Source organism: Myodes glareolus, chromosome 3, assembly GCF_982192425.1.
Source record: "Myodes glareolus chromosome 3, mMyoGla1.1, whole genome shotgun sequence".
Lineage (NCBI taxonomy): Eukaryota > Metazoa > Chordata > Mammalia > Rodentia > Cricetidae > Myodes > Myodes glareolus.
This window is the reverse complement of record NC_142028.1, coordinates 106322147-106394235: the sequence shown is the minus strand read 5'-3', so window position 1 is coordinate 106394235 and position 72089 is coordinate 106322147.

Genomic DNA, 72089 nt, shown 5'->3' with positions numbered 1-72089 from the left:
AAACGGTGGTGCATATGTTTGGAATAAATACATGTTATAATTATGGTTTTTAATACTGGGAGGTTGCTTATGAGGATTTATGCTCACATACTGATGATAATGGAGTACACTGTGAACATAATAAAGTGGTGATGGGTGGCGTTTGTTCTCGCGTTTCTACAGAATTCCACTTCCAGCTCCAACGGGTATGTTCCTTTGTAAATCCCCATACATTGAGATAAAAATACATTTCTCAGTGTAGCTCCTGGAGCAACTACCCGGAGAGAAAATACCTGCATTTTCACAACCAGTTCATGGATCTTAAAACATAATTACGTCTTATTGCGTTGTTGATCCCAGAGCAGTATTTGAATTAAAAAGGAGCGCCAATAGAATTGGTGGAAAGCAAGAGAGCTCTGTCTTATAGCCGAGTTCGTGGTGGAGTGAAATCTAGTTTTAATAAAAGAGTAGTTTCATAATAAGCAGACGAGTCTAACCGGTAATTAGAGTTTTTATTACATATGTATTACCTAACACTGAAGCCAATCCTACCAAGTGGAAAATAAAGGGGAGACACAGTGATGAATTAAAGAGCTTGGTGAAATCTGAATTAACTCTTTGCCCAGGACTGATACATAAGGTAATTGTGTTTTGGTCAAGAGGGCAAGACCTGAGATGTCTGTCTCTATATCAGTCTTTCATTCAAATATTTAATAAATACTTGTTAAATACCTCTATGCCAACCACTAACCTAGAAGCTAGAAACAGAAATACAAATTAGAGTCCAGTCCTTAGGAACTCCTGTCTTGGAGAAAGCCAAATAATTAGAACCTAGTGTATTATAATGCATAAATAGCAGTGTGAGTAACGACTTTTGTCTTGACATGAATTCCGTGGTAAACACTGCAATAAAGGACACGCTTTGTGGGGTGCTTGTTGCTGGCACTAGCCAGAGTTTACAGCTGTCTAGGTAAAGAGCTGGGTCAGCACATAGAGAGTGATATCCTATAGCTCTTAGTATTGCTTTATTTCCATAAACATTTAAAAAATGCGGAGCTCTGTTTTTTTGTGGATGTCCATTTTCACCGGATTCCTTTGCTATTTTGATCCCTTTGCTAGTTTGTGTATTCGAGGGGAAAATGTGCCTAGACTGTAGAGTTATCTGCCTTCCCTGGGGTTGCAGAGCATCCCCACAGGTTAAAAAGCGGGTACAGGGTGAGTTGCAAGGCTCAAGTTGTTACCCCGTACTGCAACCGCAGCAGAAGAATCTTTGGTAGAATCCTCCTATTGGCATCTGTTTTTCACGCCTGCTCAGCTGTAGGGCTTTTATTCTGAGAATCATTAAGGTTAACATTCAATCCCAGCACTCAGAGGCAGAGGCAGGCAGATCTCATAGTGAGATCTGTCTCAAACAACAAAAAGAACAAAACAAAAACGAAATTTAGCTTCTTTCTTCAGAACAGAATGTTTGTGGAAACGAGAGGAAAATCATCAGACTGTAGGCTCTGGGTATACGCCTCTTCTTCATGATTGACGGGGCTTGTGTGGACAGACCTTCATCCCCCCAAAATGAGTAGACTCAAGACACACTGTGATGCTAATGGCAACACTCTTTGTTTAGGGTAACAGAACAGCTTCCTGCTTATTTTACAAAGGTGTGTGTGTGTGTGTGTGTGTGTGTGTGTGTGTGTGTGTGTGTGTGTATGCATTGCATGTGTCTGTGTGTTGTGTATGATTTAAGTGTGTGTATTTGGTGTGTGTTTGTAAATAGAGGATAGAGGTCAATGTTGGGTGTTTTGTTCAATCACTCTTGAATATGGATTTTTATTGATCATGGTCTCTCACTGTCTCTCACTGATTCGCCTCTGGATCCCCAGCACTGGAGTTTCTGGCTCCTGCCTCCATGCCCAGTTTTTTACATGAGTTCTGGAGTTTGTGCTCAGATCCTCAGCTTATGTGACAAGCACCTTATGAACTGAACCATCTCCCCCGCCCCCTATACAAAGTTCATTAATGGATGATATGTTTAACTTTGAAGATCTTCGTCAGCTCAAATGACTCTCACTGAAGTCTAAGGCTCTTCCTCCACCCCCTTCCTTCATCTCCCTCACAGGAGGCAGACCACCTACCATGACTGAAAGCCTTGCTGTCATCTCTTGCTCTCGTCCCTTTCTTTGACAATTATCCTCCCCCCACTATTTCTGTTTCTGCTTCCCAGAGACCAGGAAGTACCACATGTTGTCCTAGTCACCTGACAAACAGGCAGTGAGATGGAGTGGACACAGTCACCCTCTGACAGAAGCATCACCCTGAATAGTGGCTGGGATGCAGGTAATTCCTAGGCTAGTCGGTAGTTTCTCAGTGGCACACTGAGGCACGTCCTGGTGAAGGAGAGCAATGTTGGGTTTGACAAATGTTAGATGAGAAAGGGAGTCATGTTCAGATGCCTGATGGAGCTGACTGTTTATTGCCCAGCTTTCCGACAAGGGGTTAACAGAGTCCGAGGGCTGTTACTGGGGTTAAAGGCTAAGTCTGAGTGCCAGAGACTTTTTTAGTAGCTAGCAGAGATGTCCTTATCTCCGTCAGAGGAATAGCTGTCATAACTGAGATGGGCAGATACTGATAGATAGGAGATCCAATAGATGGAGCTGCTCAGACACACAGATGTTTGGTGTCTGAGTGGCCAGCCGAGGCAGTGTGTTTGCTAAAGTCAAAGCTCAGATCAGCGTTTCTCAGGCCCCAGATACTGCATGGGAGCAACAGGCAGGGGCATCTGGGTAGATCCCTTCAGAACGGTAACTCTGGACCCTTCCCTGCACTCTCAGGGACCATAGAGGTGCCCGCTTTCTGCTAGTAAAGAGGTGGAGCTTCTCTCCAGCTAGAGCTCTGGGTAAGAGGCGGAGCCTCTTGCGGGGTGGAGGGAGCTGCCACTACACTTCTTCCCAGAAAGGCAAAAAGCATCTGTCTTGGAAGCGGCCTTCATCTCCTTGTCACATTCCCAGAAAATAACTGGAGTTCAATTTTAGCATAATCAGCTAGAGATATGCTAGCCTGATAAAGGAAGAAAAAGCTTCCATACCGAAGCGTCTGTACGCACTAGCTAATGTAGACAGCAGGGGCTGGGGAAATTCTCCTGAGGTTTGATTGTGTAAACATTTAATCAAAGGGGCAGAATACATAACCAAAGAAGCAAGAATCTGTTGATTTCAGGACATAAGATTTAAGATGTTGACAAGAACTCCAGGAAGCAGGTATATTTGCCGCTAGCATGGTTCCTCAGTGCATAGGAAAGGGAGGGCAAATGCTGAGCGTGTTGGGGATGTTCGTTTGTCCCCGCTGCTGATGCAGGAATGAGCAGAGCCCGAGAGGGATAGCCATGCTAGAGTGGGTATCTTATGTACAGTAAAAGTCTTACCAGGAGATTATGTTCATGAGAGGCCCAGAGGACGTACTACTTGCCAAGATCATTAGGAACAAGCTGGGGGGCATGGAGGCATCACTAAATGTTCAGTGTGACAAGGCCCAGTGGAGAACTTGCATTTCAGGCCCCTGGGAATCTGGAACAAGATTATAACAACCACAGCAGAGACTTATACAAGTTTTTGATAAACCACCCCTGAAAGTAATGCCCTGACAGAGAAGAAGAACCTAGCCATGAAAATCAATTGAGTATACATCTAGAGCTGCTAGGTATGAGCAGGTCCACCAACTCACGACAGCAGACTGGCCAGGAGCAGGAGCTGCCTATGTAAGACAGAAAGGGCACGCCAGCATGCGATGCATGGGCAGTGGCCCAGACCCTTGCCACTCACAGGCATTATAATAGCCCCAGTTTCTTGCTTCTCGAATCCATAGCTGCAACAGAGGAGAAAGTCCTACACAATCAGCTCAGGAGAAAGGAAAACACTGATTCAGTCTTTGAGAACAAACCAGGACAGGGGCAGCAGTTCACAGCCACGTTCAGTGACTTGAAAGACAAGGGAGAGGCAAGTGCCATCCAATAGATGGAACTGTAATGAGTGTGCCTGTTCATCTGGATGCAGGAAATGTGTATTTGGTGCGTGAATGAATGTGAATGAATGAATGAATGATAGCAAGGTACTGGAGGAACTGAACCCTATTGGTCATGTACGTAACCATGTGAACTGGCAAGGAGAGGACCATGGGAAAACAGAGGTTGAGTCTCCAGGCTGTCTACTCTCTAGCTGTCAGCTCTCTTGAATAAGTCAGAAGGAACCGTTTTGCCCAAGCTCTCTTCAGTTGATTCCCAAGAGAAAGGACTCCACAAGGACTCTCCGATGCTTCTTCCAACACGTAGCTGTTTCTGTCAGAATGAAATATGCAGAGGGGTCTTCCTGTGCTTCTGTGTATGAAGTAGATCAAGTTGGGGCAAAATAAAGGGTAACACTGAAAACCAGAGGAGGAAACACCTTTCACGAGAATCTACTTCCTACAGCTCAGAGCAGAGCTGGAGACAACGATTGAAAGATGAAGGCGGGTTGTTTGGAATTTTAAAGTCTCCTGCCTCAGACTCTGTCCACAAAGTTAGTACAGGTGGGCAGAGTCAATGGCGCTTCTGGCTCTCTGATGCTCTAAAGGGGATTTCGGGTAAATAAGCACCACTTCAAGCCAGTCCTCACTCAGTTATCAGACTCTCTGGCCTTTCTTTAAGGTAGACACTGCTGTGGGGAGAGTCTAACTGGGATGCTGGTTCCCTCATTTGCAAGGCAATGCACATGACGCAAGGGGGGGCGCAGGGAGGGGGTGAGAGGGGGAGCCCGTCTATTAGGAAAGCATAGGTTCACACTTTCCAGTGCTGTGTCGTGGAGTCCCGAGGGTGTTTCATTGCTTGTGCCCTTCACTGGCCTATTAGAGACAGACCTCTGCTGTCAGTACAACCTGAAGAAAAGTAGCAACTGAATGTGGCAATATAAATTGTTCAGTAACAAAATTAGTGATGTATCTGGTTAGAATATCAGCATAGATCTTTTTTTTTTTTTTAACAAAAAAACCATTCGTTAGGTTAGACTATTCTTGAGCTCTGGATAAAAGTATCCCAGAGGGAACCAAGAAATACAAAGCTAGTTGCAGAGTTATTTGTCAGCTGCTGCAGGAAGGCTCATTTTGAATATTTCAGGACTAGTGAGATGTAAGGAAATATTAACCAGCTGATGATTGAATCAGTTTTATTTTTAACGGCTGAGAGACAAGATTTACAGCCACCAATTCTTGTCTTATTTCACAGTACCTTTGCCACAAATGTAGCCAATAACCTGGCGCCATAAAACTCTAATGACTGCCCAAGATCCTTGGGGCATGCGCATGTGAAATGACTCCCGGGGACAGGGCTCTTCTCTTTGGTTTTCACTTTGCTTCCGATCAAGGAAAGATGAGATGTAAGGATTGTCTTCTGTTTGACGCTGTAAGTCAAGATCTAATCGAAGGGGCAACCTTAAAGTACTTGTAGTTCCAAGATGATCATATTTGCAGAAAAGAGTTCCAAATAGTTCTGTCTGGCAAATGGTCCCATCTGTTCTCAGTCCCAAGCAGCAGAACCTTTGTCCATTTGGTGGTGAGTGACTAGGAAGAGCACCAGTCACTGACGGGAGAGCGTGCTCATTTCTCGGTGTACTGACTGACTACTCTGTCCCAGAGCAGTGTCCTTAGTCCCCACTTAAAGCATGCCTTACAAGAATACAGTAAAATACACAGGATCCAAAGACAGTCAGTTACTAAAATGGAAGTGTCAAAATATCAAAAACAATTTTGTGACATTGTTACAGGCATGCCTCTTTATACATGTGTTAAACTGGGAGATTTAGCAGCAGGACCAGGAACTATCATCATTTCGGAATAGCAAAAAATGTAAGTAGCATTTGAAAGATGTGTGACTGCCACGGTATATTAGGCGTGCTATAAAACACCAGTGATTTCTATTAGTGTCAACATCATAGGTTCTGTACATGCTAGCATTGCTTACACGCACAATTTAAGAAATACAACTTACCAGTTAAGGGTCAGTACCAATAGTGCTCTGATACCCATTCTGTGGAAACCTCAGCCGGGCAGAGAGGAAGCTAAGCAATAAACAAAGCTTGTGTTTACCAATGTTCTAAAGTGAATCTATGCACTTTGGGGAATGTCGTGGGGTCTGCTTGTGTGTTTATTTTGCTTTGAGACTCTCTCACATGTAGCCCAGACTTGTTGCACATAATCCTCCCAAGTACTGGGATTATAAGTGTGCACTTCCATGTCTGGCTCTGGACTATAGATTTATTTTCTTCTTTTTCTACTTCTGGTTCTTATGTTGTCTGACAGAAATGACCTTTGACATCCACCATTCCACCCAATAATGAAAACCCTCACGCTGTACCGACACAAATTGCTTTCATCTCGTTCTCCTCTAATAGCCATCTCTCCCACTTAAAAGTAAATGGGGGGCTCTGCCCCAATAAAGACTACTACCATTCTCAAGTCAAACTTTGGCCTGATCCCCACATAGGCCTAATCTCAGCCTCGCCTGAGTCGGGTCTCCTCCAAGGCAGAGGTCAGTCTGCCCCCCAAGTTCACTGCAGATCTCTTTGATCAGAGGCTACCAGTTTCGAAGAGCACCAAGTTATATGAGAATTTCTTTCTTTCTTTCTTTTTTTCTTTTGTACTGTATACTACTGCCCACCAGGGATAGAGTCGAGACCACCTAAATAACTTAAATAACTCTATGTGGCAACCTTGGTCTAACTCATATTTAAGAGAAATATTTGGATGCTGAATGTATTTTTGCTTTAGGCTGGAACTCTTAGCAATCCCCAGATGAAATAGTTTATGTTACTTAGAGGAATCTTAAACATGATAAATGTGTCAGACACACATCTCGATGCCAAGGATAGAATTTATCTAATATAAGAGCAGACACGTTTAATAAACCACGTAAGTGTTACAAGGCATGCTTCAAATGGCAATGAATTATGTCCCTATTTGTGGCTCAATGTATATGTTTTATCATTTTGAATATTGAATAAAAAATTCTTGTATAAATAATGTAAAAAGGCTGATTTAGAGCAACAGATGCTAATCAAGTCACGCTGAGGGCTGACAGGCCCTGCGGAACACATAGATTCTTTAGAAAGGTGTAACAGAGCCGGCACTGAAGATGGCTCAGGAGCCAGTTTAATCAGCCAGTCTAGCATCGTATGCAGGAGCCTAAATTTTCCAAAGACAAGCCCTCTAAATCTGAGGACTTTACACATCAACAATCTTATTTGGTTTATGGCATTTGTTTTTAATAACTAGGTTTTCCAGAAAATATGCCTGTTTAAGAGGCTCATCCTCTAGTTGGGTTTTCATCTGTCATCTCTGGAGACGTTTCTTACACTACGGTGTTTCATTTCTCCAGGAAGTTTCTGTAAAGTAAGGTTATTTAATTCAAGCTGACCTGACTTCTTTTTCATAGCAGAACAATAATGTGGTTGTGCGTTGCACCGGTGGGCAACGTGAAGCCCGGCTTCTCCCAACCACACTCTCAGGTAAGGCTTCTTTCTTCTGTAACTTCCTGTGAGCTAGCAGTTAAGAAAACATCTTTAACTGGAAAAAAAACAAAAACAAAAACAAAAAAAACCCAAAACCAAAAAATAAGAAAAAAAGCTTTCTTAGACCACAAGCAATGCTGAGACTATTTCAGAAAAACCTTGAATTACTATATAAATTTTGAGAGAATTAATTAGTAATTTTGGTTTTGTTTCTGTCTTGCTCCTATCTTGAAGGACTCTGCCCACAATCACACTGGGGCTCAACTCTCTAGAAATGCCTCCTCAGCACCTACAGCTTCGGGGTCCATCCTAATTCCAGGACTTGTCACTACCGTTCGAATGCAGGAACCACGCTTTATTTGCAGTGAACTTTTCATCTTTTGGTCATTCAACACAGTATCTGTTTCACTGTGGGGAAAAGCTTCAGAGCCCTGGCGCAAATAGCCAGACTCCAAGCTGAATTAGAGCATCATTTCACAGAACCCTAAATCTTTTTCCATCGTAGCCTCAAATCGAGCAAAATCAAGCAACTTTATCCGAATGAATGGTTAGCAAGCATCATTAACCCACTTTCAGTCATTCGGAGGACGGGGTCTGGCGGGTTCTAGCCTGTGCTAATGAGGCCAGTTTCAGGAAACAGGCAGAAAGAACACATTTACTGAAGGGAGGCTTGCTATGTAAGGGGGTCCCTTTGGGAAGTCATATACTTAGTCAAATAGTGATTTTGTTTCCCAAAATATTTTCGGAACTTTTCTATGGCTTTGAAAGAAAGAGAGAGGGGAAGAGAGATTGGGGCCGGGGTGGTGATGGTGGTGGTGAACACAAACTGGTTGCAAAGGTAACCGGGTCTTATTTCTTTGTAGCGGAACACGTTTAGTTTGAGGTGTAAAGCCAGCTGAGGAAAAACATAACTATTTTGTCTACCTGAACTTAATTTCAGTCATTGTCCGTGTGTTAATCTTTGGTCACTCATTAATTTGGTCCATTTCCCTGATTTGCCTCTTAGTTTTGGAGTCTTAAGCCAGATTACAGTGTCTATGGGGAGCTGATCATTGGGACCTCACATGCGGGGGGGGGGGGTGTGCGGGGACGCGGAGTTCTGCCCTGCTGATATCCTTGGCATGGCCTCTTTCGGGACCCTGATTCTAGCACACACAGACCTTGCAAGACGGCAGGATGCACAGTCCATGGGCTTGCTTTCTCTCTCCTCTGCAGAGGGAGGATGGGACACAGGCAGCGCTGCGCTGCATGCCCCTGTGCTGCTGTGGAACTCTGCGCACTCTGCAGACAGTCATTCCCACACGCTTTGATATGTCTGCTAAGCTCTGTGTTGATTTACCCTGCTGTTGTGTCTGGAGCAATGGGAGTCCTGCTGCCTCTTCAATCTCACTGGAGGAACAGGACAGGATTCTTTTAATCCAGCCCTACCCAACTTGAGGAATTTCTCTGTGGCTAAGACAAAAGTTCAGCAGGCAATAATCGCACACAGCATCGCCTGGTTTCTAGGCCCTAGGCCTTGGACTTAGAGCTATACCATTGTCTCTTCTGAGTCTCCAGCTCATGGGCCTTCTTGGCCTCCATAATGGCATGTGGTATTTTCTTAATAAATATCTTTATCTACACATAACCATGCATCATGTAACAATGGAAATGCTTTCTAAGAAATATGAGGACTTTATTTTAGAGGTATAAGTTATACTTCTTTCTATTCTTTTGAGTGATTTGGTCTGTTTCTCTGAATGATCAGTCCTCCAGGGCTGCCATTCCTTTCAGGAAATGGGTGTCTGTGTGATACCACTGTGGTCCAGGGAAGGCCATGGCTGGTCCCCGTTGCTTAGGGGTTGTCTTATCTTTGCATCGTTGACCATTACAGTGCATCTTATTCTTTCCAGGTGTTTGGTGCATCTTCCTTGCCTTGTCCTTGGTCCTCTGTGCTCTGTGGCCCTTTTGTCCTGGACCCTGTACCTCTTCTGGTCTTCTCACAGCCTCTGTTCCTTCTCACTCAAGTGAGAGGGGTTTCCAGATTCCCACTGGCAGTAAGATACTTGTTAATATTTAATATATAGCCATGCTGAGACATTCAACGTGACTTATTGAGAAGAACACAGAAAAATAGTTCCAGAACCTCAGCCCAGCTGTGAGGATGGGAAATCATTGCTTAGCGCTCTGCGCTGCCCTTTTTCCGTCTCTATTGAAAGAACCACACACTCATTTTGAAGGGCTGATTTGTTGACCAAAATGTTATTTATAAAACTTCTTAATCAAAATCAGACTTCTTACCCAGTTTTAAATTAAATTGCATGATTGTCTTGAGTGGGTGTGTGTATTATGTGTATGCATGAATGCCAGTCTATGGGGGCAAGAACTGGTCTTGGAATCAGTTTTCCTTTAGCTATGGGAGCAGAGGATTGAATTTAGGTTGCTTTGCCCAGTAAGTACTGGATAAGCTGGGCCACCTTGCCAGTCCTCTACTGTTCTTTAGTGGTTATTTTTTCATTAGTTATAGTATATACAAAGTTTATGGAAAATAAAATATAATTGTCATTTAAAAAAAGAAATGTGTTGCTGGGCCATTCCCTCATTGTGCAAACTCCATAGAGTGCATTTAGAGACCTGGATGGCATAGGCTTCTGCACACCTGGTTTGTATGGTATCACCTATTGCTCCTAGGCACAAACATGTACAACATGTTATTGTGTTGCATACTGCAGGAAATTGTAATACTATATAAAAAGCATTTGCATATACAAACATATCTAAGCGTATCAAAGGCAAGGTAACACTGCAGTATGAAATAGCTTGTTAGGTGAGTTAGCAAGTAATAACCAAACACGAAGATCTCGGACAATGCTGCATGCCACTCTAGCCTTAAGCTAAAAACAATTTTGTTTTAAATATTCTTTTTCCTATTTTTATTTTTTTATATTTTCACTGTGCACACTCATTGTTCCTGTGCTATGTTGCAACTAAGAACATTTTCATGCAAGGATATACTATACATTGAGAACATGCCCCTCATCCCGACTGTCTTCACTTCCCCTTACTTCCTTTAGTCTTCCCTAGTTATCTTCAACAGTTTTGCTTCTATTTTGTGTGTATCTATAGTTGCTTGTATGTGTTCGTTTGTGTGTATGTGTGTGTAGGCCAGAAGTTGATATTCTGTGTCTTTCTCAATCACTTCTACTGTGGGATAATGCTCTTGTACATTATAAAGATTTGTTACTTGTATTAGTTTAATAAAACACTGATTAGCCAGTAGCCAGGCAAGAAGTATAGGTGGAGTGACCAGAATAAGAGAATTCTGGGAAGAAGAAAGGTAGAGAGATGCAGTCAACAGAAGACACAGAGGAAACAAGATGAGAATGCTTTACTGAGAAAAGGTACCAAGCCACATGGCTGAACATAGACAAGAATTATGGGTGAATTTAAGTTGTAAGTGCTAGTTAATAATAAGCCTGAGCTAATAGGCCAAACAGTTTATAATTAATATAAGCCTCTGTGTGTTTCTTTGAGACTGAACAGCTGCGGATCAGGTGGGACAGAAACGTCTGTCTACAACTTTCTGTCCTTTTCTTGACATGAGGTATCTTGCTGGTCATGGAGCTTACGGACTCATTTAGCCTGGCTGGCCAGCAAGTTCCAGGAATCCTCCAGTCACTGGCCTCTTATCATAAAGATTATTAGTGTATGCTGCTTATTCCAGATTTTTATGTGGGTTCTGGAAATCAAACTGTTGGGTTATCTTGCTTGAATGGAAAGTGCTTTACTGACTGAGCCATCTCCCTTGCCTCATAGATTTTAATTTCATGTCATATATAAATAATTTTACATTTCTATGTGAAATCTAGGAGCAACAAATGAGAGAAAACATGACATTTATCCTTTTTAGAGTAACTTAATTCACTTAATATGATTATCTCTACCTGTGTCTGTGTCTTTTCTTATAAACAACAGAGTTTTGTGCTATAAACAATCTCATTGTGTGTGTATACACACACACACACACACACACACACACACACCATGTTTTCTTTACTCATTTTCCTGTTGTTAGACACATAGGTTGGTTCCATAATTTACCAAATTTAATTTGGTTCTTAATAGAATAGTGATGCACTCTGTGATATGTTGACTTTGTGCTCTTTGGGTAAATACCCAGAGGTGGTATAGCTGGATCAAATGATAGATTCATTTTTAGTGTTTTCAGGGAAACTCCATATTTATTTCCATAGCGGCTGGAACAGAACTTGCATTCGCACCAACCATGTGTCTGTTCCTTTCCACCGCTGTTGCTTCTTCTTAATGCCTGTCGTTCTGACAAAGGTATGGTAGAATCTCAGTGTGCTTTTGATTGGCATGTCTATAACAGCACATGCATTAGCTACTTCTCTTGTTGCTTTAACCAAAGACTGAGCAAGAAGCAACTCAAGGAGAAAGGGCGTGTTCCGATTCACACTTCAAGATGATCACCCCATCATGCCAGATAAGATGGGGACCCAGAATGGAGGCTGGCTGCTCACATCATATCTGCACTCAGAAAGCAGAGAGTGAACAAGAATTGAGGCTGGGCTGTAAAACCAAGACTCACTCCTAGAGACCCACTTTCTTCAGCAAGACTGCCCTTCCTGAAGACTACACGACCTTCCCAAACAGACCCTCTACCTGGGGACTAAGTGAGTATATGGGTAAGTCCACAAAGGCTATTTCACATTAGTAGTGAAGGTGACTATTTTTTCTTTGTTTATTGGCCATTTGCATCTTATCTTTGGAGAACTTTTTGTTCATCAGCGCATTGATTGAAGTTGCTTGCTTGTTTGTGGTTTTGAGTTCTTTGCATCCTCTAGAGCAGTGGTTCTCGAACTTCTAATCTGTGACTCTTTAATACAGTTCCTCATGTTGTGGTGACCCAAACATAAAAATAATTCCGTGCTGCCATGTAACTGTAATTCCACTACTGTTATGAATCATAATGTAAATATATGATATGCAGGATATCTGATATTCAACCTCCAAGTTGAGAACCATTGCTCTAGATATTATCCTGAAAACTGTGGATATCCTCAGTTTAAAACAGAGGGCAAAAGGGCTGTGCCTATTCGGAATCACCTCTGTAAGTCCAGGATAAGAATTGTTTATGTCAGGCACATGATAATTTCTGTTTTTTTTTTTTTTGGTGGGGGGAGGTGTTGGTGATTTATTTTCAGCAGAGACTTGAGATAAAGTATGTGATTTATTTAAGATAGACATTTATTATTGGCAATTTCATGATTGCTCAACATTAGGAGTCTCTGGGTTTTTTTTTTTTGAGATCCTATTTGTCAAATAGCATCTGCTATCTTGTATTTTTATCTTGCTTCTGTGATTTATAATGAGGACTGAAATGAAGAACCTGCTACGTCCTAATCCTTTTTTGGTACTTTGTCTCCTTGTGGTTTTTGGCACGCCACTTCATCTCTCCTTGATTCAGAGTCTCCATCAGTAAAATGAAGCCATTAATACTGTTTGTCTCCTGCAGAACTATCGCAGCGATTAGTCAATTACTGTTTGTAAGAAATCTTTTAACCACAGAAAAAGCTATGTCACCATGGATGAGTAGAGCAGGTGCTGCTCCCATTAGCCGTTTGTACAGTGGGCTATCTTTCAGACACCCTACCAGTGAGCTTTGTAGAGAAACAAATTAAGTGTTTTGTGTGAGGTAAGTGGCTGATTTGGGGCGATTTTAGAATGTATGGAATTCTAGAGCATTGTCACATTCCTTCTTCATTTTCCCCACAATGCTATTTAGATACATTTGGCTCACATGTTCAGGCACGCCTGTGTATTTATTTATCTGTGTATTATTTAGTGGAGGGTTTTCCAATAGCTTTCATAATGGACAATATAGTTATCTGAAGATAATATTTTTAGTTATTCATCTTTCATGTGTGATGTCAGATTTTTTTCAGACTCTAATAAAGAAAGGCTAATTTGTTTTTTTTTTAACTTTATAAAAAAAGCAAAGACACATAGGAGCAAAATAAAATAAAACCTACATTTAGGCCTATGATTTAGCACAGGTGGGTGAGCTGTCAGCAATTGCCCTTCTGTTCTACCCGCAAGTATTTAAAAGGAAAATATAGAAGAAATGGTCTAAGATGCGTTTTGCACTAGGATTATTGAACACCTTAGGAAGAGGCTGCTGGATACCAGTGGGACCCATACCAGCCTGTCAACATCCTCATTTCACCCGGTTATGAGCGTTCGGAGTGAGACCGAGCCAACAAATAGGATGAAACTTTCCCCTAACTCCATTATCGACTGCTTTTCTAGTCCGCTTCAGCAAGGCATCCACTGCACACATTTCCATCCGCTACCGCACTGAATTAGATCAAGAGGCAGGAGGACCCATGCTGTATTTCCCTAGCGACAGATGTTGCAACTGTCCAGTGTTTATTTGGAGGAAAATTTTCAACATGATATCAAATAATACTTGCAACTGCTCACATCATTGGCTTCTAGAAATAATGAGCTCAGGATAGAAAAAGTTACTTAGGACCTAATTTATTGCTTAGAACATTTTTTTTTATTTCAAAGATGCCATTTATAGATGACTAATGAATGAAGATATAAAAGAAATGCCAACTTAATATATACCGGTAACCATAGAATGTCCATGTGTAACAATAGACTATAGTATAGGATTTTTATCAAATGTTTATCTGATATAAAAATAATCTAGTAATTTTCACACTTTATTTTGTTTTGCTTTATTTTGTTGGGTTCTCTTACCCATGAATTTATAAACATATATCATATAGATCAGGACATATTAAACACCATTCACTTGTGACACGTTTAGCAAAGCAAGTTTTCTGACCTTGAGTATATAGGTTTGTAAAAAAGTCATACAAGTGAGAACTTCACTAATAATTATAAATAATCATAAAAGTAATTATTTAAGCAATTCTTGGTTATTTACATATAACTTACCATTAAAGAAGCAACTTTGTAAATAAATGAGGTGGACACATTTCTTATTTTTTAAATAAAAAGGTAAATTTTGTACAACTATTTTGTTTTATGATGTAGGGCACTTTCAATGTTTTGGGGTAGATTGATTTTTTGATTTCATAATTGTCAATGCTGAGAATCATTGACATGCATGGTAGAAATGATTGAAATATGTTTAGGGTGACTTCAGAAATCGGTACAAATTTAATCTTATTCCCAAGACAAAAACTCTTCAAAATTTTTCTTTTGAAACTCAAGTCAACAACTCACGCAGCAATTTTTAAAGTCAAACATTCAATACCATGAAATTCTGATGAGAGCCACAAGTATTATATGGTGAATGTACAACTGACAGATTCACAGGCAAACCCACAAGTGTACAACTTATGGGGAACCCAACTTGCAAAACTTCGGGAATACCTGTCTTTTGAATGGTCGCTGCCAAGTCTGTAGAAATCTTGTGAAATCATGATGTTTCTCCCTTATGTAATGGGATTCATAACCTGGGACGTTTTTAAAGGCAGGTAAGAGGGACTTGGAGTTTAAAAGTAAACTCAAATAAAGCCCAGAAGCTGTCCTGTGCTTTAAGCCCTCCAGGTAGAGGGATGCTTGGGGTTGTAGGTGACAGGCAGGAGAAGAACCAGTAATAAGAGACATTGTTTCCTAGGTGACTAGCAAAGGAGACATTACTCTCAGAGTGTAAGATCCTTCAGGATCATGGCTTCGATATTTTCAGAGATGATCAAAACATAACTATATATAATTCCTCCTTTATCCAACTACTGAAATACAGGAAGAAACATGGAGAGTGTGGAAGACCAGGCTCATCAGCTCCATGCCCCATACCTCTCTCTTCTCGGATTCTTCATGTTTAGCTGAGAGACCTGGTATGGAGAGCCAAGGAAACTTAAAGACCCTTATTCCTGATGGCCTCCCTGTCTACCTCCTTACATCCTTTTCTCTTTCTTTTTGCTAGGTTTTAAAAGATTAGTTTGTGCAGATATGTGCAAATATTCTAGAATCTTCCTAAATTCATCTTGAATGTGACCTAAAAAAACCCCATCTTCTAAAAAAACTTAGCAACCGAAATATTAACTTTATTTATAGTTGTATATGTGTGTATTAGCATATGTGCACATTCGTTCATGTGTGACAGTTTGAGTGCTGTGCTGTCATGGCTGATCTTGCTTGTCTACTTAGCACACCTGGGAAGATGGCAACCCTGAAGGTTGCCCCCATCAGACTGACCCATGGGCATGTCTGTGGGGCATTTTCTTGTTTGCTAATTGATGTAGGAGAGCCCAGTCCTCTGTGGGCAGTACCATTCCTAGGCGGGTGGGCTTGAGTTATATAAAAAAGACAGCAGCTCTCACCTGGGAGCAAGTCAGTAAGCAGAACTCCTCCGTGGCCTCTGTTTCAGTTCCTGCTCCAGGATCCTCCTTTGAGTCCCTGCTGTAGCTTCCCTTGATGATGAACTCTCAACTGTAAATTGAAATGAACACTTTCTTCCCCAAGCCTTTGCTTGGTGTTTATCTCAACCACAGAAGGCAATGCGGGACATGAGCCCACTTGTGGATAACGCCTGGTGCTCAGCCTTTGCTTTCTACTTTGCTCAAGGCAGGGTGTCTTTCCTGCTACAGGAGCCAGGCTGGGGAGCCTCAGGGCATTCTCCCTGTGGTCCTGCTTACCTTACTGCCACTTGAGCTGCTACCTCTAGTTCGTAAATGGCTTCTGGGAGTCTCAAATCAACTGACCAGGGTTGTAAAGCATCTTTTATGTATTGATCCGTACCTCCAGATGTACCAGGCTTTTTCTCTTAGGGTCTCAAACCAGCTCCCAAATCATGACACAGAGAATTTTTATTAGGAGCGCTCAGCCTACCTTCAGCTCACTTCTGGCTAACTCTAACTTAAATGAACCTGTTTCCTTTCAGCTACATTTTGCCTCTGGGGTTCTACATTTCATTATTTCTGTGTATCTTACTTTCACTGCTTCTGGCCCCTGGCGTCTCCCTATTCTCTTCTCTCTTCTTTTGTTCTAAATGTCTTCTCCTACTTATTTTCTCTGCCTGCCAGTCCTGTCTGTCCTTTCTCTGCCTAGCTATTGACTGTTCCACCCCTTATTAGACCAATCAGGTGCCTTAGGCAGGCAAGGTGAAACAAATGCAACACATCTTTACAGAATTAAGCACACATCCTTCCATCATTAAAAAAATGCAGCAGAAACCAAAGTAACACACCTTCATGTAGTTAAAGTAATATTCTGCAGCATAAACAATATAACACATCTTTACATAGTTAAAGTAATTTCTACAATACCCGGCCTTTTTCTGCAGGTTTTTAATCGTGACCTAGGAAATCCTGGTGCAACTTTAAGGACTCTACAAACTTTAAAACCTATCCATAAAATCATGAAACACAAATATCTGTGAGTTTGATCCAATTCACTTTTCCTTCTCCAACTGTGTACTACAGTTTTTGCTGATGGCAAAACTTCTTCTAGGTTGGGAGCTAATCCGGGAGTGTGTGCTTTGTTAGACAGGTACTCAGCTCAGATGTCCACGGGCTTGGTGAAATGAACTGTCAGAAGACCTCAGAGTGACCAGGCAGCGCTTCTTGCCAGCATGGATTCCATCAACTGCGAGTTCCTTCTTGAAAATTAACCCACTCTCTTTACCTGATGTTTTAAAACCATAAAATAAACAGCCAACCACACTCCCAGTAAAGAGGTACCCGACTCTGATTGTTGTTGCTTTCCTGAAACTCAAGTCTGCAGGAAAAAAAGAGAATGTTCTCCGAAAGAAAAATCTGCCTTGGCTAGGAATTTTGTAAGCTCAGCAGCCCCCAGGCCAGATGGAAACACGAAGCTTCAGATGTTTCTAGAGCTGGCTTAGGTCTTCGCAGTCAAATAGGTCTCTGAGACGCAGAATAATTAGGAGCGAGTATTTTGAGGGCGCCTGCACATCTTTATTACATAGGGCAAAGCTAACTCTTCCTCCACCGAGCCCTGCATGATTTTTCTTCTCCCCGATATGGATCTGACATTCATTAGGACAAGAAAGCTTGAAATGTGTCCCTGAATGAATAGTGGTTCAGAATTCAGAAAGGGGGACAGGCTGCCTTCCCGAAGTAGGTTGATTGTTCAGTTGTAAAATAGTGAAAGTCACAGAATAGAAACTCTTTAAGCTCCCTTAAAGAGTTCACATAGTTTGGCCCTGCAGAAGACCAGCCCACAGCAAGGGACCGCAGGGGCAACAAGGGGGATGCTAGGCTGAGAGGCGCTTGCTCCCTCTGCATAGCACCCAGGAGCAGTATCCAGGACTCTGCTTGGTAACCTCTGACTGGGCTGCCTCAGCTGAGTCTCTTGGCACTTCTCAGAACCTGCCTGCTACAGACATCGGTTCCGGACACCCCTCTTTGTGAGAAGGCCCTGCTCTCCCTGGAATTTCCTGGCTTAGCACCTCTGTGCTCCTCCCAGCCGGGCCCCTCCTGGGACAGCGTGTGCTCTGTGTGGAATAACAAGGTTAACTGGACAAGGTTGAACAGTCGTGAGATGGGAGTGACTTGAAGTCTCGTGACAGGAATGAGCTCGCAGTCCCAAGTGCCTGAAGAAAAAGGGAGCCCTTTCTGCACAAAGCGTGGCAGCCCTGGCCTGCTTCCTTTCTTCAGGTCCAAATGCAGAGAGGCATCCTTGTCCTTTCAGTATGGAAAGGAAGGAGGGAGGGGGTCTAGAGTGGAGCTGTCTCCTCTAAGACCCTTTATCTCCCTGGGTAAATGTTTTGAGAAAAGTTGACTCATCTAACCCAAAGAAGGCCCCTAAGGAAGAATGAAGAAGTCTCGGAAATCCCCTGGGGAATAGCACCAAATAGCACTTGGTTTTTCTGTCTTTGCTGCCAAGTTCTCGGCTCTACTACAGCTGTGTTGACCTGAGAGGCTTCAGGCAGAAGGGAGTGGCTGGTGATTAGGAAATGGCAGGTTGGTGGGGAAAACCTGGTATGTAGGAAAGGAGGCAGGCTGGACCCAGGGAGCGCTCAGGTCTGGGAAATCAGGGCAGTGCTGAGATGGGAGTTCTCAGCAGACGCAATGCCAGGAGGTATACCAAACCAAACATGGTGGAATCCACCTGCCGGAGGCCAGTAACAGGCCAGCTTCTAGCGTGTGCACTGTGGAGCTTGGGGGCCTGGAGGCAAAAAAATGGCAGTGCTCCAAACATGCTTCAGGAAGTTAATGCTGTCGGAGGAAAATAGTGTCAAAGTCAAGGGTCCCACAAGCAGTGATAAGCTGGTGGTCCCAAAGCAAAGAAAAGCCAGGCCCAGGAATAAGGAGCAGGTCCCAGGAGTGGTTGGGGAACCAGGCCTCAGGCAAACAAGCTGCACACCTTGGTAGTTCCTTCAGAGGAGTGACCTCGATACCAAAGTGTCTCTCACTGATGCCAGAAAAACTCGCAAATGAATGATCACTGTTTGGTTGTGGTTTTGCTTTTCTTGCCGTGTTCATTTTGGGAGCAGGCCACGTGCATAAAGATTGGGAAATGAGAGATCCTTCAATCAGTTCTCACCTGGAAGGTTGCATCAGCGTCTTATCTTGTCTCCTCGCCTTCCGTCTTCCTTCCTTCCGGCCAACCCATTCCTCATCTAGTTGCCAAAGCAATTCTTTGAAGCCACAAGTCTCATCACATCTGGCCTCTGTCTAAACCCTTCTACTAGCTGCCTATTGTTGAAGCAAGACTCCCTAAAGCGTTTTGGTGAAGAGCGGTCCCATGGCTACTAACTCTGCGAGAGAATTAGTCAGAACAGGTGTGTAGTGAGGTAAGCCGGAAGTTCTGTGAGCAATAGTTCCTTTCTTAAGAGGCTTCTCCACTGAGAGAAATTATAAAGGCTCTGAGAAGCCCTGCGACAGTTTGAGTGTTGATTGTACCAATCATAACTCGAAAAGCACTAAACTCAATACTTCACAACCTCTTAACTCATGGCGCATACACGTACAGTCTGTCCATCCCTCCCACAGAATGTTTTGAGGAATGCTGTTGAGGAATGGGGCAGGAGAATCCATCTTGGTTATCACAGGCGTCGATGGGTCCTTGAGGCCGGACCACTCCTCTCAATCTCTGTTTCTAATTTCCAGCCATCCTCCTCCTGGGTTTGTGCTCTTACTAAACAAAGAATAGCATTGCTCTTACAGAGATCTCTAAGCTATGTTCTAGACATCTATTCTGTTTAACAAAAACATTCTCTTTGCATCTCTTCTAACCTCAATCTGTAAAATGTTACTTATTTTTTTCAAATTCTGCTCAGATATCACCTCTGTAGGAAGCCGTCTCTTTACTTTAGAGCAAAAGTCAACAAACTTGTTCTGTAAATGGCCAGATGGTAACTGTTTTCAGTTTTGAAGCCCCAGCAGTCTCCCTCACATGCCCTAGAGTCGACTGCTGCAGGTAGAAGCAGCCAGGGACAATGGACAAGTGAATAGATGTGGCTGAGTTCTAATAAAACTTTATTTATAACCACAAGGACAGGCTAGACAGATCATAGGGTGAGAATGCCATCCCTGCTTTAGAAAATGCATACAGGTTTTACTGAGGAGGAAATTAAGTCACTAGATGTAAAAAGCCAAGACCTCCAAGGGAAAGCACTGTGCAGACTTAGTTCAGACAGTGGGGAGAAATAAGAGCAGGTGTAACCAATGAAACATAAGACACTACTTCAGGTCACTTCAGAATCTTGTCACCTAGCCCACCACAAGACCTTTCTGTGAGAGAGAATAGACCATTGGCAAGTTCTCTGTGATATTTGTGTAGGAACCAGCCCTTGAAAGACACCACCAAAGGCAAAGGTGCCACTAGGTGTTATTTTTTTTAAAAAACTTTTTTTTAAAAAGATTTATTTATTTATTTATTATGTACACAACATTCCTTCCATGTATGCTTGCATGCCAGAAGAGGGCACCAGATCTCATTATAGATGGCTGTGAGCCACCATGTGGTTGCTGGGAATTGAACTCAGGACCTCTGGAAGAACAGTCAGTGCTCTTAACCTCTGAGCCATCTCTCCAGCCCCACCACTAGGTGTTATTGTGAGATATTGGTGCTAAGTCTCCATCAGCTGCTTAAATACGGCTTATGTTCTTTTGAATGCTGTCTTCACAACAGAACAAACTGTCTATTACCAAGAGGAGCATGGCACACTCCCTGCTCAGGCTTTGGGTGGGCCCCTTTGCGGGCTTGGCTGATGGGAGTGCTTTGAGCCAGGAAGCTGGGAGGAAAGCCATTTTCTCAGACGACAGGAGCTCTGAAACGCCCCTCTCCTGTCTGGAAATGCTTCCACCTCTCCGGACCCAGCCTCACTAAGGGAAGAGTCATGTGTGGCCTGCATCCATTGTGTTTATGGTCTGGAACTGTCACAGGTCTTGATGTCCCAGTCCTTTCGTTTGTAGATAGAAACCTGAGACTGAGCTTAGGTCCACCGAAGAGGGGTAGAAAGAGTGTTTATCACCCTAGGGCCTAATGCATAAACTCTCTCCCCGGCTTCTCTGCCATTCTCTGCCCTACCTACTGGCATCGTTGGATGGTATCAGATGCTGAGTTCTTCCTCACCAGTGCAGGCAGAAAGTGAACACTGCTCTAAGGAGGGGCTTTCCACCTCACAGAAGGTTCTAGAGAAGAATGTGAGGCCCACCGAGGGAGAAAAGCATACGGATGACGTAGAAGTTTACAAAATAACCATTATTTTCAAAGTCTAGTAAATGCTCATTCCACTAGCAAACACACTTTTGGATATTAATTACTTAAATTTACTAGAATGTACTGATTGTACAAAACAATGGGTTTTACTGTGACATTTTCAACCACTCAGATACAACACTTTGAAGATATTGGCCCTCTCTAAGACCCTCTCCTATACCTCCTTGTCCCTCCGCTGGCTTCTTCCTCTATTCCTTTTCATATCTTTTCTTTTATTCTGTTGTTATGGGCTGAACCTAGGGCCTCTCATGACTTCTAGGCAAGTGCTTTCTCCTGAAGTTAAATCCCCAACCTCATGTTGTCATTGTTTAACCTAGATCTTGCATCTAAAAGAAAACCTATTTGTCTTTCTGAGTCTGGCTTATTTCTTTCTTTCAGTTCTATCTATTTTCATATAAACAAGATGATTCCATTCTTTATGGCTAGATAATATCCCATTGCATCTTTATACCTCATATTCTTTATCCATTCTGCTACTGAATACTTAGTGTGGTTCCATAGCAAAGGTGTCCAGGTAGCCATTGTGTGCTAGCTTTGATTCTCTCTGCTATATCCATGAGTGAAAACCCCATTTCCTCTAGAAACCTTGGGAAACAAGCACCCAGATGAGTAAATGTAAAACAAAACAGAAAAAAAAACAAACCAAACATGAGTGATAAACAGTTTTTTTTTTTCTTGAAAATAACCCCAAACAGGGGCTGGAGAAGGCACTAAGCAGTTAAGACATTCTGTTCTTCCCGAGGGCCCAAGTTGGACTCTCAACACACATGTCAGGCGGCTCCCAACTATCTCTACCCTCAGCTCCAGTGCACCCATAGCCTCTGACCTCCAAAGGCAGCTACACTCACACGCACGTACACACACAGCGGCACACATATACACCGCATTACAAATAATAAAAGCTTTGCACAGAGCGGAAAATCAGGAATAAGCCAACTGAACAAGATGGAAAAAGAATGAACCACATCAGTTGTACAACCAAAAGAGACCAGTATCCACAAGTTGACCCACTGGTATCTACACAATTTAGTTAACCTACCACTCCCCAGTCACGATGGAACCTGTTAAAACAAGACTGAAAAGTTGGGGTGCTGTCAGTTTTCATTTATATTTTTATTGATAAAGTTGTCATTGGAATAGTGTGATTTTTTTGTAGAGTAGTTTTCATAGATGAGATTGTGTTTATATATTTATAACAAAAATACTGAAGCACAGCCTAAGCACAGACTAGTTCATAGACATTCCAGGTGGCACAAAAGTCAGTCTGGTGATGAAAGACAACCAAGCTTTTATAAACAGTCAATCGTAGTTTACTGAGCCACAGTGGAGAAGCGTAACTGTGAAATGTTACAGATAAAGGTGCTAAGATTCTTCTTGCTATGGCAGACACTTATAACGACCATCTTATCACAGAGCTAAAGCAGTACGGTTCAGTAAAGCACAGGCACTTCTGTCTATCTGGTACCACTGAAGAAATGAAAGGGCAGGCAGAGGACGAAGAGGACAGAGAGCTATATTCAGGACGTAGAAAGATTTCTGTGAGTCAGAGAGCAAAAGATAAACAGCTCAATACAAACTGAAACATTTGAACCAGATACTGAACCAGTTGTCATTTCTAGTGTCGGAAATGTAGTCGAAAAACCACAGCATGACGGCATTGTCCACACACATCAAGAGAGCCAAAAACAAAAGAGCAAACACCAGCAAGTGTTGGAAGGAAATAGAATAACATTAATTTTCATGTAAGGGAAAGGGTTAACCGCTGCAAACATTTTGAAAATTATTGATGTTTGTATCAAAATACAAAATGTGTGAATATCGGCCTTCACAGTAGAAGTATGGAGCCCTACACTGGGAAGCACTCAAGTCTTTCTCAACAATAGGGTGAATACATAAGTTATAGTGTAATCCTATATTAGAATAATAACTGCAGAGCATGTAAGAGCATAAGTAAAATAATCATACAATGTGGTTGACTTTTAAGACTTAATAGAGACATCATTAGATTGATGAACGCAGATCCCAAAAAGAAAGCACTGTATGGTTTCATTTATCAAAAGATGTATAAAAAGATTTTTAAAAAAGCAAGGCTGGTGCTATGAGTCAGGATAGTAGTAACCTGGGGTGGAGGTGGGAGTGACAAGGGACAGGGGCACAATGATGGGGTTCTGCAGGGTGCTGGTCATGCTCGGTTTCTACGCCAGGGTGGTATTTTGCATGTTGGTTTACTCGCAAAAATCTATAAAGCAACCAAAACACATAACATTTGAACTCTTTTCTTCTTCTTCTTTTTGGTTTTTTGAGACCGTGTTTCCCTATGTAACAGTCCTAGCCGTCCTGGAACTAGTTCTTGTAGACCAGGCTGGCCTCAAACTCACAGGGATTCGCCTGCCTCTGCCTCCCAAGTACTGGGATTAAAAGCGTGCACCACCACCACTGCCCTGCTAAACTCTTTTCTTCTGGTCCCTCTTCAGTAGAGCGGAAGGAAAGAGGAGACACTGATGTCCGACTGCCTGCTTTCAAGAGAGAACTTTATTCTTTGCTGTTTCTATCCTTAGTGACCCCTCAAATGTTTCTGCTTCAGTCCACTCATCCATAGAATGGGATTCTGGGATCTCTTCCTTAGACACTGGTAGGATGACAGCTCTAACAGCACAGAAAGATCCTTGCACAAGGACGGGCCTAGAGTTAGCGTTCAATCAATACCAGCTGTTGTCATTATATCATTAATGCTTGGGAAGACAAGTTGGTAAATATTATCTTACAATGTCACTGGATTCAAGCAAGAATAATTAAAGCAACACAAAAAAACCATCTGATATTTTTATTTTGCCTTATTATTATTTGACTCTTTAACCTTTAAACTAGGGAGTCTCTCTGAAAAATCAACACGGGCAACTCCCAAATCAAAAAGAAACTTTGCTTGAAAACCATGGTGCAGCCCAACTTATACAAATATTATTGCTTCAGAGGACATCTGTAAGTAGGTAAAGTGCCTTGGAAGAAAAATGTGATCAGGTTTCAATTATATAAGGCAGAACTTCTTGCTTAAGGAGGGCCTGCCGTGCAGCGCTCACACCTCACGGTGGAAGGAATCCGTCATTTATCTCTGTGCACAATGGAGCATGGCTTTTTTATACTCCAGATTTTTGTATTTATTAATAGTGTTTAGAGCATTTATCTTCCAGCTATAAAGCTTCTTTTTCCACATATAATCCAATATTGAAAATTGTCCCTGCTGTGCTTGTGTGTAACACTCGATCTCGTGGATATACAAATGCATCCTGTGTTTGCTTTTATATCAAATACTGGGTCAGAAACTCCAAACCCTCACCACCAAAATTAAGTTAGGAAATTTCAACCAGAACTTGGACTTTTTCCAAGATTGGTACTTGATTTAGAGTTCTTCGCAGCAGCTCCAACCGTAGAGCTCCTGACAGGCTGTTTTCCATAGCCCATGCGAGGAAATTCTGTGGCCAGGCTACACTAAGTACAAATCCACGGGAAGAAAAGCTCCTGTGTGTGCAGAGGAAAAGCCTTCAGATCTCACCATGTGCACTGAGGGGCAACTGTGTTCGCTTCAAGAGAAGGCACTCGGATCCCTTACGTTTTCCTTTTACTTCATTCTTGTTTTCTAAGCTGGAAACCTCGGGAGAGACGGGCTGTGTCTGTGTTGTTAATCATGCTATTACCAGTGTTTGTGACAGTGCCCAGAACATAGTAAGGATTGAATGGATGTTTCTCGCATAAGTGAATGAGTGTCAGATTAGAAACTATTGGTTAAAAGTCTCAATCACCACATGACTCAAAAATAATCCATTAAAAATAAGAAATGAAAATAATCAGAGTTTTCAGCTCAGATTTGTGTGTGTAGTCTGGAGGCTTTAATCATGGAGGGGGGAAAAAGCAAGGAAATTATTTGAACAGTTCACAGATGTGGGGTTTTCTTCATATTCTGATCTCTAGAATGGGGCCCAAATGAGGGACTTGATGTGAAATGACCCACCTAAGGCAAATGATCCTGGTTCGCCCAAAACAAAGGTCTGGAAGCCCCTTGTTCTGGTTTGTTTTCTGAGGCTGGAATAAAGCATTCTGCTCAAGTGCAGCTCCAGGAGGAAAGGGTTCATTTCAGCTCACACTTCCAGGCTACAGTCCAGCACTGAGGGGAGACAGGGCAGGAACTCAAGCAGGAACAGGGCAAGAACCATGCAGGAAAGTTCCTTCTGGCATGCTTCCCCTTGGCTCCTGCTCAGCTACTTTCTTCTTTAACCCTGGACCACATAACCAGGGGTGGCACCACCCACATAGGGCTAAGCCTTCCCACATCAATCAACAATCAAGATGATTTACCCATAGATATGGCTACAGGTGACCCCTGGCTGAAACTCCCCCTTCCCAGATGACTTTTGGTTGAATTAAGTTGACAGAAAAAAAAAACTAACCAGGACACACCTTTTGCCTGCTATCCCAAGCATGGTATCAGTGCAGACAGATGTAGGAAGGGGCCATGGTTCTATAGTGAGTTTGGATGACATGGAGCAAGAACTGACCCTAATTGAGACTCCTTCAAAACCATGCATGCACATACCACAGGAAGACCATGTAGTACTGTCCATCAGCGGGAAGTGTTTGCAGAACAAGGCCCATTTTTAAGTGACCTTAAATAAATCAGAAGGTATCAGCCATTTTGGTTGTGGGATCTTTGGTTTAATCAAAGATTTCCGCTATTGGACTTCTAAAAATGACACTATATTAGTGATAATGTGGGGGAAAGGAAACCCTGATATTCTGCTGGGGAGACTAGAAGTTAGTTTAGCCCCTATGAAAAATCAGTATGCAGAATCTTCAAATGTCTAAAAATAGATCTTCCAGAAGATAGAGTTATGTCACTCCTGGAAATACATCTCAAGGAACCTGAATCAGTATACCACAGAGATAATTCCTGTATATCCATGTTTATTGCTGTGTTATCCACAATAGCCAAGATGTGAAATAAGCTTACGTGTGACGTGTTTGTGTGTGCACATATGTGTGTAAACACAATGGGGTCTTATGTCATCAACAAAAAATTATGTTGTTTACAGAAAAATGGGTAGAAGCCATCTCATCATATTAAGAGATATAAGCCAGACTCAGAAATACATTACAATAATTTTGTATGTGGATTATAGATTATACATAAATACACACACACACACACACACACACGAATATTAGAGACTAATAGGTAGCATTGGCTTCCCCACGGAACAACCACCATCTTTACAAGACTCGCTGCTTGTATGAGGTCCATCACAGCTGAGCTTGTTACCGCTAACACTCTCTCATAGAAGAGAGGGTGGGAGAATCTTGAACCTTCACATGTTTATCCAGCCACTCCTCCCAATCAGTTGTGTGTAGTTTTGCGCTAATTACATAGGCCCTCAGGGAAAGTCTATCTACTGTATATAGGCTTGGGGAACTAGGAGGAAGGGGGCTCCATCTTCAGAGTCATCACCCACACTAGGCAATGTCCTTCCGAAGAGGCAACTGAAGAGGCTGCTTTTGGGTCTGCCATGCTGCTAACCCTTCACTCATGCTCTGTAAAATAAGCCTAATAAACCCATTTCTTCCCCAGAGTGATCTTTGGTGGAATCAAACTTTGTTTTGTCTCTGAAACATTATGAGGAAAAGGTAGACCTTGCTTAGTACGCCTGAGGGAAGAAATTCTCACAACAGCAACTGTTTGGCGAAAGGAAGAGAGATCGTACAAGGAAAGAGGTGAATATAGCCTAAGTACATGCCATGTATAAATGAGATGTGCTTATGAAACCTGCTACTGTGTACTGTGGAGATGATAAAAGAGAGGTTTCAAATCAGGTTACAAGGGAGGCACTTGCAACACCTGAAGCATCCAAGCACAATGCACAATGATGACCATAACATGCCAGACGTGGTAGGACACCTGCAGTCCCAGGACTTTGGAAACTCAGATAGGAGGCTCAAGGGTTTGAGGACAGAGGGCAGGGGCCAGGGTAATGGCTCAGTGTTTAAGGCATTTGGCACATAAGCATTGGTACCTGACTTTGGGTTTCCAAGCCTGTGCCTGTGTTGGGGACTGCGGACCATCAGACTCTGAATTTCCTGCAAACAACTTGTTTTCCTGTGTTTGCAGCTGCTCTGAGCATGAGACCCTCAGGAGTTTCTGATGGCAGCAGAGTGGTTTCTGGTGGGTTTGCCTGGGGCATGGCTATCAGTTAAGAATTCCTATATAAGCTGCCCTGGGATACAATAAAGTGGGCATTCTTGTTTCAAGGATGACCCGTGTCACCATGTTTTGGTCTGTGTGTATGTGTTTAAATCTCTGGGTCTTTGCTGGACACTTGCGAACTGTCTCATAGTACAGGCGACAGTACAAGGGGAGGCCCTCAGTGAGATCAGGAGCCAGGGAATGCTGAGAGATTGCCCTTGGGAATGGTGAGGGTGGATTGAAGACGGGTATGTGTCTTTGTCTGTTTGTTCATCCCTAGACTCATACCTGATAGTGGCTCCGGGTGGTAGAGGTACCAGAGAAGGAGACACTATGGAGATCAGGAACTAGAGACTCTCTCTGAGGGACGCCCTCCAGAAAGCTGGCCAGCAGGAAAGTAATAAAGAGAAAAGTAATAAAGAGGAGTTGGGAAGGTAAATTGAAGGTCTCAGAAAGAATGGAAGAAAAAGAGTAAATTTAAAAGAGACAGACAGTCAGATTAAAAGGAGTAGAGAAATAATAAGCCATGGAAAGATGGAATGTGCGCAGAGAATTTGGATTATGTATGTGTTTTTTTCATCCCCAAAGATGCTCTGAGGGACACTCTTCAGAAGACTGGCCAGAAGGAAAGTAATAAAGCGGAGGCAGGAGGTTGAATTGAGGGCCTCGAAAAGTGAGAATGTTTTTAGATGTGTACTGTTATGTTTTCTTCCTTTTTTTTTTTTGACTAGAGAGACATTCATGCACCAAGACCCCCTGAAATGTCTCTGTGAATACCTCCAAAGAAACTTCACCCAAAAAACAGCAGGAAGTAGTACAGCGAAAGACGCCCAAATTCCCCAAATTGTTTACTAGAAGTTGTGGGGCCGAGGGAGATGCCCCAGTGGTACCAGGAGCATTGGCAAACATGGCAACAAGTGCTGAGGCAAGCCAGAGCAACTCAGACACCAGTGGGTTGCTCACCTGCACACGGCGTATGGAGAAGGGGGCAGTGATCTCCGGCTCTGTACACCCAAGAGTTTGCAACATGAGCGTTAAGCTTTCCTGCAGGACCCAAGGGATCCATGCAGTAGCTGTGGAATGGAAGGTCCCCAAGCCTGCCTGCCGCCCAGGCTCCCAGAAGAGGCTGCTATTGTCACCACTGTGGCCTCCTTCATGGCAGCTGGAATTGCCCATCAGCCAGACAGCTGTTGTGACTATCTTGTAGCTGGCATCAGCATTTAATATCATTCATGTGGAACATAAAATGAGCATGTTCGCTAGGGCATTTTCCAACTTTATTGCTATGATATTTGTGCTATGCCAATGCCAGTCTAGAACCTTGGCCTAATTATATAGAAAAGGGGGAGCTTTTGGGGAATGTGGGCTCCCAGACCCTGGATTTCCTATAAACAACTTGTTTTCCTGTGTTTGCATCTTCTCTGAGCATGAGACCCTCAGGAGTTCCTGATGGCAGGGGAGTGGTTTCTGGTGTGTTTGCATGGGGCATGGCTATCAGTTAAGGATCTCTATATAAGCTTCGCTGGAGCACAATAAAAGGGGCATTCTTGTTTCAAGGATGACCCATGTCCCCGTGTCTCTGTCTGTGTGTATGTCTTTAAATCTCCAGGCCCTTGCCCGAAACTCATGAACTGTCTCCTAGAACTGGTACTCAGTACATGCCTGCAGCCCCAGTGCTGAGGTGGTAGAGAAATAGCCAAATCAACAAGCTGCAGGTTCACTGATGAATATTCTCTCTCTCTCTCTCTCTCTCTCTCTCTCTCTCTTTCCCCCTCTATATAATGACTTGTGATATGGAAGTATGACACACACACATACACACACACACACATCTATATAATGACCTGTGATATGGAAGTATGACACACACACACACACACATATCTATATAATGACCTGTGATATGTAAATATGAGCCACACACACACCCCGAGTTGCTTTTGATCAGTTTTTATCACAGCAACAGAGAAGTACAATCAGACAGTACTATAAAGCAAGTCTAAAACCCACTAAGCCATGGGATGGGAGGAATTAACTGCTGATATTTAAATAAACTGGCATCATATCAAACTTCCTTCTTAACATTTATGTTTATGGCCATATACAAATGGCCTTAGTTCTCAACCTTAATCAGAGAGCTTCCCTTTGTAATGAACAACAGTGAATACAGAGATTCACGGTTGCTCAAGGTGCTGAGAATAAGATACCCAGCACTAAGCAGGATATTGGTAACCTTTGTAAGACTCAGAGTATCACAGAATGAGTGGAAAAACATGGAAAGGGGCTGCAAAACGCTCTCTCCTGGTCATGACATAGCTACGGCCATCATGAGCTCACAACTGCTGGAGCTGCTTGGGACCAGTCGGTGATGGGTGGGGAGTGGCTAATGAGACCCTACCCCACCCCACTGAATTATCAGCTACTGATGGATTGGGGAAGGGGAAGCGAATCATTGTCTTCAGGTGTGCTAACAGGGCTCCAAATCTTTGCTCACACAGATGACCCTGGTAAAACTCAACAAGTGAAAAAACAAAATTAAAAAACATAGGTGTGGGAAAGGGACCTGGGGGCAGCTGATGGTGGTGGGAGGGAGATGGAAGAGGAGGTACATAATCAGAATGCATTGTATCTATGTAGCCAATAAATTGTCAGACAACATATTTATGTATTTATTTATGTTTTTCCAGACAGGGTTTCTCTGTGTAACCTTGGCTGTCCTGGAACTTGCTCTGTAGAACAGGCTGGCCTCAAACTCAAAGACTCGCCTGCCTCTGCCTCCCAGTTGCTATAATCAAAGGTATGTGTCACCATACCCCAGCTTGTCAAACAACAAATTTAATAGATGACAATAGTAAAAAGACAGAAATAAAAAGTCATAGTGAGTATTTCAGTCAGTGACTAGTCAAGAGTTCTGTTTGTCCTGGAATGGGTTCACATTGGTACCCCCACTGCTACCTGGGAAGCTTGGCCTCTATGGATCAGGAATCTCAGTTATTGGAGCCAGCTGTCATTTTTTTAACGAATGAGATCCAGTCATCTCCTCCTCCTCCTCCTCCGCCTCCTCCTCCTCCTCTTCTACTTCTTCCTCTTCCTCTTCCTCTTTCTCTCTCTCTCTCTCTCTCTCTCTCTCTCTCTCTCTCTCTCTCTCTCCTTCCTTCCTTTTTTTTTCCTTTTTCAACACAGGGTTCTTTGTATGGCCCTGGCTGTCCTGGAATTCACTCTGTAAATCACACTGACCATGAATTCACAGAGATCCATTGCCTCTGCCATTCGAGTGCCGGGATTAATGATGTGCACCACCACAACTGAGCCCACTTCCTGTTTCTTAACCTTTCACTTAAAGTATAATCAATTAACAATCTTATTCTGTGATGTCACTCGTCCTTCCCTTTCTATAGATTCCCTACCCTTTTTCTTAATTTAGATTTCTAGGAAATAGTATTCTGTTTTACAAGTGCACGTATTGTGTAAAATAATAAACTACATGTTCTGTCACACATAAACAAGTCTTTTCTCTCAGCTTACTATCTTTGTATTCTTGCATATGGTATATTTATTATCAAATGATTTTAATTTCATTACAGACGAATCTAATATTGTTTTTCTTTCATAGATTCTAGGTCACTTGGTTGTCTTGAAAAAGTTTCCCCAAACTCCTGAATCCTGTAAAGATGCTCTTGTGTATATTCTTCTAATAGTTTACAGCTCTGTTTATATTTGCATCTGTAGTTCATGTGAATTTTTCTTGGTGTGTACACACAGTGAAGTGGGAACTTAAATACATTGTCTTCTAACTTGTTAAAGTATCACTACTTCCCATCACTTTGATATGCTTGATATGCTGTCATTATCTTGTCTGAGATGCCTGGAAACCTTCATCTTTTATTTCATAGTCCACTGATTAGCCTCACTAGTGCGTGAAGAGAACAAATCAGTCACACCATTCTGGGAAAACAAGCAACACCAACATGCTGGAGTATTTGTGTGAAACAATGTGAACCTACCAAAGGTTCCTAGGAGATTGTCAAAGACTTAATAGTTCCTGCATGTAAGGGGAGGGGAGGGGCTGCTTCCTGATGGCCTTGTAAGTGATGATTTTTGTGTTAAAAGAATCTGGCTATTACCTTCCAGAAGGAGAGTGGAAAATAGGGCCAAGATGTACGGAATGATACAAGCTCTCAGCTAAAAAGAAAGGTTGATGGATTTGGCACTTAAAAAATGAACCAAGTCTAATAGTCGGGTTGCTTTATGAAAATATAAAAAAACAGTAAAAAAAAAAAAAAGTCCTTAGCAGAGCAAGGACCCGGTACCCAATCCCAATACCATTATCTTCTAGTCACATGACTTTATGGAAACTACTTAACAACTTTTCTGAAACTCAGTTTAAGTAGTCAATTATGATAGATATTAACTGAAAGTCATTGATTATCATCTCTGTCAGGAAATCTGTGACAAGAACAAGTCGAAGACAGAAGGATATATTTTGGCTCACAGTTTAAGAGGCCCCAGTCACCACTGCATGGAAACACAGCAGCCATCATAGCAGCAGGATCTTGCTCCTGGGTGCCTTACCTCTGGGAAGATGAGGATGTGGGGGAAAGGTGCATGCTGGCGTTCATGTTCATCTCTCCCATTCTCCTTTTTATTTAGTCTGAAACCCTGGGCCATGGGATGGTGCTATCCACTTTTGGAAGGTCTGCATCCTCAAGTAAACCTACTGTGAAATGTCCTCACAGGCAACCCTAGAGTGGTGTCTTCCTAAACCTTTCTCCCTGGCCATGAAGGTCAGCCATCATGACCTGTACAAAGTTTCATTGTAGTTTATCATGCTACCCTTTTTGTTGTTGTTGTTGAGTTCTGGGTTGAAGCAGAGTTTCACTTTATAGCCTAGGTCATCCTAGTACCCACTAAGTAGCATGGACTGGCCTAGACTCTCCAGTGATCTGGTATAGGAGAATTATCTGCATTCTGTCAATCATGTATTTTAATAAAACGCTGATTGGCCAGGCAGGAAGTATAGGCGGGTCAACCAGACAGGAAGTAGAGGCAAGGTGATGAGAACAGGAGAAGGCTAGGAAGGAGGAAGCCCATTCCTCCATTCCTGCCCAGACCACAGAGAAGCAACCTGTCCCGCTGGAAAAGGTACTGAGCCACATGGCTAACACAGACAGGAATTATGGGTTACCGTAAGATGTAAGAATTAGTTAATAAGAAGACTGAGCTAATGGGCCAATTAGTTCATAATCTTATGGAGACCTCTGTGTGATTTTTCTTTGGGACTTGCTGGTTGTGGGGTACTGGGCGGGACAGAAACCCCAACAAGCTGGCCCCTTCATGTTACATTGATTCTCCTGCCTCAGCCTCTTGAATGTTTTGAATACAGGCACGTACCACCACACACGACTTCAAGTCTTTCATTATACCCTCACTAGAAGCTATTCTACAATAGTAAGCTAAGTGTGCGTTTTCCTACTTCATTGTTCAGAGGCCACTAAATACTGTACTATAACACAGCAATAGCATGTACCTGCCCAATCCAAGAACAAATTAGTCTCTAAGAATGTTACTACCTATTGTTCAGTTAAATACATCTTGCTGGTGGAATGCTCACTTTTGGAAGTGATGATTGCTTAATTGACCCAATATGGAGGAGCAGCCCTTTCGAAGCAATCCCTAGCGGTGAATTATTTTCTTAACTAATACAAAGTAATACTATCTTGTCAATGCCCAAGAGACATTTGGCAGAACAAACACTTGGAAGTGGTGGCCTGAAGGAGTGTGCAAGTCTTAGCATAATTGAACTAGTCTAGGTATTAGAAGATAAAATGGCTGGAAACTGTTTCATAGGTGAGAGTACAAATGTGTATGTCTCTAACATATATAAAATACAATATGTCCATATATATGCTTAACATATTGAAACTTGTGCCAGTCCAGTGGTGGGTGGGGCTCAAGCTTCCCCCTGAGATGGCACAACTGTGAGTGTTGACATTGTCCAGGACCCTAAATTCTTCTCTCTGAAGAAAACAAACCCCCTCCTCCCGCAACCACTTTTTTCAGAGTGAGAATGGCACTGGGAAAGTAATAATGACCGTGACTGAACATTTCCTTATTCCGGTGCTTTGCTCACGGTTAGTAAGCTTTCGGGAGAGATGGAGTGATGGTAAACAGAGAACAAAACCCAGAAAAGGGCTTTTTGAGGTGATGCTCCTCTGTGGTCTCTCACAAGAAAAGTCCTTTCCACGTTGTCTTACGTCGATGGCACTATCTCACGGGGATCCCTTTTCACAGCTATTCTTTTCATTTTCGATGATACTAACAAAAGTTTTGAGGAAAAGATCATTTGTGGATGGAAACTCGGCTTTGTTTATGTAGCCGCCTGAGTTTTAGGTACAGTAAATGCATATTCCCGCCAATCATAACATTCTGCTCCCATCTCTTAAATGCTTTACAATTTTTCTATAAGCAGCTTCATATGTACCCTTATTTTGTGATTTAGCAAAAATTGCACGCGGCGATTACACTTGGCAGGCCTTGTTTGTGTAATAAGGTGTTACTCAGGGTTTGCAATAATATGAGAGGGTGGAAGAGAGGAGTGTGAAAACTGACCTCTGAGAAAAAGGAGGTCGGCAAAATATTTGAGAATTTTATTGTTAATATGTTTGGCTGCTTCTATATTTGCAGTAGAGGCTCCATTGGCACCCCTGGGTTTCCTAAAGTTTAAGGAAAGCACTGAGAACTCCGGACATTCTTAGGTCTTCTTGTATTTTATTGAGGCAGGTCACTGATTGCAGAATGGGTCAGCGATCCTGTTCTCACGTTCAGAGGATGCGAGATGAGTTCATATGTGTTTTTCCTTTACTTCATGCCTGCTCTCAGTCACCACTTATACTTTTAAAACAGCATCAGAAAGCAGACCAGCTCAGGTATAGATGATCAACTTTCGTTTATGAGTCCCCGGCTCTGAGTAACTGGGCTGGGTCCTGGAAATCCCAGATGGAGAGTGTCAGTTGATGGCATCGGAAACAGAATAATCAGGACATGACTAGCACAAATAATGGAGCCTTCCATGTCTCTCTTTTTTAAGTTTAATTTTTAAGATTTTTATATATAAATAAGCACACTGTTCTTACTTCATTTTCATTCCTTTATCCCCCCATCAAACTTTTCATGTCCACTTCTCTAGAATGCATAGTCTCTCCTATAATTATTACTGTTACACACACATTCAACCTACTGAGTCCAATCTGCGTTGCCCTGCTATACATGTGTTTAAGACAGACTGCGCAGGACTGGAAAACTATGAGGAGTCTTGTCTTAAACCCATGACTGCCCATGGCTCTTGATCTGGAAGTGGGACCTTGTGAAATGTGTTCCCATCTATGCTGGCACAGCAGCTAGTTACGGTCTTTGCAAGGCTTTTGCAGGCAGCCACAGTGCTGGGAGTTCATGGGTGCAGCATTCCTGGCCATGTTTAAACGATACTATCTCATAGCTGTCGTTTTCCATCCTCTGGCTCTTACGGCCTTTGCAGTCCCTCTTCCACAAGGCCTCCTGAGCCTTAGGTGTAAGGATTGCATAGAAGATGAACCAATTGGGGACAGGCACCCTGTGGTTATTTCTTCTCTGTTATTGCTTTTCCCAATTGTAGGTCGTTCCACTAGTCTCTCTATCTCCTATATAAAGAAACTGCTTTGCTAAGGGATGATAGCTGCCTATCTATTGGAGAATACTATTTTAACTATGCAGAGATGAGCTACATTTGCTTTTGCTGCAGACTGTGACTTTAACCATGTAAAACTGTGTTGTTTTTATTCATGTTGCACTTGTTTAATTATTGTAAAGATGTGCTGCCTTTGTTTCACCTTGCCTGTCTAAGGCACCTGGTTGATCTAATAAAGAGCTGGATGGCCAATAGCTTGGCGGAGAAAGGACAGGCAGGGCTGTCAGACAGAGAGGATACATAGGAAAAATGTAGAAAAGAGAAAGAAAAAGAGAGAGAGAGAGAGAGAGAGAGAGAGAGAGAGAGAGAGAGAGAGGAAAATGAGAGAAGGAGGAAGGAAGTAGGTGGAGTTCCTCTGTATCCCACCAACTGCTTCCAAATAACCACACGAAGCCGTATTCATTATGAAAGCTCGGCCAATAGCCTAGGCTTGTTGTTAAGCTGGCTCTTATTACGTAAAGTAATGTATTTCTACTAATGTGTGTGTTGCCCTGAGGCTTGTTTACCTCCTCTAAGTACTTTCCATGCTCTTCTTCTGCATCTGACTGGGGACTCCTTCTTCCTTGAGCTCTCTTTTTGTCTGCAAGTCCCACCTAACTTCTACCTGCCCATCTATTGGCCCGTTATCTTCTTTATTAAACCAAACACAATGACATAAATTCACACAGTGTATGGGAATATTTCACAGGGGAGAGAACAAGGGAAATACCAGAGCCAGAAGGCAGGCAGAAGCCAACCAGGCATAGAGAAGCAGTAAACATAAGATACACAGAAGGAAGAAAGGTAATAAGAACAAGGCAAAAGGTGGATAAATAGAATCAGAATTTAAGTTAAAGGGTAGCTAGAAATGTGTCTACGCTTGGCCTAATATTCAAAACTAATAATATGTCTCTGTGTCATGATTTGGGAATTGATTGGTGGCCCTCCAAAAAGAAAAAAGCCTGCTATACTTATCAATGAATATAAAGAAAAGTATTTAATACCAGGATAGTGGTAGGTTCTCCTCTAGTGTCTATGACCTCTCTGGTCATAGGACCTTGGCTGAGTTTACAATATAAGGTATGAGTCACCTCCTATAGAAGCCTTAGGTTCAATTAGTCAGCTGTTGGTTTCCCTAAGGCGTAAGTGCCACTATTGCTCCATTGGTGATGTCTGCCCCACCTCATCATGGTTGTGCTTCCTGGGCTCTACAGCCACAGAGGAGTTGAGCGCTTTTCTCCCTTGACATTTTGCATTGCACCTTTTGTCCCTAAGAGAGTTAGTCTTTGGAGAGCAGCCTTCCAGAAGAGGTCAAGCTTCCGAATCCCGGGACAGAAGGGTGTCGTATCTTCAGCAATAAAGTCTTTCCTTCATTTTCTGGTCGGCAATCAAGAGCAATTATAATAGGCTGTAATGTTCGGGGGCTCTCTTTAACCCTCCAACGCATATTTCAAAGGAAGGGTTTCCTTGCCAGTTGCGGACCCACAGACCCTAAATTTCCTCCAGCTGCTCTGAGCACGAGACCTTTATGGCAGGAGAGTGGTTTCTGGTGGGCCTGCGACTGAAAGATCCCAAGAGTTGGGGCGGGGCCAGAGCCTTATATAAGCTACCCCTGAGCACAATAAACTTGGCACTCTTGTATCAAGGATGTCTCATGTCCCTGTGTCTCTGTCTGTCTGTGAGCATGCGTTTGTAAGTCTCCAGCTTAGTTCTCAGCTCACATACTGTCCTGTAGAGCAGGCGCTACACCTGCCTGGCACTTGGGTTTTTCTTTTGTAGTCTACGGCTTCTGGGTTAATATTACCTGAATGTGGGGAGTGACCTCCATGTAAACTACATATGTGTATGCTCACACGTAAATAAGCTTGAAAAACTGTAGTGTATCCTAGTTTTATTATTATTAATATTATTGTTATTGTTATTATTATTATTAAAAGGTGAGTTGCCCTTGGTAAAGAATACAATTCTGAGTTGTGCAAGGTCTTGAAAAATAAAGCGTTTCTACTAAATACTTAGTAACATGCTACAAAGGAAATGAATTGTATGTGATAAAACCAAGCAAAGTAAAATTTACCGAAAACTTCACACTGCATTGTTGTCTCTCTAAAGATAACTTGTCTTGGTGGCGGTTTGCTAACCCAACCCTCTTCCCTACCTTTCTTTGCACCCTGGCTGCTACAGTCTGATTAGTCTCTCTTTGTAGACGGTTCCGTCCCGGGGTGGCTTGATGTTCTCATGTATGTTGGTTTGCTAACCTGCTCTGGCTTCTGGAGGTTTTCATTCTGCAGCTCTACCCATTCTACAGTGGCTAAAGCAGAGGTGTAAGCCTGACAATGTGCCCTGCAGTCAGGAATATTTCATTCTCAGTGGGATGTAGTGGGCAGACACCTCTATACACTAATGGATTTCCTGGTCATATGTTGTTCTGGAATATAATGAAACCCACAGTGGATAGCTCTCGAAAGATATTCTCTTTATACACACACATGCACACGCACATGAACACGCACACACACACCCCACAAAGCTCACATCTAAATGTGTACAGAAGAGCTAAGCTGAGACATGGAGTCTGGTGCTCCAGAGGCTGAGGCTGAAGAAGTGTCAAGATCTGCCAGGGATACATAATGAGTTCTAGGACAGCATAAGCTACAGCGTGAGACTCTTGCTCAAAAAACTGAAACAAGAGAAAAAACAAAGCCTCTCAAACGAATAGCAAGTTAACGGAAACCCCTCATGTTATTTGAAAAGGTTTAAATCCATCCCACATTTTCAAACCTGTAATGAAAGTTATACTGTAAAAAGAAAAACTGTAGAGTTAGGTAGAAATGAGGCAATGATTGGAATTTTCACTTGGGTTTCGTTGGCTGCCAGTGGTCTGCCTGGTGCATGATGAGATCCATAAAGCATGCTGCCAAGTCTCTGGTCAGCTGAAACTGCTGCGCTTCATTCTTCTCTGGTCAAACGTCTTCATCTGGGCCGTGGGATATTATTTGTCTCATCTGGTTTCTTGGAGACTGAAGCGCTCTTGTTAACTCTATTAATAAACAGGGGAAGGAGCAAAGGCGGCTCAGGGGAACCGTCCAGTGACAACGCCTACTGAGGTCACCATGGGAGTGATGATCAGGCGCTGGAGGACTGGAAAGACAAATGGATGTGGAACCATAAAATCTAACCTGCAGCTGGCTGGGAAGGAGAGGAGGAGGTGTGAGGCAATAAAAAGACTTTGGAATCCCCTGGCAGAGTGTGTCTGTAGGCATAGCTAATTGTCCTCTATGAGCTGTTCTTCTCTTTAAACATACAGTCGTGAGTTCAGCCTCCCAGCACCTCTCTCTCTCTCTCTTTCTCTCTCTCTCTTTCTCTTTCTCTCTCTCTCTCTCTCTCTCTCTCTCTCTCTCTCTCTCTCTCTCTCTTTCTCTCTCTCATACACACAAATACACCATATCCATGCCTGATGGCACAGATCTGTAATCCCAGCTACACAGGAGGCAGAGGCAAGACGAGGCAAGTGCGGCCTGCCTGGGCTACAGAGTTAGTTCAAGGCCAGCATGAGCCTTGAGTGAGAAACTGTCTCTATGCTGTGAATGCTGTTCATGGTTCATGGAGGACCAGTGCTATATGGAAACAGCTGTCAGCATGAGTTATGAGAGGGAAAACAGCCCTGAAATTCCAGCCCTGAAAAGTGCCGTGGGAACACAGGAAAACACAAAGCAATCTGCTTCACTGGTGTTTCCTCCTCTCAGGTATGCAGAGAAGTGACATGTCATCTCTAGAAAAGGTGTCAAGGACCGAGGGAGCTTTTTCAGAAGCATGGAATGAGCGTTGTATAAGTGCCAAGGAAGCAGCATTTCTATGTTGTTAGAACACTCTTGCTTAATCTCCAAATATCTCCCTGTCTTAATAGAAAGTTGTCTGAAAGTTTCCTAAAACTAAGAGGTGCTGTGTATCAGGGGATGCGTCAGGTTGATTTCTTCGCTTCCAAAAGTAAAGAGTCCACTTGTGGAGTATTGTTCAGAATGAGATTAGTTTCATAAAAATCTTCAAAATGCAAATGTAAAAATTATAAACTTGTCAAAGAATTTTAATATGGCTTCTTGTATAAAGTATATACTCAATTAATAGCAGTCATGGTTATTAATAATAAAAGTTGTAGCTAGAATTCAAATGAGAGATTTCCCTGGTAAAAGGTGAAGACTAAACTCGTCTGTGAGTGTGAGGACAGATATTTAGAGTGTTGTCGGGAATGATGCTGTTCCAGTAAATTGATGCTTGTAAGTCCTCTTCCAAGATCTATGACTTCACTAGCCCTGAGCTAGGTTTCAAGTACCAGGCACGATTTCCCTCTTACTGTGCGGGTTTTAAGTCCCATTGGGTACCACCAAGGCATTTGTGACACCATTCCACCTTTAGGATCATCCTGCCACGCTGGTAGTTATGGTTCATAGGCATTGTGGCTTCACTCCTCTGGAAGCCTGCATGATGCTTTCTGGTACCACGGGAACTGGTGCTCAGGGAGCTGGACTTAGGTCAGTTCCAACTCAGGGACCTCAGGCCCAGTCTGAAGTGCATGTGTCTTCTACCTTTGACCTCTAGAGGGCAACCAAGGGCAATAGAGATGGTCTGTATGTTTTTGGGAGTCCCTTGGACTACCTTGACCAACAACTCAAAAGGGAGATTCTCATGCGTGGTGTTGGGATTTTGGTCATGTGGTCTTTGGCGTTTGGTGGGAGCGAAAGCTCTTGGTCAGTCCAGCGATTTTGTTTAAACTGTATGTGCATACTTACACTAACTGGTTTGTTGTTGTTGTTGTTTTGGTAGATAATAGTATAATTCCTTATGACTTAAAATTTCAGAGCTAGGGGTGAATAAAAAATACAGTAAGGGTTTGTGTTAGTATTTAGGTGTATCTTCCCTCTCAATTAATTCAAACTGGAAACTCCCTCACAGACAAGTCCAGAGATTTGTCAGCCAAATGATTTTAGATTGTGTCAAGTTGGCACCCACTTTTTACTATCATGGTAACCTATGGTTACTATGACAAGATGGAGCGATGAGCAGAAAGAGGGAAACAAGGGGAACATTTTAGGGTGAAAGCAAAAGCACCAGTCAGAAAACTGGCAGCCAGAACAAAGAAAGTGACCAACTTGAAGAGATGGAGGAAGTAGAAACCAGGATAATGTGGAATGTTCTAGAGAAAGAGGAGTTAAACCTAACTTTGCCGATTTTTTAAGCCTGATAGATTGGGGGGAGGGGGATGAAACAGGAAGCATACAATAGGAATTATTTTTACTAGATTAGGGGTAGTTTGGGATGTCCTAATTATGGGGTTAGTTTTGGATAAATTGAGTTGTAAATATAGCAGATGGTCATGGTATCAGTGGAGTAGTTGGGGTGGATCTGTTTAGTAGGAATTAAAATAAATAGGTTTGTGTTTGAGAAGATTTGGGCTTCATATTCTGCTCTAGTAGAGATACAACCTGCCTTTCTAGACTGGGATCTATAAAATCAGAGAGCATTACATCTTAATATCCTAAATTGGATCCAGCCCCATTGGCTCATTGCCCAACCACCCTATCTTGTTCTTTGTTCCTCAGAAGGCAGGCAGAGCTTGAGGCAAAAACTTTGAGAGCTTTGTTTGCTAGGGACTACAGAAAAGCTAGGAAGCCTGGGTGGAGTGGGCAACAAAGGTGAAAGCTGGAATAAAGGTGCTCATGAGATTGCAACACTCTGGTACCAAGCGTGAGAGCGCTCAGTCTTCCAAGAGTTCATATAAATAACAAGTTCTTAGGGGAATCCAACAGAATGAAGGAGAATGGGGTTAATTCTATGGCTCCATCTCGTATAGGACAAAGGTCTGTACTGTGGAATAAAAATTCTCTTACATTTCCAGGTGGCACATGCATAGGTTCTGCAAGGGTTATGTGGCTTCTAAAGCCATAGCATAAATAATGAAGGTCTGAGGCAAGAGAAAATATTGGTGAATATGAGACAGAGTGAGAGACTGTGGAGTTTCATCTGGTTGACTCACCTGCTCACAATAGTAGTGTCTGGTAGCCACACATTGCCAGGTATGGAAATAAGGAAAGTCAAGAGACTGGAGATAAAACACTCCCAACTAAGATTGCTTCAGTAAATCCCAGAAGCCCAGAAAAATGTCTAATGTGGTCAACAAACCAGCCTGCCCACTCCAGGTAGCATCATCTTACAGCTTGGCTTCCATGGGTGCTCTGTGTTACTCACAAAAGCACGCTGGGGAGGGTCTTCAAGAATGAGTGATGTCAGAGTTGAGTCCATGGTCCTCTTATGTTGCCAAAGACACTATTTCTGGGGTATCAGAATTCCTTTAGGTAAATGTGACAGTTGGGAAGAAGGAAGGGGAGAAAAATAAGTTCTCCAACTTTCTACCATCAGCCCTCACCCCGAAAAACTTGGCTCTTACTCTTCCATAAAGCCCTTTAAAAAGGCTCTTCCGATTTTCCCTTCCATCTTTCCTCTTCAAACCTACCTCTCTGACAGATATCAGCACCCGAGATGACCTTCAGGAACAGCAACAGACACCAGAATCTCAAGGCACACAAGCAAGAAAACACATCTCCCTTATCTCATCTGCAGTGCAAGTCAACAAACAAAAGTTATCAGTCCAAAAATGAAAAAATTATCTATCCTAGACAAGAGACTACTCACAAGGATGATTCTGGATGTGTGTGTGTGTGTGTGTGTGTGTGTGTGTGTGTGTGCTGTGCTTGTATAGTAGGTGTGCACATATGTGGTGTACTTGTAGAGGTCAGAGGACAACCTCACGTGTCAATTTCCACCTTCCACCTTGTTTGAGACAAGATCTGTTTTGTTTTCCATGGCATATTCCAGACTAACTGGTCTCCAGACTAACTCCAAGATAAGTCAATTATATCTTTCTTTATTATAAGGGGAAAACTCACAAAACAGGAATGAGTAGTCCAAGCTCAGCTTGGAACCAGAGAGAGAAAGAGAGAAAGAGAGAGAGACAGAGACAGAGACAGAGAGACAGAGAGAGACAGAGAGAGAGAGAGAGAGAGAGAGAACACCAGGTCCCCAAAGGTCATGTCTTAACCTGATCCCACCCCTTAAAAATCATTGGCTGACAAATTCCCTATCATCTCTCCCTTTTGTCTAAATAAGAGCAATCCAAACCCAATACAAAACTATATACAATAGGAACAGATATCAATTATAAAATTGCAACCAACATAAATAATATTAAACAAGGAACACATGCTACATGCTTAATAAATATTATAGTCTAAAGAGTCTAAGTTTTATATTGGAAATGGCTTGGCTAAATCATAAGAGGAAGGTAACTATGACTATCTAATCTTCCACTCCATCCACTTCCACTGAGAAGGGAGAGAATATTACTTGAGTAGGCAGGAAGTGCAATCAAGCAGCTTCCAAAGCAAGCAGTATATGACAGAGACAATTGACTACCTGAGCAATGACCCAAAGTCTCATTTGCAGTGTTGAAGCAACTAACTTTGGCTAAGACCTAGCATAACTGATACACCAACTTTTAGAGGCAGGGAAATTTTCAGAACTGTCTTACCCTGTCTTGGCAAAGTTTGACAGTCTTTTTTCTTGTGTCCTGCTTATCCAGTCTGGATACCATATATTTTGTCAGTGGTTGAGGCATGGGCAGTTTCTTGCCCAAAGGCCAGTTGTGCCAAGGAGAAAACAAACTCCGAGTGGAGTGTCTTCGGTGCTCAACATTCTCTTGGGAATAGATTGGTGCTGCCAGGAGCAATCATGTCTCATCTCAACAGAACCCTAAGTTATTTAATGCCATGTTCTACAAATCCTTGACGTTGTTGAAGATTACTTATCTAGGCAGAAAACAATCTGTATGTATCTAAAGAACCTAATTAATCTGACTCTATGTATAACAAACATGACTACTATTGACCTATAACACTTAATGTATGTATAACTTAAGACTAAGACTTCATATCAGAATATTAAATAATCTGTAAACAAATGTGTGGCAAATGAGGACGATGAACACAAAATGTAAGTATCTTGATCAGAGGTAGGAATTGTTGCAAGGGGAGGGCTGCTTGTTTGTCCTGGCTGCTCGGCTAGCTTACACCTGAAATAATCACACAGAAACTGAATTAATTAAAACATTGTTTGGCCATTAGCTCCAACTTCTTATTGGCTAACTCTTATATTTAAGTTTAACCCATCTCCATTAATCTGTGTATCAGCACGTGGCTGCGGCTTACCAGAGATTTTAACTGGTGTCCATCTCAGGCAGAGGATTCATGGCTTCTCTTAGTCTGCTTTCTTCCTCCTAGAATTCACTTTTGTTTCCTCTGCCTACCTAAGTTCTACCCTATCAATTAGGCCAAGGCAGTTTCTTTATTCATTAACCAATGAAAGCAACACACAAACAGAAGGAACTCCTACACCAAGGAGTAATATATAATGTAATATGAAAATATATCCTAAAGGTTGTATCAGTATACAAAATGTCTTAAACAGAGAAACATGCACATATACAGTCTGATAAAGTAACTTTTCATAGGTGTACAAATACTGTAAACAAATAACAAATATACTTTGAACTTGTATCAATATACAAGAAACAATACTAATGTAAATTGTCTATAAATAATATCCCACAAGTATTTACTCTGTTAACCCACTATTATTATTAGTGTGAATAAGTTCACATTAATTTTTTTTTCCAATAACATTTTTAAAGGAGCTGCAGTCCATTTTTCAGGACCGCTGAGATTAATTGAAGCCAATCTTGTAGGGTTGTCTTATTGCTTGAAGTCCACATTTTGATTTTTTCTCTAACAAAGGATGAATGTATTTCATAAGAAACTATTGCTTGTTTAATTTTCTTTAGATCAGTCGTATGTATGGGTTTTCTGTATATTCTTTGACTACCTTAGTGTACTTGGTGTCAGATGTTCTTTTTGAGGAGCTCACTCAATAGGCAGTTAGAACTCTGGGTAAGCTATCCCAGAGTTTGGTATGTACTGATAAGGCTAATTTTTTTCTTTATAACTTTTGTCCCAGGTCATTAAATTTGATAAATTTTTTAATCTTTTAAAATATGTTCACCACTGCCTTTTGTAAAGTCTTGATCCGCTGTCCAATGTTCTGTTTTAATGTCCTCACGGAGGATTTCAAGGTATGAAGTCTGTCCAGTAAAGATAGCGTCTCATCCTTGGACACAATTATTATAGCATACATATTACCTTTCTGGAGAGACATTCTATCCATCAATCTATCATAACCATTCAACAGATTCCAGCTAATACATTTAACAGCACATTTTTTTAAGGCAATGTCTCTGCACCCTCTGTCATTGATTGGGTTTTGTTTGTTAAATTAGTCATACCCTTCTCCAGAGTGCTGAATTTCCTCTTTAGTTGGTCATTATTAGTCTGTAAAGATTGTATTATTTCTAAAAGTGTCTCATTCTTGGCCCTATTATCAAACCATATTTTTAAGGAGAAAATATAAAGGACAAAGCAAATCCCCAGAATTAAATAGAGGGATGTAGAAGGGAAATCACATAAACCTAATATAATATCATACATGGTATAAGTAAAAAAACGGTTGCATTTTTGTATTGTTAAGTTATCTATCATCTTGCCCTTTTAAATTATAAATTCAGTCTTACAAATTTTACCTGTAATGAGTTGTATTAGGTGCAATAACTATTATCGGCCAGTAGGTGTCGCAGTAGTAGCCGCATAGCTGGCTTGAACAGTTCAAATTAGTTATAGTGATAGATACTGAAAAATATGTTCAAATTAAAAGCAGTTATTCAGTGTAAATCATAGACTGTGTGTTCCACAGAGGTCTCTGACTAGTCAGCAGCCTCGCAGGGGTATCAAAACAGCAACGCCAAAGGAGACACCCTGGGAAGCCCATGCCCCACCTGAGCTTCCGTGGCATGCTGGGAAAGCTGGACCCAGAAGCCACCCTGCCACAGCCAGCCACACAGTCCATCGATGGTACCCCAAGCAGCTCCAAGATCCTACCAAGGCTAGTGGCTACTTAGGGCCCCAATGCAGAGATCCAAATACATCACATGGAGTCTGGCAGCGGCTGCCAGCCAAGGGGGACTGGAGTCTCATGTTGGGCACCAAACTGTTGAATTAACACAGGTCAAATAACACCAGGCTAACTCCAAATAAATTAATTTTATCATTCTTTATTATAAAGGGGGCAAACTCAATGAAATAGGAATGAGTAGTCCAAGCTCAACTGTGTAGCACAGGAACCAGAGAGAGGGGGAGAGAACCTTGGCCTACCCTGCATTTTTCTCTGGGTATCCAAAGGACACACCTAAACCTGATCCCAAACTTTAAAGATCATTAGCTGACAAAGATTCCCCATCATCCAGATATCTGGAGATTCTTGTGTTTCCACCTGCCATCTTACAGTGAGAGTCCTGAGATTACCATGCCCAGCTTAACATGGGCTCTGGGGATTTAAACCCAGATCTCTGTGCTTCTGCAGTAAGCACTTGGCTGATGGAACTCTCTCTCCAGCCCCTAAAAGTCAATACACAATCCAGAGACAGATGAAACTACCAAGTACGTCTAAGCTCACATAAGGACTCTTTCCTCTTGCCTGGTAGCATGCGTGGCCACTTAGATTTATCTAACAGGGATGGGTGCTTATTAAAGTACCAACAAAGAGCATCCTTGAGCCAAGAACTAACAACTGCCTAGTTTAGAGAGGAAACTGCAGAATGGGAACTCTTGAAGTTAAGTATGACTTGACTTAATAGATGTAGGTTAAAGCCTAATTTCTCTCCAAAGCAACTTGAAACAAAGATTTACAGTATGAGAGATGTCTGGAAATTTAATCCCAGGGAGTGGAAATTTAAAAAGAGTAAAACTATAGAAGAGGAGGAGCCAAACAAAGAACACACAGTTGACATGTTTGGCATTTTCCAACTTTCTACTGCAGTTTGCCATCAACACAGCTTGTGTTTTTGCTCTGGGTCCTTGGGCTAGGTGATCTCAATTAGCAGCTTGATGAGATGTAGATCACTTGGCGGTGGGCTGGGCTTCTGTGAGTACTTTCGTAAGAATAGTTAAGGAGGGAAGACCTGCCCACTGTGGGTACCACTCCCTGGGATGTGACCTTAGACTGTAGAAAATGAAGAAAGCAAGTTGAGTGCTAGCATTCACCATTCTTTGCTTTCCCGCTGTGGATTTTATTTGACCATCTTCCTCAGCCTCTTGCTGCCGTGAGTTCCCCTGTGTATCTTTTTGATTTTTGTCAGTGTGTTTTCTCACAGCAACAGAAAAGTTACTAGGACAATTCTTACAAGGGTCTATGTGGCATTAGGGCTGGAACTCAAGAGCAGCAAGAGAGGAGGAAATGTGGATTCATTGCCTCTTGTTCCCATTTGTCAAGGACGACCTCAGGAGGAATTATCTGCCTGTTTATACTGTAGGATTCTTAACAAATGAATAGAATAGTAGAGAACCTGTGATAGGAAGAAAGAAGGAAAGAAAGAAAGAAAGAAAGAAAAAAAGAAAGAAAGAAAGAAAGAAAGAAAGAAGCACCTCTTTAGACCCCACTGTGAGGGCTTTGTACTTTCTTCCTCTTCTTGTTCTTCTTGTTCTGTTCTTGTTTGCAACTGTGTGAAGCTGACTGCTGCAGTCAGGGTTATGATGTGTCTCCCAAAGGCTCATTGAAAACTTCACCCAACCATTATGCTACATTTTCTGAGGGCCACCACCTGGGGTGCACCTTCTGTATCCCAGAGAACTCAAACTCAGTAATACTTAGTCATCTGACCAACTTCTCCTTTTTCAGATCTCTCTCTTCTGTTGGTGGCCCTCAGACTGGATGTTTTCAAAGAAAGGTTAAAAAGCAACATGGGAACCCATAGGTGCTGAGCTCAGGAATAATGAACAGATTTTCTTTCTTATTCCTTGCTATTTCTGACTTTCCACAAAATGGCGGGAAAGGACATGCTGCCTCATCAGCCTTCTCCACACCCTTCCCCGCCTCATTGTCTGAGCCCAATCATTATGTTACATTTACGGAGCCTTTGGAGAGAAACGCGAGTTTTGCAAACCATAACATTGGCAGCAGTTTTCTTCCTACAGTTTGTAAAAAATTAAGTCAAAAATCAAAAGAATATGAACCAAACATGCCCCAGCCATTTGGATTTACATGAAAGGGGAGCCATCAACACCTCCCTGCTTTGACCCATGACTGTATCTGACATTTCAGCCTATGTCTTGGTTCTCTCATGACCACAAGACCAAAACTAATCAGTCCAATTAGACAAACTTCCAGATTAGAGCTCTGAAGTCAACTCAACAAGTAACATATCCAAAGATATAATTTGCCAAGTGTAATTGGGGAGGATGCAGTGGGAATGGAGGGAGGGGTGGAGGGGAAGGGAACGTGGTTTCTGATTTATCAGAAACTCTAAGTCCTATTCCAGTCTGAATACAAACCCCAGAGTGAGAACAAAGTCAAAACTGGGCACCAAAGCTACGGGTCCTTTTTTTCTCAATAAAAAAAAAAAAAAGGAAAAGGAAAAGAAAACAGGCTAAAAATAACATCCAATAAATGCCTTCAAATTAATTATAAATTAAAAGTTGCTCCCTAATTTCTTAAAGCTCTCCAGATTTTCGAGGTTTTCACTTCTGTCTTCATGCACTTACTGACTGAGAAAATTTCATACAATCGTATTATATAAACACTACTCTTTCAAGACTGGAGAAATGTACAGCTTTTCCATGAGGTGTTTGGGAAAGATATATTAATAGCCTAAAGAAATTTATTGTGTTTATCCAATAATTTTCACTTAAAGAATTTGTCCCAAGAAAATAATATGAGATATATAAATTTATGTACAAAAAGGTTTATAAAACATCATTTGTGGAAGATAAAAAGGATTCAGTTGATTGACAACTGATAGTAAACAGAACCTCAACTGTACAACAGAATGTTATAACATTATGTAGAGTTAATTGTTAGCGACAGGCAAAATCACAGGAACACACTTATGACATGTTTTTAAGTAAAACAAGCCCACATACTACAATTCTAATTTTGTCCAGAATTTATTTCTCTATACACAGACAGATCTTGGTGGTTTATTGCTAGGTGAGAGAATGTGAATCTAGATGATTTGTTTTCTTCTTTTATACTTTGTATCATAATGTGAAGGCAGTACTCCCCACCCCATGTTTTGCTGAAATAAACAGATTAATTTGAGAAAAGACACAATGTTATTATGTGAATAGTGGCAATCACACATTATAATCAGCCCCTAGCCCAACCTAATTCAAGAATTTAAAAGAGGGAAAATGTGTACATCCTTGTACACATTTTTAGGGTAATATTAAATGATTTTAGGGCTACTTCGGGGCTTAAAGAACACTCGGTGACCTCGGACAAAGTGATCCACAGGATAACCAGTGATTTTAAATGAGTCTCAGGAATACGGAAGGAGATCAAAATAGAAGATGCTGGAGTATGACAAAGTCTACCCAGGTGTGTGGTTAGAGTTTAACATTCCTTCCTGTGCTGAGTTTGTTTTCTGGTTAATGAGATTTTAGTAAATCAAATTAAAGGCAAGTGGTATACAGGTCAGGTAGACAAGGGAACTGTGAGAAAGGGGTCTATGTTAGTAGACAGGGGAACTATGAGGAAGGGCTCTGTTTTAGTAACTTCTGTTGCTGTGATAAAACACCATGATCAGAATTAACTTAGAGGAGAAAGGGTTTATTTGACTAATGATATTGGATGGATAAAGTCTGTCCTTGCCGGGAGGGCGTGACAAAAGTCAGGACCTTGGCAATAGGAACAGGAAGCTGGCTTATCAAATCTCATTTACTCCCAGGAAACAGAGACAACAGGAAGTAGAATGAGACAAAAAGCCCTAAAAACCATCCTCCTGTGATGTGCTTCCTCTGGCTAGGATCCATCTCATAAAGGTTTCATAAACTCCCCAAACAGTGCCAGTAACTGGGACCAAATATGTAAGAGGAGACTGCTCTTTTGTTTCCTGGCTGCCCAGACCCGAAAAAAAAATCACACAGAAACTGTGTTAATTACACTGTTAGCCTATTGGTTCAGGCGTCTTATTAACTAACTCTTACATCTTAAATTAACCAATTTCTATTAATCTATGCATCCCCACAAAGCTGTGGCTTACTGGCAAGGTTCCAGGGTGTCTGTCTCCTTCAGCAGCTATGTGGTGTCTCATTGAATCTGCCTATTCTCTGTCTATATCTCTGTTCAGATTTCCCATCTGGCTTTATTCTGCTAAGCCCTTAGCTGAAACAGCTTTACGCATTAGCCAATAAAAGCAACACATAAACAGAAGGACTTCCCACATCACATGTACCCAGGTACATGAGCCTCTGAGGGACAATTCTGAAACCACAGCAGGCCCCTTCCTGTGCATGGGAACTGTGGAGCCCATCAGGGTCAGAAGGAGCTTAATCTGAGTCCACTTCTAAGGCCCTTTGGCTTTTTTTTTTTAAATAATAGATCAGTGAGTACTGATAAATTCTACAGTAGGAGTATTCTCTGAGCCCCCCAACATTATTCACCAACGTTCAAAATTGAGTGAGCATTTTTACTTTTATAACTAGCATTCATCAGCTCATCAGAACTTACTTCTGGGGTTTGGACTCACTGAAGCTTCAAGAAAACTGAAGCAATGTCAGACCCAGGCTTGCCAGTGAGGGAAGCTGTGAATCCAGATGTTAATGGTGGTGCTGAACACTGACACAGTTCTCAACAAGGGAAGGTAAGAGACCGGGAGTTCTTCTTTCCTTCCTTCCATTTTCCCTTCCTCCCTTTTCCCTTTCTTCCTCCCTTTCTTTCTTCGTTTCTTCCTAAACAGTGAACATTGTATAACATTCCTTTGTTTGTACCCCCCCACAGAGTCCATATACATAATTGCTAGGGATTTCACAGCTTGTGCGTTCTGTGTTAGCACTCTACCACAGAGCTACAATCCCTGTCCTGTTTATATATTTTTAAAGCCAAAATACTACAACTGCTGGATTATTTTTTTTGTATCTGGTCTTATTTCCCTTCTTCAAAGGTAAGCATGCTTATAATTTTGATGTGTATTTAGTTTCTAATTTGTACTTCTCAACTTTTACTGAGTCCGTATTATTAAACATGTATTGTTATTGTGTTTCTAAATTTTCATAAACAGTGTCTCAGTTAGCTTTATCAGTCAATTTGACACAGCCTAGAAGAATCACCTGAGAAGGGGATCTGAGATCACATTGGCCCGTGGGATTGTCTTTGGGAGATTGCATTGATTATTAATTGAGCCAGTAGGCATGAGCCTATTGTGGCTCATCATTCCCTGGGCAGGTAGTTCTGGATTATATAAGAAAGCCAGCTAAGTGTGAGCCAGCAAGCAATATTCCTCTATGGTTTAAGCTTCAAGTTCCTGCTTGAGTTCTGATCCTGACTTCCCACGGAGATGAACTATGCCCTGAGAATATAAGCCAAGTATATCCTCTCTTTCCCAAGTTACTTCTGGTTGAGAAATGGTGTGTGGTGCATACATCATTTGGTAACTTGGCTACTCTTTTTGTTACTTTGTTTTTGAGACTTACCTGCATGTATTTAGTTTACCCATTTAATTAATTTATTTGTTATAAGAAAGAGACTGCAGTCTTTCTCCCTGTGAGCGTTCTGTATCCAACTTAGCCACTCTCCTATGGCACAAACCCAAACACACAGTGTTCCCTAAGTTATCAGCTTAGTTATCATCTGCAGGAAGCAGTTTCTTCACCTCCCTCTTTCCCATTATTAGACAATGTTAGATCTTCTTGATCCTGTGCACCTACATTGTAAAGTCAGACATACAGTTGAGAATGTCCATACACAATAAGTGCATTAGTGTATGAGTGTTTGCCGTACACAACAGACTTCCTAAGATTAGGGACTTCTAATCTCTCCACTGTATTGTCAGTGAAGCCACGGTCAGCAGTGCATGTTCTTCTGATAAAGAACAAATTAGAAGATCCTGTGTCATGAAGTAAGCTGTGTCTCTGACATACTTCTGTCCCTTAAAAAAAATCAAAGCCCTGGGTTTGGAGAGGAGGCTCTGTGGTCAAGAGCGCATACTACATTTGCAGAGGACCCAAGTTTATTTTGTAATACCTACATCAGGTAGCTCACAACCTCAATTCCAGCTCCAATGGGTCTTACTTCTCTGAGCTCTGTGGATACCTGCGTTCACATTCTTATAGATACACATGTGTGTGTGTGACACACACACACACTCACACACACACAAAAAATTCAAAATAGATCTTTAAAAAAAGATTCAAATATCAAATGGCTACCTCAGCACTTCTGAAGCCCTGGGTCCCATCTGCTGGAGCTAACCGTCCCCTCCCAGTGAGTAAGGGCAATCTTTTAACACTGTAGGTCTTAACTTTGTTAAATCCTTGCTACTTAATGCTAATTGCATACATTAAAATAAAGTATTATGAGGCAGGAGAAATGATGACCCAGCAGTTGAAAGCACCTGTTGTTCTTGCAGAGGACTAGAGTTTGGTTCCTAACACCCACGCGGTACAAAACAGCACGAGTGGGACCCTCGCGGGAAGCCCCATGACCCGCGGGTGAGGGACAAACACAGCCAGGCAGATAGAATTTAAGTGGGAAATTTTACTGGGTGAAGGGAAGGGGAGGGAGTAGGGAAAGGGAAGAGAGAGGGGAGAAGAGAAAGGAAGAAAAAGAGACAGAGAGAGAAAGAGAAGAAGAGACAGGAAAAGCCCTGCCTGCACCTTCAAAAGACCCATGGAGAGCAGGAGTAGGCGGGGCTTGCCTCTTAAAGAGACCTTTGTATCTGAGTATAGACAGGGTACTGCTTACCATGCACAATGGGGTGATGCACTACGCCAGGTTCCCAAGGGACAGGGCCAAGGTGTGCCTGGATGCTAACACCATCCATCCATATCTCCAGTTCCACAGGATCTGATGCCCTATTCTGGCCTCCACCAGCAGCATACTGTGTGGGACACATACAGACATTCAGGCAAAATACTCATACCCATAAAATTAAAAAAAAAAAACAACCTAAAATAATATTAAGTGATGTCTGCTTTACTTCTAAGTCACATACTTTAAGTTGGCCCCCTTTAGCCCAGGCTAGCCTTTCAACTGAAGATAACCTTGAACTCCTAACTCTTTAGTCTCCACTTCAGGAATGCTGGATTGGGATGTGCACCATCAAGTCCGACTCATGTAGCGGGAGACTTGAACGTGGTATATAGTTTTATAAATAACATTTCAAAGTAGTAAATTCGCCAAGCACTTAAGACTAGCTCAATATATTATCAAAAGGAGATGGGGCCTGCACACTGTTTGATATAATCATTATCTAGTACACTTTCCTACATATGTAATCCATCAGCCGCCCCTCCTTTACTACGGAGATGGCCAAGTTTTACAGACTGCCACCCTGTCCCTCTGTTCTTTCCCAGAAGCTTAGAACATCCAAAGTTTGGGTTGTACCATCTCCGTGGTGAAATGCTTGGCTGGTATGTGTTGAGTCCTGGGTTCATTTTAAAATTATTATTATCATTTTAAAGTATATGTCTGTGTCTGAATATGGGTATATGCACAAGGGTGCAGTCACCCTTGTGGGCCAGGGGTATCAGATCCGCTGGTGCTGAAGTTTCTGGAGGTTGTGAACTGCCTGATGTGAGTACTGGGAACCAAGCTCAGGGGCCTTGCTACAGCAGCAAGCTTTCTTAACCACGGGCCCTGTCTCCAGCCCCAGACTCCGTGTAAAATACTCAGCACAGTAAAATCCAGACCAAACCAGGAGACGGCAACAAGAATCTAGCACATGCAAAGAAAGCCCAGACTTAAAACCTTGCTCTGCTGATGGAGGGGAGAGAATAGTCATTCTTTCCCTATGACAGTGGAGATGCTGTTACCACCCAGCTGCATCTGTGAGTCGCTCTGAGGGTGACAATCTAACCATAAGCCTACTTCCCAATCACTTCCTTGTCCTTGTCTGTCCCTTGCAAAGGAAGAGGAAGGACGGAACTGGGAAGGCAGAGGTGGGGCAACTCCATGGAAGTGTGCAGAACTCTTGTGGAGGGTGTTTCACCTCTCAAAGGGGGTAAGTAGAGATTTATGTCAATCAAAAAAAATTCTTTTGGAGCCGAGTAACCCCAGCTGGTATGTATATCACATATATATTACTTTTTTTATGCCCCATAATATTCCTAAAATGTAGGTGTTATAATTATGCTTGTTTTATAGTCGAGGAAACTGAGGATAGAGGATTTAAGTTAGCTTTAATCTTTTTTATTCAAATACCCACTCCCCCACCATGTCAGGAATCTAATTAGGGAGAAGTTTAAACTAGGATAGCAGTTGTTCCAGGAGCACAAAGGTTGCTCGTGGCAGGGGAGCCTTTCTGTAGGCACACCCTTTAGTTCTCGTTTGCACACGAATGAAAGAAATTTCTAGAGAAACCCAGAGAACACTGATCAAAGGATGTGAGCCGAGCTCGAGGGAGGTAGAAAAGGCTGTGCCTTCCGTGTGTGGTTCATCTGTTAACCCGTGTTCCAAACAGATTGAATACTCAGTTTATTCTATAAGCACTGGATGAGGAAAGACATCAGCTCTGCTCAAATAACTTATCCAGTCCTGCAGATTTTCCCTGGGAGAAAGTGTACACTGTCTACGGGGGCCAGGGAGTAGGTGACAGCATTGGGGACTGTACAATTCTCAGAGGACAATTTCTTTCCTTTTCCCCCTTTCTTTCGTTTTCTTTCTTTTTAAAAGAAGTTTACTTTTTTAAGTAAAAATTTCTCTCCTATTTTTTTTAAATACTTATTTTTATCTTAAGTGTAAGGGTGTTTTGTCTACATCTGTGTCTGTGCACATGTGTGTGGTGTCCACAGAGGCCAGGGCAAGGTTCTTTGAAAGAAGTCCTCGAAGAAGACAATTTCTGCCAACTGCTAATTTTATTGTGTATGTATATGCCTATGATTGATTTAGGCAAATTTCGATAGAATCATGCTTGAGGCCTTTTGTGCCTGAATTAGAACCTAGTGTTGCTGTCTTCTCCATGCTCAGTACAATTCTAATGCTGCAAGCTTATCTACTTATTAAATCTGGATAGTTCTTATATTAATTTGTAGTCTCTGTGACCAAATACGTCACCGAAACACTGCAAGACAGAAGAATTTTCTTTGACTCACAGGTATTCAGAAGGTTTAATTTATGGTCAATTGGCTGAATATGTTGGGCCCATTGCAAGAAAGAACTATCATGCGGTGAGAATGTGTGGCCAAAAGGAGACTCCTTGCTTCTTGGTCTTCAGGAAGCAGGGTGGAATTGCGATTGGAAGGGGTGGGGCCAGGTATACGCTTCAAAGACAACAACCCTCACTCTCATGGCCTTCGTCCTCCAACCAGATCCTATAGGTCTACTAGTTCCCAATATGCTTAAGTTTTGAACCCTTTAATGGAGTGAACCATTCATTAGGCCAGAGCCCCCAAGATATGTCTCCATAAGTGGCCACATAGAAACCACCAGGGGCGTGCTGTCCTGAGCTCCTAGGCATTCTGCATCCCAAGCACGGTGACAAGATTACCAGCAGAACCTCGTTGCGGGCCAGCACTGTCATTGGCCCAGTTTATTATCAGGAGTGACACACAGTGACATGGGTCACATGCTGCCGTTGGTAACTGGCAGAGGTGAGATTTGAACCCCAGCGATATAAATGCAAAGAAAGTGTTCTGGTCACCACGCTCGCTTGAATATACAGAATATGTCAGCTAACACCTGTACGCATAGGATTTATGGATGAGAAATAAATTATATTTTAACCCAAAAGTACCCTTCTGACCTATGCTCTAGGGCAGGCGGTTGTCATTGTATTACAAATAGATGTCTCTGTCTGAATCTTTCTGTGGGTGTCTAGGGCAGCCGTTCTCAACCTGTGGGTTCCGACCTCTTTGATGGTCGCAAATCAGATATCCTGCCTACCAGATATTTACACCTCATAACAGTAGCAAAATTACAATTGTGAAATAAGAATGAAATAATTTTATGTTTTGGGGTCACCACAACTTGAGGAACTGTGTTAAAGGCTTCCAGCATTAGGGAGGTTGAGAACCACTGCCCCAGTGTTTAGAAGATTCTAAGTAGGGTCAAGATGTAACTGACTTATGGTTACTCCATGTTGGCAGTTTTCAAGGATAATTCTTTGGTTGCAGCAACTTCCTGGCGCAATGTGAGGACATTTTCTCAACTATTTGAAAGCAGGGAGGCAAAGGAAGAAAGATAAAGAAGAGAGAGGTGGGGGTGGAGCAGGAGAGACCACGGACCTGAAGGCAAAGGACAAGGAGGTAATAATGTAGCAGGGAAAAGTGTGGAGTAGGCACCGTGTTTATGCGCCTTTGACATTTTTTAAGGTGGGCATTCAGCCAATTGGAGAAGGTTGCTGACTACCTGCCATTTCGTCAGTGTTCCTTAGAGTCCCTTGTGTCTTCCTTGATCACGAACTAATGCCTTCTCATTTCCTTTCCAAATGGCTACCCGAACACATTAGCCCCGGCATAGGCCTGGCTCCTCAGAGTCAAATGCTATGTATTATACAGGAGGATGCTTCTTTAAGGTAACCATTAAGAAATAGAATTTTTAAAGAGTCATTTAGTTACGGGGGGGGGGGGGGAGTGGCTTTGTGCTTGAGGTATCGTAGTTTTCTTTTTTTTTACATTTTGTATTTTTATTTTTTTTTATTAAAATATAAAAGTTTCCATTTTCGCCCCTCCTCCCAACACCCTCCCACTCCCCCCACTCCCTCTCCTCTTCCCTCTCCATCCCTAAGAGCAGTCAGGGTTTCCTGCCCTGTGGGTAGTTCAAGTTCCTCCCCACTCCCTCCAGGTCCAGGAAGGTGAGTACGTAGTTTTCAACAAACACATTATATTCTTAAATAGAGTTTTGTTTGGGGGAATTTTTTAAAAATACAATCTGTAGGCTCAAATTACTCGACAGCAAGAGAATCCATTACAGGGAAGAAAGGGGGGCACGATCATGTCCTCTCAATATCTGGCCGAGTTAGTTTGCCAGATATTGATTTAGTCTGGGATACAGTAGCAGTAAATCTCCCTCAATATGCAAGTCCTATATATTTTTTCAGCTTCCCTATCTACACTTTATCTCTGGATCCAACATTCGGCACAGCACACAGAACCTACTTTAACACACGCTCTGACACTGCGAACGCACGTTTGTTTCCCAAGCTCGCCCCAGCACCATGGGCTCTTTGGCTCGGCAGGAATTGTCTAAATAATTAAAGCACCCCCTCCCTTTCCTCCCCATTCCTTCCGTGAAGTTACCTGGCTTGAAACTGGATGCTACATATGTAGGAACCCTACATTTTTGAAATCCTGTGCCCTACACAACAACACAGAGGAGAGTGATTCTTTCGCCTTGTTACTAGGTCCTTACTACTCAAAAATAGCCACAGACCTGCAGCGTCTAAAATGGAAGACCTCAGGCCCCACCCTAGGCGCCCCTGCCCAGCCTGACTCTGACAGCCCCTGTTAATGTCTCAGAGACGCTGGATGGAGCAGCTGGTACTGAAGGTCAATCGGCATTGTGGAGGGGATGCAGCCAAGGGGAAAAGCAGTCTCTCTTCAGTGTGTTCATGTGAAAATAAAAATAAAATAAGATAAAAGGATTATGCTTGGGCTGGGCCGGTAGAATTCAGTAATCTTCAAGCAGGTTGTATGCTCGAACTGCAATTGTGCTTGTTTCTGGGCAGCATGGCGTGGATAAACACATTAAGGAATATGAAGCGCTAAGACTGTTTCAGGTGCAAGGGCAGAACCCAGTCCTGCTTCGGCACTTGGTCTGCTGGCTGCGGCCCGTGTCACAGGTCCGTCTCAGTTTCTTAACTCCCATTGACAACTTGGGGATCAGCAGTCAGGATTATCAGCTAATGGTTTTTTGGCAAGATGCTTGATATCACCAGTTTGGTTGTTAGTAACGATGACCCAGGAAAAAAAATTTGTTTCGTCAATGAGCTTTCTCCGTCATGATCAAGAGAGGAGCACATGTGAATATTTTGTAAATAGTTTGCATATGCGTTATGTGGGGAATTGGCTTGAAAATATTCAAGAAAAATAGTTGATAGATTTATTTCCGTTAGCATCCACTATGCTATATGAATGATGATGACACTGAATCATGGCTCCAAAGTAGAATATTACAGGACCAACCACAAAATTTGGTACATTTGATGAATAGGTCAATTATTGTTTATAAATATAATGATAAAACTTATAAATGCAAGGAATTTTGTTTTGAGGCTATATTTCTAAGTTTTCTGAAGATGGAGTAGTGTGTGTTACAGCTTACAATTTTGAAGTAAAACATACATTTAGACAGGAGCATATTATCCTATGTTTACCACTCATGCATCTTTACAGAATGAGCACATTAATCCCGAGACGAAGTAGAGGGATTGGGCCGTAGTTAAGTGGTGGAAGATATGCTTAACGTAAGCACGCCCACAGATTCAGCTCCTAGCACGGAAACAAAAGCAAAGAAAATATCAGGATCGAATGAGAATGGCTGAAGCCTCTCTAGGGCTTTCTGTTCCTTCCCCACCCAGGTAACCACTCCTCTCTCTTGCTTTTGCCCAGTATATTTGATTTTTGCTTGGTTTTGTGAGAACTTACTCCTGCAGCAGCATATCCTCCTTTCTTTTTCTTCTGACAATATATGTGCACATATATAATTTAGATATATATGTATATAATTTGGATATATATACATATATTTTGAATGTATATCCAAATTATTATGTGAATTTTTTATGTATTCTGATTGTTATGTAGACTCCTCCACTACGTATCACATTTTGTCCTTTGCACAGTTGATGGCCAATTAACTGTTTTCCGTTTTGAATTTTGCTATTAGTGTTGTTCTGAACATTCTAGATGGACTTTTGCATGAACATAGAAAGTATTTGTGTTAGGTGTCTGCCTGAGAGTGGAGATGCTTGGGTACACTATGTTTTGCTTTCTTCTGTTCAATTAGAGTGGCCATACCAACTCTAGTGTGTGAAAGACCAAGCTTTCTCACATTCTTTATAGAAATTATTAGTAATAATCTGATATATATATATATACTTTTATATATATATATAAGTTTAAGCCATTTGGGAGAAATGGTGATATAACATTTAGATTTTGATCACTTAAGTCAGTAGACATAAATCTCTAAGGTTCAGGGAGAGCATTTTATTGAATGTCTATTATAGGGAGTATATAGCTCTGCAAACAATGATTGAGGAAAGTAAAGATTAGAGTGATTTGAAAAATCTAAAGGACTTATTTGGTGTGAAATAGCTATTGCATGAGGTTTCACCTGAATTTTTTAATTATTGACAGTTACTTTTAATTAAACACCTCTTTAAAGATTGTATCCTACTGGGGCCATATATCCAAATTGTTGTGTAGATTTTTGATTCCTTTATTTTTATTAATATGTAGACTTCCACTATGTGAGTATGTCACGCTTTGTCCTTTGTACTGTTGTTAATGGATACCTATTTATACAAAGAGAGCTATGTGCCTTTTAGAAATGACTTCAGTAATACTGAATATATTTTATTTTGTTAACTTATCTCCATTATTTATCACCCAATAGTGAGCATAACACTGAAAAATAAAACATATAGTTTTATAGAAAAGGGTTAGTAAGTAGAAAATGCAAAATAGAGGTAAAACCCAGAAATGAAGCATGCAAGCTACAGATGTGTTCAGTGCACAGCACTGAACACATATGTAGCGACCACCAGGAGGCCTTAGATGGCCAGGGAACCTCCTGCTGTTGAGAATAAAAAAATAATTCAACCAGGAATTATTGTTTTAGGAGTCTAGACCATAAACAAATTAGAGTTTTACCCATAATTGGCCCTGACTGTAACAGACAGGTGCAAATTCTTTTGTATAAAGAGAAAACAGCCTTATCTCCTAGACAGCAAATGTTCATCAACTTCAAATTACACCTCAAATGCTGCTGGTGTCTGGACCATTGATGGATGAGGTAGGTCTTTCCAGGTCTAATGCTGAGTAATGCAAATTAGATTCTCCTGAGTTATGCCTAGTGCAGCTGGAGGGCACAGAATACTTGCCAGGGCATATCTTCATGCCAAATTCTTGCCAGTGATGTTAATAGTACTGGACCCTGTACATGGGAAAGTATTCTCTGTTTTATTAATGCCAATACTATCTATGCTTTTGCCCTTTTTTCACCTTTTAGGTTTTGAATGGTGAGTGACTTTGGTTTTATCTTGACTTCAGAAGGCAAGTGTTAAACTGTGAAGCAAGCGTACATCTTAGCTTCCTACCATGAAGGGGCAAATAGAAGGCACTCAGCTCAATCTAAGCTATGCTACCCCTCACAACTTTGTGTATGAAGATGAATAGATGAATTGGAGAAGGGAGAGAAATACTAGACCATTGGTTCTCAACCCTTCTAATGCTACAACCTCTGAATACAGTTCCTCATGCTGTGGGGACCCTCCAACCATAAAATTATTTTCATTGCACTTTGTAACTATAATTTTGCTATTGTTATGAATCATGATGTAAGTATCTGTGTTTTCTGATGGTCTTAAGAGATACCTGTGACATGGGTCATGACCCACAGAATCTCGTTGCTAGAGTATTCCAGCAAGAGAAGAAAGTGGCCCTGTAGGCAAGAGTTCTAATTCTGCCTATCCTCAGGCCTACGGCTACTTATCCCTGAACTAGAAACGTGGCTTTTACTCCTCTCTGGGAGTCATGCAGAGAGACATGATAACTGAGGAGCCCATGCTAATCACTGATCACAGGTGAGAAAGTGGTGGTTGGAAGGCAGAAGGTTCTTCTGCAGTAAGAGCACGCAGAGAATGAAGAGGGAAGATTGTGCTTGAGCCATGTGCTGTCATGCTATGAACACGCTAACTTAGAAATTACATAGGGGCCTTCTATAGTAAAGGAACTGAAGATTTTTATAACTCTCAGAACATTCCTCAAAAGTTTCCTTTAACCACATAAATTCAGTCCAACTGATTTTGCACGGAGTATAGGCTTAGCAGAAAAGACAATCAAATATGGTGTTATAAGAATAAAACGAGTTTTCTCCTCTCAGATCACATTGCATACACCTTATTATAGCTTCTGTCACCATCTTCCTGTCAAAAAAATAATCTGTCTCATACATAACTCAGGAATGGAATCTCGGGTATTCTGACTCACCTGGGCATGCTAACCACTAGAGGGCAACATTGGCCACACACTACCTTGTGATTCTGTAAGTCCTTGGCGGGCGGAGTAGCTATAGAATGAGTCTCTATACACATAATCAGTTTTTGTTGAATATCCAGTGTAGATGGAAATATTGGGTTTTGTCATATCCATATATATGGATATAAGACTTCATTCTTAAGCTTGAGGATTGCATATTAAAAGTAAGTGATTATAATAACATGCCCACTATGACTCTACTATGAATTATTTTTCAATTATACTTGGATATCAATTGATAGATGATGAAGCAATCTTATGCTGATAACATTATACATAGGTACAAATATGGCACTTGAGAACTGTCCAAGTATAAATGGAATTATCTGGGAGTCTGGCACGTGAGTGTTGGAGGATAGACTAACTTAATTTTGCTTTGTTTTAAGAGCATTTTATAAATTTTTATTATAAAAGGTCAATGATTATTTTTCTTTCATAAAAAATTATATCTAGTATCTTCTTAAAACAATTTTTATTAGAGATTAAAAAAATTATAAGTGGACTTTTGTTGAATTATTTATCATTCATCTACAAGATTAAAATTTTTTTCATCCACATAAAACATAAGATTAACTGATTGTTTGATATTTAAATAAGTGCCAAAAATCATTCAGAACTTACAAAATAATTGGTAATTTTGTTGACTCACTTCTTCCATTTGCATAAAAAAGTATGTCATAAATATCACCTATTATTTATTTTACATTTTCTAGAGATTGAAAAAATTCCATCAAACAATCTTATTTTTTTTAAAGAAACAACAAACACAGTCTTGGCATATTAATGTGACACCAGAAAATCCAACCATTTATACTAAGACAACATTTGGTTTATGTGTTCTTTAAGCATCAAAGATAAAAAGATGGAGGTGCCATTAAAGCTGACGGCTTTTCAGTCAGTGTTAATTAAATTAAAGCTCAGTTTGGAGAATAGGAAATGAAGAAACTAGACTACATCAAATGAAAAAGTCTCAATTACGGGCATTACAGTTGTGACATGTGGACAAAAGCCAGACGACGCAGATGCTATCATCCATTCATTTGTTGTCATGTTCGTGATGTGGCTACTGGCTCCAGAGACAGAAGATGTTTGGAGGTAGAGCATCCTGGGATGGCACTTTTTGTTTACTTCATAACTGATTATCAGTCATAATGATGCAGGGATGCTGGTTGTCACACAAGGAACTGTCAAAACAGAAATCAAGGGAGACCAAAGCATCAAGGTTTATTTCCTTTTTGAAAAACAGCAACAAACAAATTACTTAAACTTTTTCCTCCAATTTCCTAGATCCTTTTTTTTTTCCCTTAAAGGAAAAGAAATTCTCCTTCTCCTTCAAACATGAGCTCTGTGTTTTAAAAATATATTTAGAATTTTATTTATGACGCACATATCTTAGGTAGCTCAAGAGACCTGAATTCCATCAAGTAAAGAGATAAACATACATTACATGACTTCTTTATTTAATTATGAAATACAGAAGCCCATTAGCCGAATGGCCTGTTGGCCTGGAGAGAGGGTGCTGGTCTGCCATGTGGTAGAGCTCCGTTTTCTCTCCTGCCCTAGCTTGCCAAGCTGACTGACTCTTGGAGGGCAGTCAGCGTACACAGAATCAACCTCAACAAGGAAATGGAGAGTGGTCCTGGATTCTTACCTCTTCATTGTCATCACCTTAGAGAAACACACCCAGAAAACCCCTGCAAAATGCGGATCTACGGGCACTTTATAAATGCTTTACTTAGACTTTAAATTGGAATCAAACATCTTTGAGGGAAAATATGTAAAATTATAAACCCGACAATCCAGTCTGTGTTCTGCTACCAGCTGTGCGATAGGGCAGAAATCATATTAAATCACTTAAAATGTCTGTGTATGGTGGTGATTACTAGCCTGGCTTAGTCATAGGAAGTTTCTGTAGATCAACTAAATTGATGTTGGTGAACCTTTCCCCACACACAGCAGAAAGCAGAGGTCCCTGTTCCAATGTCCATGGTTGGTTTGGGAGCCTTCCCAGAAATGACTTTCAAGATCAGACCTAATTAGCAGAATGTCCACTACTCACAAGTGTCTTTGACCTCCAAAAGCTCAGAAGGAAACAAACAACTGAAAATCTAAAATGAATGTAAGTTATCTTGATTGTCATTCTATTTTAAATAACTGGTTTAAATCATTTTAATTTACTGTTCCTCCAGGCCTGCACGATCATATTCATCTTAGTTTTAGCAGCTTCTTCCTGGACTACCCACCTACCCATCCTCCTAGGGAAAGGCTGAAGGTATAGTAAAGCTTTTTTCTAGAGTTTCATACTTCTTGTGTTGAGATTGAAGAGGTGCTTTAGAGTTTGGAAAGTGAGTGGGTCCAAGAGGTGAGAGAAACACAGTCCAATCTTGTTCCTCTGAAGCAAAAACTCATTACTCTTTTTGAATGATATTATTTATTTATACAATTTTCTAGGAAATACAGATCTGCAAACATAAACTTTGTTAGGCAAACTTCAATCCCCTCAACCCTATTCTAAAATGGGAAGCAATTTGTAGCATATTTTTGGGTGTTATTTATTCAGTGAATATTTATGGGACTCTGGTCCTGTTCTAGATCCAGTATTAGAAAAAAAAATTTCAAGATACTAACAAACACTATCACCATAGTGATAGTCCTGTCCAGGGTGTGGAGGTAAAGAGACATGCTATACTCTACAAGTGACATTAGATAAAGGGCACTGTGGGGGGTTACAGAAAGGGTCATTTGAGGAAGTATATCTCAAGGCTGAGATTTGGTGAAGGTGAGGGGGGGGGATCAGTGCTGCGGTTGCTGGAGGGATTGAGTTTCCTCAGTGCAGATCACAGTGTGGCTTACTCAAGTGACATGTGATTTAGCAAATCTGATTTTGGAATCTTTATGTAAACATCTGTCCACTTCATTCAGTCCTTGGTCGTCAGACATTTGCTTTTTGTAAACTTCTCTCCACACAGAATCCCTGTTCCAATCACCTACAGTGGTTCCAGCCCTATCAAAGATCCTTGACTATTCCCACCCACCCCCACAGCCCACCCTTCAGCCAGACCTGAGTGAGATAGGAACAGAAGCATTCCTTTCCTTGGGCACAAGTTTCATATTCTGAGAATAGACTCCAGGCTCTGTTATGGAATATTACTTTAACTATGTAAATGTGTGTTGCATTTGTTTATGCTGCATTTGTTTTAGTGATGTAAAGATGTGGTACTTGCCTGCCTAAGGCCCCTGATTGGTCTAATAAAAAGCTGAACAGTCAATAGCCCGACAGTAGAGGGATAGGCAGGGCTCTCAGTCAGAGAGAATAAATAGGAAGAGAAAACTGGGCTCGGGGAGAAGAATGAGGAAGAAAGAGAGTGAGATGCCCAGGGCCAGCCATGCAGTCACCAGACAGCCACCAGCCACCTGTGCAGCCATCAGCCAGCCCCCAACCAGCCATGCAGCTTCCAGCCAGTCCCCAACCAGCCATGCAGTCACCAGCCAGCCCCCAGCCAGCCCCCAGCCAGCCAGACACAGAATGAGAAAAAGGTAAGAAGTCCTGAGGCAACATATAGATGAAGAGAAACTGGTTACTTAAAGTTATAAGAGCTTGTCGAATAAGCATAAGATAAGGCCAAACATTCACAACTAATATTAAGTCTCCACGTTTTTATTTGGGAGATGGTTGGTGGTCCAAAAGAAAGCCTGCCACAAGGCACACAGAGGAAATAGCATATAATAGCATGCATTCTTTTATATTGTCTAGAATATATTTTCTTTCTTTTTTAACCTGGGACCCACCACAAACTATAGAAATGAGTTTTAGCTCTAGTAATACATGTATCATATACTCTCATGTTCTTTTTAAGTTTAGTTGGGATCTATCAAATTGATTTTGTGATGCTCAGTTGATTTCCTTATGGGTTTCAATGCACAGTTTGAAAAATACTTCTGCAGCATTTGTAGCGCAGTGTTGGACACAAATTTAGGGGTCAACTAGAAAAAAATAAAACCACTTGCCAATTGATAGTATAATCAGAACGTTGCTTTCCATTACATAGGAGGAGAGGACTTTGAACTCAGAACTTGAATTGCTAGATGAAGGAAGACAGGAACATTAAAGGGAGCAGGCAGTCTCCTCAGCACTATGGTTGTGTTTGTCTAAGATCTAAGACTTCATGTTCTTAGTGTGGAGGCCACAGGAGCAAATGGCAGCAGGGAGTCAAACGGTTGTCATGTTGCCTGCACCAGATCATCACAGCATCTTGGCTTAAAGTGCATTGGTGAGAACAGGGTCAAATATGAAGGAACTGGGCATCACTCCTTGTTCTGCATTTGCACATCTGCTAGATTTGATAGTTTAAGACGGTGCCTGGAGCTTTGGGAATATAGCAGAGATTTGGTTCTGTGGCGGCCATGGCTGAAGAACGGTGGATGATCTGGGAAGGTGGCACAGAACCAGTGAGGAAGATAAGGAATGGTCTTGGATGTTTCAGGGGAAGGAAGGGAGGCAGGATAGAATAGCGGGTGGAAAACCTCCTTAAGGGAGGGGAACAGGGCAGCTAGAAGCAGTGACTGAGGAAGCAGGAGCCAAAGGGACAAACAAGCAAAGGCGGAAGACAGCGTCTTATTTAATTGGATGACTCATGATGATAACAAGAACTCAGAAAGGACAGGACTCAGAAGCTGGAGGAGCAGATTGGACTTTAGGTATGACAGTTTGAGTGTTTAAAGTAAACTAGTTGGGGAATAATTTACATTATCAGTGGAAGATGGGATGTAATGCAAGTTATTAAATGTTATAAAATTGTATATGCAGTCTCACAAAATTTCTTATGCAACACATTTAAGTTGACTAGAATAAGACCTTTTGTCAAAAGTATTTAAAATTGGTTCCAGGACGGCAGATATCAGTCATGATGAATGGCAATCTATCAGATATAGGCAGTTCCTGTCAGCCCGACAGGGACAGAGGCTAGCCTCATTTAGCCACGTTATTAATGAGTTAGAAAAAGAAGGAAGCAGATGATACATAAGAAGGATTAGAAAAAATAATGCTAATGGAAGGATGAGAATACTTCAGATTTATATTCAAAAGATGACTCTATTCATTCACAATTAATAAAGAAACAGTCAGTGCCCGTGAGAGGGAGTCAGGGAAGAGCCACAGACAAAAGAGATGCAAGGTGCAGATAGGTACCAGGCTAAATTTACCTCACAAAAATATAACAGAACGTATTTGAATAAATTACAAAAGAGGCGATTTTTCTAAAACAGTACTATAATAGTATAATAGGCCCCTACGCTCCACAGAGTCTGGAAATCAGAGTCTAGGTAACACAGAACTCAAGAAATTGGTGAGGAAGGCAGAATAACAATTGTTAAAAAAAAAAAAAATCTCACCAGCAAGTCCGACCTGTAACTTTCATGTCTTTAAAACGCTTCTAAAAGGCAGCATTTTAGACCCCAGTTATGAAACTCTAAAACTAAACTAAAATAAGAAGTTAAACCTGAATTTTGAAAGCCACAGCTTCAACCTTTCCTTGTCTGCTATGGCATTAGCAAACAGGGCTGAGGTGAGTGTGTATAGGGGCAATCTGTTTCCGAGGTAAAGAAATGAAACCTGTCTCTCTTAAATTAATCTTGGGGTATAATAACCTTTCCTCATTTGGGCACTGCTTTTCTTGTTATGCCTATCTTTGTCTGACTATAAAGTATTGTTTATTATAAAAAATGGCAAAATAAAAAGGCACAAATAAGCAATTTCAATTATTCATAATATCATCATTTAGAAACCACCCAGAGTTAACCTTTTAGTGTTTATTTATCCAATCTATTTTCTGTATTCATAGAAACGAAATAAAATTGGGAGCACGCTTCAAATATTGTTTTGTAAGCTTCTTTTTAATTTGATAACAAACGATGAAAAATCTCGTGCTATTAAGTTGTCTCCTACAACATGATAGCAATAGCTGCACAGTGTTCTATCAGAGGAAATGTAATATTTTATTTAATAGCGCCTTATTTTGCATATGAGTTGCTGTAATTTTAGCTATTCTAAAGAGCAACAATGAACATCGCTTCACAGAAGCCTTGGTTCGCACAATCTGTTATAATCTGGGTGTGATTCCTAGGGGTGGAAGTGCTGGATTGGAGCATCGTGCTGCTTTTTATAACAGTGAATGTGTGCTCAGAATATGCTTTCTACAGCACTTACACCAGAGCATGAAGCTCCCGTTACTTCTGTTGGCTGCCTGGCTGCCCGTCCAGCGTATGTTTACACACAGGAAGCAAAGCAATAGCATCCTATGTGAGTTCAGTCTTCAACCCTTCCCTAAGTACTTCTAGTTAAAAAAAAAAAAAATTGTTTATAATGGTTAATCCCTGGAGGCTATTTAATGTTTTCACAGGGAAGAACAATGTTTAAATAAGAAAAACTTCATATTTCACATACCTAAAGCTGTCCGTGCATCTAATCCAGAGCCCTATCAAAGGAGAAGAACAAGTCTCAGGAATGTCAAATCATGCTAAAGAAATCAAGGGTGGTTGGCAAAGGTGGAGGTCCTGTGGGACAGTGTAAGTCAGGAAAACAGCAGGAGGCAGGGAACTCCACAAAGGGAGAGTAGGGATCTAAACATTTAGGTTTGAATCTTGATTTGGCTCCTTACTTATTAAGTGACCTTATGGTCCTGGAAGCCTAATCCTATCACTGAGATGTGCATGACAATAGAAATAAAAGCAGAAGCTACAAATGCTGCTTTGAGAACTGTGATAACGTTTCCTATGTCCTTAAGCTGTTGTAGACAGGCTCATTGTTTACCTGGGGGAAAGGAAGGGACCGGAAGCACAGGTAAACATCTGGGCTGCAAGAGAAGTCAGGAGTGACAGGGCTTGTAGGTATAGGTCCATTCTATCTTGACTAAGGTCAGAGAGTTGGAATTATGTTCCTTCAAGGTTATTGTCAATAGGTATGGCTAATATCCAGACCTGGTATTTCAGATATTAAAAAGTTGATCTGTTTCCACCTCAAACAAAAGTCTAAGGATCCAACTAGCTCCCTACTTTCTTAGGGAGATAAGTATGGATTCCACCCAGGGAGTGGTTTGCCTATAGAATGTTTGGTTTAGGGTGTCAGTGTTACTTATCTTGTTCTGGCAATGAAACATTTAACTAAGAATGTAGCCCATAATTTTTCAGCTGGTCTGCTCTTTCCGTATATCATGTGAATGCCGCTTTTTTTTTTCTCCCCGACTCCTACCTCTTAGGTTCAGGTTTTTTTTATTATTATTTATTTATTTATTTATTTATTTATTTATTTATTTATTTATTTTGGTTTTTCGAGACAGGGTTTCTCTGTAGTTTTAGAGCCTGTCCTGGAACTAGCTCTTGTACAGCCAGGCTGGCCCCGAACTCACAGAGATCCACTTGCCTCTGCCTCCCAAGTGCTGGGATTAAAGGCATTTGCCGCTACCACTGCCTGGCAGGTTCAGGGTATTTAAGCAAATGAAAAATAAATGCTGGTGACTTTCGGTATTCACTGGATATCCCTCCTGATACTGTCCTGTTTTTCTGTCTCTTACTTCTCCTATATCTATGTTCCTTTTGCCTAATAATTCTAATCCTCACGCTCCTACCCTGGAATGTTTGAACCCACTGTGGCTAGGAGCCTGGCAGAAGTCACCCCAAAAAGGTAGTTTAAGACACAGGAGACACCAAGCATAGAAGCAAAGGAGACAATAGTTCCATGGTGTAATGCCTAGCACTCAATTCTGAGTGTAAAGAAGACAGTCATGTGTGAGAATTTCTACATTCTGTTTTTAAGATAATGTCATACAATTTGGTAGTTTCTGATTGCTGATGTCACACATGCCCGTTATTTAACATTAGAGGGAAAAGGGAGAAAGAAGAAAATTAAAAATCTCCTTCGGCTTCTCCACCCAGAGACAGAGAAGTGTGTTTAGTGTTTGTTTCCAATTCCAATTCTATCATTAACTAACAATGTGGCCTTCAATAAGGTCCCTAGCCTCATTCTCCTAATCTGTAGAAGGCAGACAGTGACAGCAATGGGAGTAGTGACTCGCAGGGACTGTGTGGCTCTCTTTACCAGAGCTTCATGCTGATCCATTCATCCTATAATGTAGACCTTATAATTACTCCTGATTTTCAGAAGAGGAAGCTTCTGAAAGATGCAGCAACTTGCCCCAAGGTCATAGAAGCAAAATGAGAAACAAAATGTAAAATAAGTATAATTGTTTAACATTTGTAACCTTATATAATTAAGGAACTTTTTTTTTCTTTTTAGTAGCAATTAACACAAGCATAGGAATACATGTTATCATCTGGTGACCACAATTAAGAAAGGTTTTAAGAAATGTACAAGGAGTATACTTATGGAAAGTAGAGTCTGCAAAGAATATTGCAGTCTTTCCTGATGATCCAAATTGTGATTGTGATCTATAACCATGGTATGTATGTGGAGGACAGTACTTATACACATGTAAAGATTGTTAACTCAAAGTAGTGGAGTTTTCCAGGGGCTAGCAATTCCAGACCATTGTGTATTAGTCAAAGGAACAAACCCAAAGGAGAATGTCTGTCTGTCTGTCTGTCTGTCTATCTACCTATCTATCTACCTACCTATTTACCTATTGATGGATTGATCTATCATCTATGTATATCTGGTTCACACCATTATGGAGACAAAGGGATTCAGTGATCTACCTTTGCAGTTTGAAGACCCAACAGAGCTGATGGTTTAGTTAAAGGGTCCAAGAGCTGAGGAGCTGATAGGTTTCAGCCCACTGAAGGCTTGAGAGCCAAGAGCATTACAGGCAGGAGATCAATGGTCCATTTTAAGGAGCCAAGCAGAGAGCTGTGAACCCTCCCCTCATCCAACTTATTATTTCCAGGTCCTCGATTGCTAAGGCAGTATCTATTATGGTGGGGAGGCCCATCTGTTTTAGTTAGTCTATTGATTCTTATGCTAATATTTCCCAGAAACATTCCAACATTCCCTACATATCTAATCCAGTCAAACTGACATAAACTTAACTCTTGAACATCTCCAACACAGGAATCCACTTCTCAAATAAAAAGACTTAAACCATGAACTAAAACTTGTTTGCCTTTCCGATGGAAATACCACCCAACATGACATCTCAATTTATTCAGGCAAGGATGGGCAAACTTTTAGTTAAGGGGCCAGATATTAGGTATTAATAGGGTTTAGTTTGAGGATAAGGGAGTAAGAGCCTGCCCAGGTACCTTGTATGTCCTCTTTTACACAGCTTTCCTCCAGCTTCTATCAGAAAGAAACCACCTAGTAATTAAATTTAAATAAAGGCTGGTTTGCAAAATGCGCAGGATTAGCTGTCAAGATATGACGGTGTCTAGTCTCAAGTTTCTCATGAGTTATTTCTATAAACCCAGGCAAATCATGGTCTCTTCCGGGCCAGGATCTTGAATACTACATTCAGGGTTTGCTGTAAACTGGTGTGTTTAAAAGAAACATGACCACTTTACCAGTGTGATTGGGGTGTTTGGAAACTGGCCTTGCTTCTTCCAAGGGAGGGTGAAAAGGGAAAGAGAGAAGACGCTAAACAAGGAAGAGGGGGAGGAGAAGTAAGAGAAGGAAGATGAGGAGAAGAAATGGGAGGAAAAGGAGAAAGAACAGGAAAAAGAGGGAGAGAAAATGAGTAGGCATTTGCCCCTCAATTTAAAGCTCCTGCCCACACGTTTTTCTTACTTCTTTTTCTCATTTTATAGCTGGTCAGGTCAGCAGCAGAAAAGCACATATGAGCAAATAGTAAATGGTCCTCATTTGCAATACTTGAAAACAGCTGAGTTTTCCAGGTTTGAGAACATATGTGTTTCATGGTAGTGATTTTATATTATACACACACAGGCAAATCTTTAAATAGAACTGTTCTCAGTTGACTTGTTATTAAAATATATCAATATTTATGGTACTTTGAGAAGAATATCATGACTTCCAGGTGTTGCCCACGTGAGTAAGTTTGGGAACCACTGTTCGTACGTGTTTGTGGCTGTGACTTCATATCGTATAATATAATATAGCTATATTTCTGGCAAATTGTTCCCAATTCAGATGGAATTAAATAGATCAACATTTCATAATATATTACACAGAACAGTGTGCCCCACCAGGTGCTCTCCATCTGGCCTGGAGATGAGACACTCTGCAAGGCCTCTCGCTCTTCCTGGAATTCCTCATCCTTGGTAATGTCCCTAGGGTGTTCCTTGTGTTCTCCAACTGACTGAAGTGCCACCTTCCCACAAATCCACTGACTCCCACGAGTGTGTGTCATCCAGATTCCTTAAGGAGGTCCCCCCTGCACCCTGAAGGGCTCTGTGTGCCCTGCTTTTCCGTTTGCTTTACTGTGATGGAGGAGGCACACACGCGCCCCCTGCAGACCGTCCAGGCAGGGATGTGTTGCTAAGTTGCAAAATCCCTTAAAATTTTCAGCTCAGGACCTCCTGGGTTTGGTTTCAGGGAGAGAGGAATGTAACAAAAAAGCCTGCATCATTGGACTGGGATGGGGTTGGGCAGGCCGGTTGCTGAGCACACATTTTATAGATGCTTGACCCTGATCCATGGAGTAGGGGGCAGCAGAAGTCAAACGATTCTAGGAAGTACCTTGATTCCAGTGATATCAAATTAAGGAACGTGGGCAACTTAGACTCAACAAAATCACTTCTTAGAAAAACCTTTTTAGGACTGACTCAGCAGGTAAAGGGTACCTGCTGCCAATGCCCTGAATTGGGTCTCCCGGTTCCAAACGATGGAAGAGAAAGAACTGATTCCTCTAAGTTGTCCCTCTCACCGCTACACGCACACAGTGGCATTTATCTACACAAACCAAATTTCAATTTAAGAATATTTTCAAGGAAATGTTATATTGTAAACAAACCTAGTTAAGTCAATATTGCTTATCAGATACCAAAGTAAATAATTTATATATACACATTAACACACGCACACATATATTGTTAAAAGTCTTGCTAGATACTATAATTATCTACGGAGGGTAGACTTGAAGCTTGCTCTGAAAGGTGAAATTTGCCTATGTGTGAGTTATGTGTTAAATCATATTATTACCAAATGAAAACTCTCTCTATTATCAAACCAGAAGGGTAAAGAGAATTAGTTAATACTGGCTCTGTGAGCTGTATAAGATCATGTGAGCTCACACCAACAGTGTAGCTTATACTTCAGAGAAGACACAAGTAAATACTGCCCTTCACTGGTATAACCCACCCCCTCCCTCCACTTCTCTCTCTCTCTCTCTCTCTCTCTCTCTCTCTCTCTCTCTCTGTTTGTGTTAACAGTCTTGACAATTGAATCCAGGAACTTACACATTTGAGGTAAGTGCCTTACGACTAAGCACATACCCAGCCTTGTTTTCTGTTTCTGTCTTCAACAGCGGTGAGGATAAATTGACCGGTAAAAACCAAACAAGAGGGATAAACAAGGATGAGTGGATTCACAGGCTAAGTGAAAACTTGAAAACAAAGTCCTTCTATAAATATAGCTTGCAGAGAGACCTGCCAATCGGAACAGGACACTATTG